The following is a 60,948-nucleotide window of genomic DNA, read 5'->3' on the forward strand; positions in this document are numbered from 1 at the left end:
GGAGGAGTAGATTTTGCAGATATCTGACTCTAAATCTAGAAAGTACCAAAGCCTGAAACCTACAGTTCTGAAGATACCATTCTGGGAATCTGGGAAATTGTTTCACTTAAAAGCTATAAAGCCTGACTAGCAACAATTTGTACTACACCCAGTCCTATGTAACTGAACAGTAACCTTGATTTGAAGCTCAGATTGACAGCACATATTCCGCAAGTTTATGTGCTAAGAGCTTTCATGAATAACTAGAAAAGCAGCTTATTACTAAGTATTGCTCTCTTTACAAAAATAAATAAATAAATAACCAAATAAATAAATAAATAAATAGATAGATAAATAAATAAGCTGTTTAATTTGCACTGCTACTAATAAGGCACAGCAATGCTACTTCAGGAATTTCACTTTGGGGAGACATTCCCTTGCATTGTTCTCACAAAGGGGTTGTACGTCCCAGAGTAGTCACTGTTGAAATTGACTATTCTTAGCTGGAAAGCAGTAAGTTACAGCAAAATGCCTTCCTTGGATGAGAATGAGAATCCAGGGACAAATATATGAAAAATGAGGATAAATATTCATATTTGACATTATCTTTCATATGAAAATAAGACAAGTGCTGCTTTCACTTTGTCCTTGTAATGCAGCATGGACAATCATACTCTTACTTGTTTCCTCTGTTAAAGCAAACTTCCTACAGACAGAATTTATGTAAAGCAGGGCCATGTGACTGATGAAAAATATTTAAGCCTAGACAGAAGGCCCACCAATTACTTTTAAAGAAAGCAGGACCTTCTTTGCATACGATGGCAATGCTTACTCATATAGAAACTGTAGGGCAAGAAAAAATAGCTGTTCAAATCCGATGTGAACTTCCCACAACAAGTGCTACCACAAAACCTAACCTGGGATTCCTCATGTTCTGTCCTTCAAATTAGGATGAACATGCCAGCTTTAAACTAGATAGTTCAGTCACTGCTAAGAAAGTAACAAGGAGCTTTTCACTATCTTACTAATTACACCCTTTTTTTCTTGCCTCACTTTCTCAGGCAGTGCTAAGCATGTGCTGCTGGGTCGCCAGCACAAGCTGCATCTGAACACAGATGTACCATGGGTAGTGCTACATGAGTTAAGAAAGTCTCAAGAGTAGTCATTCATAATGAAAATGGAGGCATCCATAGCAAATACAAGGTGCTGGCATCTCTCCAAAGACACTCTTTTCTTTCATTCTAAGTTATTCAAGTTGCTTGAGGAAATAAGTTGGAGCTACCTCCGATGCCACATGCCCCCAGCATCTTCATGTGAAGACAGGTTAATGAGACCTGTGTATATTACATGCTGTTCTATGACAATGCTCCTAGAATATTTTTATGTTAACTAGCACCCAAGAATATGTCTAATCCCCCAAAACAGCCTTCAGCCTGGTCTGATTATGTCAGTGAAGGCATTCAGTTCCACAAGCAGGACCTGTTTACAGCAGCAGACCTCCAGCAAACAGCGGTAAATTAATTGTCATTAACACCCTACAGCAGCCTCTGATGACCTTCAGATACAGCGTGATATTAACAGTTATCATGTTTGCTACCACAGTATATAAGAAAGTGGAGCTTGCACAGTATCTACACAGCATCCCTGCTCCACAACATCTTCTTATCTAAATAGACAAGCAGATAAAAGCTAGAGAAAAGGATTAAATATACAAACAGAGAAAGAGAAGCATTAGCCTGCAGATTTCATGTCATTTCAGCTACTCTTGTTTATTTGCCCTTTGGATAGATTCTAATTAGTAAGGGATTAGTTGAAAGACAGAGGACAAGGAATGGTAAAGAGAGGATGAGGCAAGGCAAGGCAAGGGAAAGGGGCAGAGAGTTTCTGGCATGAGGCTGAGATGAGTCTGTGAGAAAGAAGGTCAGGGGGTTGCAGAAGGTGTCTTTATGGTGCATTGGAGAGGAATTCATAAACCAAATTGTTTAAAAAAATAAATAAATCTGATGGCTGTAGTGTTACCTGTAAAGGGACAGATGCTCTATCCTATCTTGCCATTTGGCTTTTAGAAAAGAGGCAGCCTTGAATTGGTAAGGATACTCAGAATGCCCCACAGTGTGCTTCATGATCTCTACAGCAGTATAGCTGTCGTGCAGAATACTATTTGTTTTACCACACTCACAGCCAAAATCAGCCTTAAGCTGGTTCCTCCAGAAGTTGCTATCTGGCTGAGTGCCAATGCGATGAAAAGAGCTGGTGCATCCCAAAGGGTCTCTGTGCTTTACTGTGCCAGATCAAAGAGCTGAGGAGCCCCAGGGACTCCCAGCTCTTTAATCCCCACATTCTCAGGGCTGTTGTCGGAGGAATAAAAAAAAAAAAATAAGATAAGATAAAATAAAATAATCCGTTTCTATCTGCTTGAGCAGAGAACCACCTGAAAATAAGGCTTGGTTTCTGGAACCTGCATTGTATTGTAGCATGGGAAGGCTGGAGACCACTGTGATGGTAAATTCTAAGGTGGCAATTAAGAAAGAGAAGTCAGGCTGAAAAAGATTCCAGAAAAAGAAATGAAATAAATCGTTACACTTAACATAGTCCAATGCAGGGCACATGGAAAAAAGTACAGAGACGTTGTTGTTTCTTTTTCCTAAAAAAAAAAAATTAAGATATGCCGCCCTTCTAAATGATAATGCTCTTGTGAATTCTGAAAACGGGAGCTACCTACAGACTGCTGTAGGCTGCAGTGAAATGAAGAAGGAAGGAAGGAGCTGCCAGCGGAGGGTGATATTGTACAACATAAAATAAACAGCCTCTTCTTTCATTGGTGTTACTGACAAAGGGCAGAGGTTAAACCACACAACAGCCGTCCATTCTTAATTTTGAAAATAACAGATAACTTCAGCCCAAGGACATGGAAGAGATGCAGAAAGAAGCTGAATGAAATTAAGAGAGAGGATGAAATGAGGTCAGAGAAGAAGTAAAGCAGAGAGGATGCAAACCTGAGGAAAGAAGACCAGATGGGGCTGACAGTCAGTAGGGCAGGGAATCAAAAAGAAGAAAAATCAGTATGAGTAAATACTGCCCTGGTGAATCATATGACTTTTAAAAATGGAAAAATGGATCAGAGAAAGATTGACTATTGAAGGTTAATTCTGGACTGAAGAGTGATGAACAACAGGACTTACGTAAAACAAATTTCCTGATCAAGCTTCTCCCTTCTTGTCATGTACTTAATATGATGAAAAGCACAGCAATGGTGGCAGAGCAGCAAGGTCCTAGGCTTGAGGAAGTGAGGATTTACTCAAATGCAACAGCCATGAGCACATAAATATGGATAAAAAGCTGCTTGCCTTCAGAAGGCCTCAGGTATGCAGGGACCTCCAGTGAGATATCTTTGCCTCCACTGCTAACTCTTAAGGAGATCTGGGAAGGAGTGGATCCTGGACCTTTGGCCAGAAAGCAGAATTCTTTCTCAAAAATTAATAAATTCTAGATTTTTTTTTTCTTGTTACTCAACCTGAAGTTTTCTTTCCTTAAAATGTAATTTCAGCTTTCTAGACTTAATAGACTCTTAACTGTACACCGAATTACTCTTTTTGTTCTGGATAAAGTATACTTTAAAATATTTGTGTGTATTTATATTGGCCACATTATCACACTGAAAATACTGTTTGGAGCTAAAAGTGGCTTATGGAGGACCTACAGCAGGCTGAAGTGGTGCTCAAATGAATTTGAAAAATTTGCCTCTTTCCGACTGTTTTTGTTCACTCACTACGAGACGCTTATAAAATCACAGAACAGCTGAGGTAGTAAGGGGCCTTACTACCTCACTTACAAGATGGTTACCATCTTGTTCAACTCCACAGTAAGACCAGAGTCAGACAGAACAGGTTGCTGAAGAGCATCCAGTTGGGTTTGAATATTTTCAAGAATGAAGACTTAACAAAGTATCTGGATAACACTATTCCAGTGTTCAATCAGCCTTATATAATATATCTGTTTAAATGGAATTTCTTGTATTTCAGTGTGTGCCCATTGCCTCCTATTCTTTCAATGATCTATGCTGAGAAGAGCACAGTTCTATTTTCTTTACTCCTTCCCATCAGGAATCTGAAAGTGCTGTTAAGATTCTTCTTGAGCCTCCTCTTCTCAAAGCTAAACATCCCAGCCCTACTCAGCATGCACAGTAGAGCATGTATAATGCATCCTGTTCTGCAGACGAGTACACTGAAACTGGAAATACTTCCAGAAATACAAATCTGTAAGAAAGAAAAATTAATGGAAGCGAGGCAGCTTCATAGAAAAGCAAGGTCATAACATTTTTAAATAATATATAACAATTCCTCAAGCTGCTTAATGAAAGCAAAAAAGCAATTTTTAAACAGGAGAATGACTTCACAGTAGTCAAAACTTAATTTTTTTTCCTGTTCAGAATGTATAGTGAATAAGAGCACATCTAATTTATACTTCCCTTAAAGTTTATCAGCCACAAAATTTCAAAATGAGAAAGAGCAACTGAGCAACACAAACAAGAACTATAAATTCTATTGAAAGAACAAGCACAAGCATCTCAGTGTCATTAGGTTGCATTAGCTGCATTTCCAAAATGAAAGGAAAATCAGCTATTGGAACAGGCTTCCCAGGGCACTAGTGATGGCACCAAACCTGCTGGAGATCAAGAAGCATTTGGACAACACTCTAAGACATACAGTTTGATTTTGGGATGGTTGTATGCAGCCTGGAGTAGGACTTAACAATCATTATGGGTTCCTTCCAACTCGGGATATTCTATAATTCTATTATTCTGATGTAGCTGTGAGATGCAAAATCAGGCTGCAACAGAACCATTTGGAAAGAATGTAAAGTAATAATACAAGTTTATTTAATAGTCTAAGATAAGGTGACTAATGATACAAGGAACAAAACTTGATCTGAGTCACGGCAATGTTATACTGGCTATTCTCAACAAATCATAAAGCATGTGAGATTCTATGGAGGGATCCAGCAATAAAAGCACTGGAAAAAAACATTTTTTGCACAGGCACAGAATCCATTATCTAAACAATGACATGTACGATACTGTCAGCTATAGAAAAGAGACAGGAATGTATCAAAAGCATAAAACAAGATTGTTTAGATGGCTGGCCAGTACTTGAAAAGTCAGCATGCAACTTTACTTCTCAAAGAACCTTCAACATAACAGATTTTTCACAGAATTTCTGAGTTCAAACACATTAGGTTTATTACTGAAAGTAAATTAAGCAAAAAGACAAAAAAGGAAGGTAACAACAGTGATTAAATTACTCAAATACTTCTCCAAGACTTGTCAAACAGAGTTCAGTGCAGCCTCCAAACTACTGTCAGTTTTCCTACACTGTGTTAAGAAAACCTTGGAGTTAAGTTTGGATGTTTACTCTTGATAGAATTAAGTGTTACCACTGCCATTAACGCAGCTAATGACTATTACCAATATGCAGATAGTGAAGATCAGGGGCACAGTAAGGACAGTAAGAATTCTTGGTGCTGGCACAAGGTTCACCAAGGAAAAAGTAACGCTCACCTCTCCTGAAAAAAGAGTAAAAATCTGCTAGTAAAGCTGTTCAAGCAAAAAACTCCACCATAAGAAAATAAATTTATATATATATCATATGTATTTTTTATTTATCTGGGTAGGTTTTAAATTTCTCTTCTCTCAATGGTTTAAGTGCCACAGAGCATTAGTGCACATATTATGTTATTTGCAAGACCACTTCCTCCGCCAAAAACTCTTGCCTACCAGATCAGTCCTGCACAGGAAATATGGTTCTTACCCATCTCACTCTCATCTGGTAAATTTAAAAAGTCAGATACTGATGAACAAATGCAACCATTCTACATGCCGAGGAATAGCTTAAAGAACTGTAGAAGAAAAAGCTGAACAGAATTAGACTCAGCAATAAGGCATAACATGTCATGCTAAATCCCCCATAGAGGAAAAACCAGTCTAGTAGAAGAGTACAAGCACACAGAACTCTTTTCTCTTTCTCGTTTCTCACTCACTACTAAACACTTCCCAGTTATCACAGAAATAGAAAGTAAATTATCCCATGTTAGCTGCTTCTGTTCAGATAATGTATTTTAAAAGACCACAACTCTTCATGCCCTGCTTCAATGCAGAAACACATATGGTAGCTTTATCTTTTTTTTATAACTGGTCACTACAATGTTCAACTTAATTTGCTGCACTATCTAGGACTATTTTCTGAATAGAGTCTATCAACTAACACCAGATTTAGCTCTTAGCTAAAAGATCTTTTATGAGCACCAAGAGAAAAATTACTTGGAAGAAACTTGGTTCAGCTGAAGACAATTCTCCGTGTTCTAAGCTTAAGCAGTTCTAGGAATACCAGGAAGTTTTGTATGGGTATGCAAGCAAGTACATGATAATCAGCTTGAGCGGATGTACTGTAGTCTTTATCTCCACTGACAGGAAGCTAACAGCCTACTTGCTGTATCTCTGCCCACTAAAAAAAAATAAATCCTATTTTGATATTTGATGACATCAAAGAAATATCATATAACTATCAACAAGAGCATAATTTATCAGTCTGGGGTATTTTTCTCAAAATTATGATGAATTACTCAGTTAATACCATGCTTTTTCCATGCCCTTATCTCCCTCATCACACTAAAAAACATCTACATTCATTGCTCCTTTTTACATAAAACAATATAAAAATCTTCAGAAGCAAGCACTGGTCACGATGTCCAGCAGTTGTACCTTTAACTCCTCATGAAAATGTATGCTCAAAACATTTATTCCCACTCAAAACAGTAAGAGGGACCAGCCCTACCTAACTGCGTTGATAGTGGCAAAAGGGCCATCAGAGATCACAGAGAAAAGTAGAGATATCTACAGATTCCAGAAGAGGTGTTTGTGAGAGGAGAAACAGGATTGCATTAGTGCACCACTTGCTTCAACTTAATGTTCAGGCCAGGATCCCACAGTGTTTGCTGAGCCTGCAGAACAAAACATCAGACTCCTTGTGTTGGAGGAGAGATATCACAGAAAAATGACAAGGTTTCTACACCATTCAGTATGAGCAGGAGTTGTCACAGCTACTAAGTTTGATGTTAACATCAAGTGGACCAAGTTAGGGCCTACATCTCAGTCCCAAGCTTGTAACTCAGTGCCTAGCAATAGCCACGTTGGATCAGATCAAAGGCCCACTTAATTTCTATCTCAGCTTCGTTTATGGCAAATGGCAGATGGATAGGGAAAGAAGATAAAAAATAAGCAAACATGAAGTGATCTAGCTCCTACCGTGCCCTCGGTGTTTGATAATAAGTGATTAATTGTGCAAGAGAGTGCAATGGGAACAGTTTGTATATCACATTCCATGAGGACCATTCAATTTACTTCTTATTCTTATATAAAGGAAGTAAATTTCTGTAAAGCAAACAAATTGGAAAGATTATTGTCCCAGTAAGCTGCTGCAGAGACCAACAATACAAAATGAGGAAAAAGATGGACAGTAGTTGTCTGAAAATTAAACTGGGTGGTTTTTCTGTTCTTGTATTATGAGAACAACTAGATAATTCAATCATCTCTTCAGCCAGTCATCTCACTTTCAGGCCAAAGACTTCTATAATCCTATGGTCAAATCTTCATCACCCTCCCATTAGCATAGTGTTTCTATATATTATTGCTATTAAAAAAAAAAAAAGAGAGAGAATATTTAACTACTTGTGATATACCAAAATTCTATTTTAAAAAAATTCCTTTGCTTTTATTCCTTTCCAATAAAGTATTATACTCTGCTTCTCATTTTTATCTTGTTTAAACAAGAGTTGCCTTTATCAGAAAAATGTTCTTTCAAACTCTCCCTGCCAATGATAATTATCATTAGATTGGATAGTTATCTGTTCATTAATGGGCTTTTGATCCCCATATTTAGCTTTGTTATATACAGTCAGCAGTGGAATTTAGGAGAGAAATGAGAAAGACAAATTGCCTATGAAATACAAGGGAAAAAAAAAAACAACAACTGGGAATTTTTAACTGTCCTGAGAGGTATGGGCCTATGTTTCCTTTTTTTTCTTTTTTTTTTTCTTTTTTTTCCTTCTTTTTTTTCTTTTATTTACTCACTAAGTAGAAGTGTTGTATCAGGTCAGTAAGAAAAAGAGAACCTGATGGCTGGAAAGCGGTAATGGACAAAATGCAAACTGCTCAACTGGAAAAGCTTAACAAAAAGACAATTTATTTTCTTCATGACAAGATCATTAATACAGGACTAGTGCTGATGATTAGCTTTAATATGCAAATAAAAACACCTAGAAATAAAAAAATAATTCAACTCAATTTTTTAAGATTAAAATAATACCTTTGTTTATCAATGTTTTAGTTGCATGAGAAAGGGGAATAAAGAGACATTCTTTCTTTCTTTCTTTGTGCTCCCCAGTACAAAAAAGACAGGGAACTCTTGGAAAGAGTCCAGCGGAGGGCCACGAAGATGGTGAAGGGCCTGGAGCATCTCTCCTATGAAGAAAAGCTGAGTGAACTGGGTCTGTTCAGCCTTGAGAAAAGAAGACTGAGAGGGGACCTGATCCAGGTCTATAAATATCTAAGGTGTGGGGGGCAGAATGGCGAGGCCGGACTCTTTTCAGTGGTGAATGGAGACAGGACAAGGGGAAACGGCCGGAAACTGCAGCATAGGAAGTTCCGCACAAACATGCGCAAGAATTTCTTTACAGTGAGGTGACGGAGCACGGGAACAGGCTGCCCAGGGAGGTGGTGGAGTCTCCTTCTCTGGAGATGTTCAAGACCTGCCTGGATGCCTACCTGTGCGACCTGCTGTAGGGAACCTGCTTTGGCAGGGGGGTTGGACTCGATGATCTCTGGAGGTCCCTTCCAACCCCTACAAATCTGTGATTCTGTGATTCTTACACCTACTATCTTTTTTGTTCCTTCAGATTTTTTTCTAACTCTCAGGTTCATCCCTTCTTTTTGTGGATACAGAGGTTGAGAGGCTCTTAACAGCAAAGAAAGAAGCAGAAGAGTGCAGGTTTCCTCCATTTCATTCAAAAGCCTGCATTTGTATCTGGTGTGTGCCCACTGTCAGGTACCACTGTGTGTCCTATGGAGTCAGATAAAGACTTCGGGTTATTTAAAAGATACTTCATAATTAACAAGTGTGGATATCCAATCCCTGCAGATATTCATGACCAAGCTGGATGGTGTTTTGCACAAACTGATCTAGTACCTGATTTAGTGGTTGGCAACCCTGCCTATGGTAGAGAAGTTGAAACTAGATGATCTTTGAATTCCCTACCAATCCAAGCCATTCTATGATTCTATGATATAAAAACAGAACTCAAACGTAGATGGTACAAACTTCTGCTTGGAGACAGTCTATTTCATTTGCTTTGGGAACTTGAGTTAGCTGACACACTGATTTTCAGATCTAAGTAAGGGACCTAACATTCAGTACTATGCATAACTAATTTCAGATCATCCTTATGTGGCACCAGTTTTGCCCACTATTTGCATAAAAAGTCTTCGAAACAACATCCTTGATGGCCCATATTGTCATTTTTCTGCAAACAAAGGAAACAGCTTTTGTTGTATTTAAACAGCATGTCAGCATATTATTTTAGGTATGTGCAGTGATTCATTGAATTTACCATTAACAGGTCTAATTTAAACCATTTGCGAGCACTTATCTTGGATGAATGGATATTTTAGTATACACTTTTGCCCTTCCCACATCTTGGTAGCATATTTGTAATGCACTGTTGAATTTCAGTAGATTTTTTTTTAATTGCCTCTTTAAGAATATATAACCACTGTCGTCAGCAAATCAACTAAAGGAAGCACTTCTAGATTAATTAACAGTGACCTATAATTAAATGCTACAGTATTCAGAGATGGAGTAGTCCCTAGATAATACTACTTTAGCTTTTAATATTTATCATTTTTCTTTGCTTCCAATGTGGCAGTTATCAAGCCTAGTTACAAAATTTCTTAATTAAATGGAAATACATAGAATATATCGCCTTAACAGAAAAAAAGGCCTGAAATATTGATGAGTTAAATACCAGACCAATTTATGCAGACTCCAGCCCTACAGTTTTTAGTCATTTTATCCATGGTGCTCAATATTTTCCTGAAATCATATCTTGATGTTAAATAACACTGTGGAGTCTTCTAGGATTGTTCCCAGATATGCTTATTTTAAATTATATGAAAGATAAAAGCATGTTTTCTTGTTTGCGTAACTTCTACATGTGAAGGGCTCACTTAATACTTTTAAATTATAGCTTTGGTAAAAGATTTCTGATTCTTGGTTCAGGCTTCACTAACAGCCTTGCACAGTTATTAAGAAAATCTCTTTATGGCATATTTTCAAAATTCATTCTGATGCTTAAATTAGATTCATAACGGAATTAAAGGATCATATTCCTGCTAAACTCCATAGGAAGGTTGGTACCTAAGTTGCTCTGAAGAAATAGACTGTGACTTTCAGAAATACGAACCATGAATTTTGAAATGGTAACACCAGAAAAAGTTGATTTCATTGCTATGAGAAAATGTCTGTTTCCAAAAGTTGCAGATCCAAAGCTAAAGCAGCCAAAAATAAGATAACATAATGGGGGAATTTCTTCGTTCATCTGCAAATTTGTGTCTACAAATGTGTGCTAAAATTTGCCTGGATTATGGAGGTAGTCCTTCTATCACTATAACATATACCATAAGATTATGAAATATGAAATACGTAAACTCAGGTATTGGTCCTGCTAAAGAATGATCCTCCTATAATATTCAAATTTTATATGGTAGAAATCTTGATCATGTCCACTATTGCCTTGCATCAGGCTACTGAAAAATTCCTAGTTTGTTTTGTTGGAATGTTAAAGCACTGTACATGAAACGAAATACATAAAGCATTACAATGAGCACTAAAAATCAGAAAAAAAAATTGAAAAATAAGAAGAAGCAGACTTTGTTTTGTGCTGTCATCTCTTTACTATCTTTTCTGAACAGCTAACATTAGGCAATCTCAGGATGAGAGGGAAGCTGCCATTTTTTAAATCCCAAGTAAAAATAGAATACTGATTGGGTTCAGATGAAGGTTATTCTTAAAGAAACCTGTACTTACAGTGCAAGGAAACAGATTCTTGCTACCAAACTAGATATTTCCTATGATAAAGCACAGCTGCACAGAAATCTCTGAAATTAAATGGGTCTTTACAAATGCCCACCTAGTAGTTTTTTAGGTGTAAAGCACTATAAAACATTCTTGAAAACAAAAAGTAGGATACTCTGTCACATTCCAAATATGTAACAGGAATAGTTATTTGAGAAACTGAACCAGAGCTGTTTAAAAATATTCACTCACTGACAGTTCATGGCTTGGTTATGGCTGTATGCTTGAAACAGCATTTCCCACTGTCTGCTTCTTATTTTTCTTCTGTGCAGCATCTTCCCTTCCCCATAACTAATTTGGAATAAGCTTGTGCCAGCCCTGAACACTGCTGCAATTAACTGCTGAGTCATGTAGTTTCCCTGCTGTCACAGAACAGCATCACTACTGCCGTGATAGGAATATCTCAACAGCAACCTTTTGGCATGAGGACAGAGAGGGGTTCTCAAGTCAAATGCAGAGGGTAAGTTGAATATAGTATATTCTTTCTGAAAAATCTGTCTTCCTCTTCAAAGGAAATTCCTTGTTTTTTGTGATCTCAGGTTTGAAAATAGCACTATCAACTCACCCCATTATTTCACCTCTGCTTATGGGCCGTACCCCTGCAAAGCCCAAATGATCAGTGTTCAAAGGCAGTAGGCACCAGAAGAGACTTCCGTTGTTTATCATAGTGCTACTGAAGTCTACTGGAGTTGACAGATGCTGCTCCAGAAGGTTAATAAGATGAAGAAAGCTCTTCCAGCTGGACCGTAAGAGGGATTATGTCTGAGCAGCAGATAAAAAGATTATTCCAGAAACAGACACTGCTTTTTTTTAAAACATCGTCACTCTTGTCTTACCACTTCTGTCCCCCAGGCTAGAAGTGTTTGCTTTGGAGGGGTTTGTCCAGCTCTTGCATCCTGAAACCTGTTGCACTCTTCACTTTGTCGTGATTCAAACCAGTCCACAGCTGAAGACATCTGAAAAATAACTAACAAACAAAAAACCAAACATCAAACAAAGAAGAAGGAAGTTACTTGGGGATTTTAGTTCTTAAAAAAACTTCAACTTGACCTCAATATTGTAGTTCCTTGTATGATTTTTTTGAAAACCGTGAATGATCAACAGACAGAATGCATTTGAAAACTGGATTAATATTCTTGGCCATTTGCCTTGTTCTCCAAGTTCAGGGAAGCAGAGGTAAGTTCATATATAAACGGATTATACTAATTTACACTGTGTTGGTTGAAAAGGAATGGAAAGAGCAAGTCATTTTATCACAGAATTTATTTCATTGTTACTTCTCTGGAATTTGGAGTCATGACAATTCTGAAAGAGACACCACAGTTTGTGAGACTGTTGTAAAGTTGAAAAGAGAAAGATTGACAACATTTCTTGAGTATGTTCCCTTTGTTTTACCTGCATATGTTCTGTTGTGAAAAAATATACTTAATTTCAAAAACAATTATATGGAAGGGCTAAAATAACTGACAGAGCATCTAGGAAAGTGCTGACATTGCTAGAGGTTATCCGTTATCCTTGAAACAAAGAGAAAGTAGTAAAATATATTTTTGTATTTATTTGTCAGTTTTAGAAAGTTCAGAAACTAAAATGCACAAATTCTTTAGGAAGAAAATGTACTCACAAATAAACAAGAAACTGTTCTGTACAGAACAGAACAAGCAGGAAAACGTAGACATTACAATAGGAAAATAAAAAGGATGCATCTGCTAACATAAGTACATCTTAGGGAAAGATAAAACAGAAAGGAAACACCCTATAATCACAGTAACAGGACAGAATATTCTCCTTTTGTGATACATAGTATGATTTTTTAAACACATTTTGATAAACAGATCTCAATGAAAGTAAGATGAAGTATTGATTTGTAAAATTATTTCCAAGTAAACAGAAATATAGACAACTTTGGTGTACTTAGTAAAACAGGTAATTACTACACCTTTTCAAAACATCAAAAAGTTCAAAGCAATTTTAAAGTTTCTTCAACAACAGAAAGGAAAAGTTCATGGTGAGATTTTTCCCTGTTCAGTTCACATTCAATATATTTAGAAGTCTGGGGAAAGTTTTCTTACTAACTTTTCCGCTTTTACACTTTGCCATTTCCTTAATCAAATTAAAAGCCAACATCACAACTGCTTTGTACTTTGCTCAAGTGAATCAAAGTTTTATTTCCACGAAATCTTTTTTACATAATATATTCTTGTCCTTTCAAATATAACAACTAATTGCAATGGCAGCTGTATAACAAAGCTTATATATTTACATGTGTATATAGATAGATAGACTTCTAATTTTTTAATTATTGATGGCTTTATAGAGAAAAAAAAAATTCTAACATATTGGAAAAATGCTTTCCAAATAGTTTTTAAAATTCAACTTGATATGAACAAACATATAGTAATTACTTCTTATTGTCATTTAGTTATGCCATATTTAATATCTCTAAATTGTGTTGTTATCTCAAATATATGCATACAAATTTCAAAGGATTTAATAAGTATTAAGTCTTAGGAATCTCCTTTACCAGAGCAGAGTTGCATCCAGAACTGATATTTTGTGACTTAGAATTAGGGTCAGGTACTTCAGGAAAACATTTTTGAAAATATGCAGACTCTCCCAGAGATGTGAATACTTATTTTAATCACTCATCAATTATCCTAGCATAGAGGATTAGGGCTATTCCATTTTGAAGTATATTTCAACTCCAAGAAACTAGAAAATAAAAGATTAAGATATAGTATACTTCCGTCTTAACAAAAAATAACAATAAATATAAAATCTCCAAATACTTATAGGGTTGGTTGTTATTTTCATCATGAAAGAAAGTATCTGAAATTCAAGTTCCGATATTTCAAGGTAAATAAAAATGGAATTTGCTTAGAAATGTCTGTTGATCCTTTTTGCCCTACTCCTATTTCAGGAGTCATCCACCTTAATGCTAATTGGAGGAATACCTCCAATTCCACAGCTAACAATCAGGAAACTGGAGGGAGCAACATAAAGCCTTCAGAGATGGGGTGTTTATCTTTGGTCATGGCTAGTGCCAAAATCCAGGATATGACCTCAGGACTTGAACTCAGATCTTTGCCCCTGTCCTAATGCAAACTGTCACTAATTATAGGAAGAGAAAGTGAGGGGAATAAAATTTGTGTGATGGTAAAAACTATACAAGAAAAATAGGACAGTAGTTATTAACTACTGAACTTGTAAACACTGAGCAGTCAGACCAACCAGCAAAATTTAGGGAAGCTCTAAACTCCCCAAACTATGCATTGATTCTGAGTAAATCCTAGAACTTGATACTGAGAATGTAAAGGAGACAGAACATGAATGGCTGCTTAGTGTTAGTTTTTAATCAACAAGCAAATATTCTCCGTCTACTCAGTCATTCTCCAGGACACAAAAGATTTCTGTATGGGCTTTGAAATCATTTTAATTCATTCTGACTTACTCCTTCCCTCTCAACTGTTCTAATTCAACAACAGCCATTACAGATCTTCATTACTATAATTGCCCTTGAAAAAAGGGTTAAGCAATTCCCTGCCAAACACAGTGCAAGTAAAAGAGCATATAAGGCTTCAAAGAAAGAAAGAAAAGAGAAGACATCAGCTTTCTGCACTGGTATTCTCTACATTCACACGTAATGTATGGATTACCAAGTTAAAGATTGCTGTCCTGGCTATGCTTATAAACAGATGAGAAGTAAAACATTAAAAATATATGTATTGAGAAGTAAAACATTAAAAATATATATATATGGGGGTTATTTAATTCCTATATATTTTTAAAAGAGCCAAAAAGCCTGAATAAAATTACAAAATATTGACATGGAATCTTAAAGATTAATTCTAGATGTCATCACACCCATTAAATACCAATTAGTAAATTATAAGTGACTGAACCATCAGCTGGGTGAGTATTTTTTCACTGACTACAACCGTGGACAAGACAAACATTCTTAATCATAAAATGCTTAGTCACTTTACAAATAATATTTGTAGGTAACAACAAAATAATTTTAGGAGTTGATCTTGATTTTAGAAGTTGGATTTGATGATCCTTATGGGTCACTCAACTCAGGATGTTCTAGGATTCTACTTGGAGTCTTAGCCTGCTAGAAACCCAAATTACAGTTTATGTGAATCTCTATTCCAAAGTTAACTGCGGAGTTAACTGTTAACTGAAGCCTAGTGGCTTTAGTGGTGCACTAGGAGAAATAGACTGCATTCATCAGATGTACAAAACCTATTTCTTCTTGCCAGAAGGAAAAACATGTTTTCCTCTTTACTTTGGTACCTCTGTCCTATTTTATGTCACTTTGGATCAAAGCAAAAGGCATTTACTCCCTCTCTATTATTTTTCTGATTTTATCAGGTACAATATCCTGCATGCTTTATGCAATTTGCCAGTTTTAAAACACATCTGCCACATTGCAGGTGTGTTTATATTCTCTTAGGTAATTTCAGCATGACTTACCACAATATGCAAGCATACAGCCTGACAGAGCAACATCATTATCCTCACGTCACAAGAGCATGACTACCAGAGGTATCACAAAGAAACTCCCCTGTAAGAGGCTCTAGAGTCATTAAGCACGTCAACAGCAGTTTAGCAAACTGAGTCTTAAAGCAGCTGTCTAATCACAAAAACACCTGCATGTGTAGGACCCAGATTCTGTTTAAAAATTAGGAAAACTAGGAGCCTACATAACTGATTGAACTTAGGCCATCGTGCTTGTCTTTTCAGCAGTGAAGTTCTATTGGCTGTAAAATTTCTACTTCAGTGCAGAGCCAAGAATATCTGCTTGTTTACCTCTCTGAATCTTTCACTAGCTTTCTCAGGCATTATCCAATCATGTATTAACAGTCTTAGGATCCCTGAACCTAAGTTACCTGCAGTGCCAGTTTTAGTAGGCATGCTCCTTTCCTATGTATTAGTCAACACAAAAGTCCCAGATATTTTGGGAAGGAGGCAGTAATGCACTCATCTTTTACTTTATGACTTTGCTATGGCTCTATGGTGACAGTTCCAATCAACTTCTCTTTCCTCTTTCCTTCTCCCTCAAAAGTGGATAAATTTGATCTAGATCAAATAAGGATAAATTTGATCTAGATCAAATAACTGGACAAGTATATCTCCAGCTGTCCTTCCAACCTAACTTGCTCCATGCAGATTGGCACTTAGTGCTTTTCAGCGATTCATCTTGGTTCAGTATTATTGAGACCAAATCACTCTCTGTTAAAATAAGAAGGAATCAACTATCCTAATAGTTGTCATATCTGAGCAGAGCTACTTCAATGTCTATTCAGCACAGTCTTTGACCTGTACCATCGCAACTGCTGAAATCTTTATTTATGTGGCAAAATATTACTGTAATTTGCACTTATGCTGTTTCAGTGAATTCTCAGAGGCTGGTCATACATTTTTAGTATGACTGGTTAGAAAAACAAATAGCAGAGGTGCTCAAATGAGTGTTTTACCACCGAAGATTGGATGCGTTCCTCCAAGAACTAAAATATTTAAAGCACTTTCTTAAATGCTTTGATGGAAACCAAAGCAGATAACTTCAGGCCAAATGTTATTAAGATGGCCAAAGTAACACAGATATGTATATATTTCATACATCAAGATTAAAAGTATTCATTCTTCAATACTGTTTCTAGTCTCAGTGATGCATCTTAGCCTGTTACAGAATCCAAATGATAGCAGTGAAACCTTGGAAGGCATTTGATATTTTTTCTTTGAATCGCAGCAGCACAAGTTAGTAGAGATAAGAATTAACAATGAAGATTCCTCGCCAGAACTTGCACTTATCTGTCTGAAAGTGAAATAATATATTTCTGCTCTAAATGAGATTTATGATGCCAAGGAAAACATGACTTTCAGTTAGGAAAGAAATACATCAGAATCATGTTTTGATTCTAAAGGTTTTAACATGTTCAGTATTTGTGGATGGTATGGGCTGCATTTACAGCAAAAGTGAATTCATTGCTGGTTTGTATATGATAACTCTATTCACAAAAGCAGTCCAATTTTCCCAGTGGCATATTATGTTTTCTGTTCTCATCTGTAAGAGGCAGATAATTCACCAGAATTCCTACATTGTGAGTTGTTTAGTTAAATGATTCAAGGATGCTACCAAATTGTCTACTTAGAGAGGAAGAAATTATTTTGTTGGCTTGTAACAAGACCTAAGATCACATTTCATAAATATTATGTTTCAAATGACCATCTTCTTGGCCTTCTTTCTGATGCTGATTGATTTAACAACTGTGTTTCTCCACCTGGCATACAAAATCACACAGATTTCTGCAAGTAATTGGAAACAACTAGAGGACCATGATGTCTAATTTAGTTTCTCAGCATTAATGACTTGCAGATATGAAATCCTTCTCATTTACTGACAGACATCTAAAGCACCCTGGTTGATGAAAACAAAGATTTTTTGTACCAAAATATAAACCCAGGTTAGTTTAAAGGATTGTGCACAAGAGAGAAAAAAAAGTAATGATAATTATATGTATATATACATATTTACAAAACAAGTGATGCACAAAGGAATTGTTCACCACCTACTGACTGATGCTCAGCCAATCTCAAAGCAATGGCTACCCACCTAGCCAACTCAACCTCAGTTTTCAGTTTTTTCTCATGATGAATGGAATATCCCTTTGGCCAGCATAGGTCATCTGTCCTGGTTCTGTCTCTTTTCAGCTCATTGTGCCCCTCCTTGCTGGTTGGGCAGTATGAGAACCTAAAACATCCTTGGTTCTGTCTAGCTCCACTCAGCAACAACTAGAAACGTCAGTATCTTATCAACATTGTTTTTCTCCCCAAACCAAAACATGGTATTACACCAGACACCAAAAAGAAAATCAGCTGAAACCAGGACATCTGTGAACATGTGCAGGCAGCATTTTGTCGTGTGGAACGCAAGTGAGAGATATAGGGACTGGATTTGTTGTATGTTCAGCAATTCCTTGGCTTGTAAGTGATGCTGAATGTGGTAAGAAACAAGCTACACAGTCAGTACACTGGAGCTTTTGTACTCCTGGGGATAGGACATCAGGTTCATGATACTTAAAGGGAAGGTTTCTAGTGGACATCAGTCAACTAAACAGAGGGTCTTCCAGTCTGGAGACTTGTCCCTGTCCCCCACAGCTCTTTGCCACATCCAGATACCAAGGCTTCATTCTACAGGTAATGTTATTGTGCAGTGACACATAAGAATGACATTCACACAAGACAACATGCCAAATAGCTGACTCACTTTTGTCAATATTAATTTTAAGGAAATAAAATTACTTAATTAAATTACGATACTGTCTGCGTCAACAATAGTTGAAGAATATACTGTATCAAATATAAATACAAGTAAACCATATAGTCTTGTACACATATGTAGGACCTAGGCTGCATTTAATCATAAAGTTGCACCATATTTTAATTTTTCCCTGTTCATCTAAGCCCCTTCAGTCTGATCAGACCATTCCACACAGCAGGGATTGAGACAGTGTGGCATTAAAGGGATATTAAAAGGAAGACAAGGAGAGAACATATCAGAGGCACCTTGTCTGTTACTGGCATGTGCCATTTGAATTTGGGTCCTTGCTACTCCCACGACAGGAGAAAACTGATTCTGAGAGACACAAATATCCTCTGTTGTGCTTTCTGTTCTCCATCTGGTATTTACAGTAATCAGTCCTTTCACAGATCTCAGGATCAACTATGACTAGTCATCCTTGCTTTTTCCATTACTAGTCATCCTTGGTTTTGTTAACTAGATTAATTATCAACATGGGGGTTGCTAACCATTTTAGTCCTGCTGTATATTTGTTAGGTCACATAAACACATTTATGGCATCTTTCTTTAATTCGTCTTCTTTGATAAGCCCTTCTCTTGTTTTATTTCAGTAGTTCCTCTTACATAAGACTTGTCTTTTAATTAATAATTATTTCACATTGAAAGCTATATATCTCATTTATCAATCAAATATTCCTCTCTTTCCTAAGAATATCCATTTATTTTTCAGATTAATCATGTTGTTCACACGTGTCAAATCTTGTGATGATTTTAATGATGAATTATTCAGACTTCAATAGCTTTGTCCTCATATCATCCTGAATTTTGCTGCTAAAACCATGTTACCACATTTAACATTCTTCTCTGGTCAATTGAAACGAAAAGGTTGCTTATGAATTCATGTTTTAGATAAATGTTTCTACACAGAGATTGTCACTGTTGCTAAAACAAATAATCAAGCGAACAAAAACCCAGTGACAAAATCAGAGGCCTCCAAAACTATTACTATTAAGAATTAGGCATGAAAAAATCTGTACAGAAAGTAAATGATTATTTCAAGTTTTTTGAGAAATTATTACTGTTTATCTTCCTGAAAACAAAATCTGAAGAACCAGCAGCACTACCATGAACATTAAAGCACTTTTGATTAGATTCCAATATGATCAAGATTGCTTTATTGTGCTTTGAAAAGTGCTTTATCACGTTTCAAAAAATCATTGCCATATTTGTTTAAATTCAGGAGAAATATCAACTGACATTGATCCTTAGTAAAACTACATCACTTTTTTCCCCAAATAGAGGATTCAGAAAATGGGGATAATTATGCAGACTATTTGATGTGAGCATAAGGAAGGACAGTTGCAGTTCCGTGCAAGGCACCCTGGAGATTAAGCTTAAACAGAGTAAAATATTAACAGACTTTGACAATTATCTACTCTTCTGATCTAAAACCATCAAAAAACCCTAAAAATCTTAGACTTATCTTTTAAAAGTATAACTGAGACAGTCACCAAAGTCAAATTGGGCAGAGTAAACATTAAGTACATTAACTCCATATATTGAAGAAAAGATAATGACAATAGCAAAATATTAGAAATAAAACTTAATCTTTAAGAACAGTAAAACATCTTTGTATTATTTGAAATTCTTTTACACAATTAAATTATGTACCCTGTAAAATTTACACCTTGCCAGTTCACCCAATTACTGTGTTGAACAGCAAAAAGGAAATGGTTCAGTGTTATAATAACACAAACCTTTTATAATTTTGCTCAGCCTAGGACATCGAAAGAAAAGCATTTTGTAAGCTGCAGATGGAGTCATATTATAGTCAAGCACATGGGTGAATCATCTTAGATGAAATTAACTTATTCTTAGGTAAAAATTTACCTATTCAAAATTTCCAAAGACATGGAAGAAAGCACAGCTTGAAGACTTACGAACAAATAATGTTTGCAAAGAGAACCAGTCTTCTTCCATTCATACTTAGTTAATGTTAGGAAATAAGTATTAAAAAATAATTTGGAGAGAGGATAGTTGATGTTTTGATGTTTCTCCAATTCAAATTGAGCTTGAATTTAGCAAAAAAAGTCACTTCTAGAGCTGATGATAATAAAGTTTAATGAAGGAAATTCACTAACTAAAAGATATAAAAGGAATTAAACCTATTAGAGTAAGCATGCTTAAGCAACATATTCCTTACATTAAAAATAAATAAATAAATAAATAAATATAAAAACAGAAGGAAAAGAAAAAGAAAAAAACCTGACACCTACCCTGAGTAGGCCAGCAGAACAGATGCAGATAAAGTATGGTCGCTTTTCGGATGGAAAACCCCAAATAGCAACCCTAATTTGAGAACAGGGAGAGAATTCGAGGTCATTACAGCAATCATTTGTGAAGAATCTCCTTTGTCAGTCTTATGAATAGTATAATTCTTAATTCAAGTTAATGACTAAGGGGCAAATCCTAGGAAAGAAGCAAATCCTCGAAGAAAGGCCTCTGCTCCATGCAAAAGCCATCAAAGAGCTTAATGGAAAAATCCTCTGTCCCAGTTGGTCAGACTATCTGGGCAGCTGGGCTATAGCAGTTAATAGAGCTTGTAACAGGTAATAGACTTACAGCTGGCTTCTTTCCACATAGATTTTTGGTATTTTCTTCAAGAGGATTACAGAGGGCAGCTTTAAGATTTTACTGGCATTGTCTTTTCCTTGATGGTAAATCTATCACTCTCTCCTCATATAACATTAAAATAATTCAGTGTCTCAAATGATCCAGTGTTTGGTCCCATTTAGTTTCTGGTGGACCCCCAGCCATGTTTTCACAGTGCAAGTTCTTTTTATTCCTTATTACTGTAAGGTTCCTTTAAGGAACCTTTACTGATCTGACATTATTGAGGAAAATAATTACTTCAATTGGATTTTATAACACTATATGACTGCATCATCGTTTTCCCTTGTCTTGCAACATTTAGAGACTTCTAGGCCTGCAGGCTGCTGCTTCTGGCATGTTTTGCTAGGCCATAACAATCACATGTGTGTCTTCACTGTGTAAGCATTTACATTAGTAAAAACATTCCTCATAATCAAGCAGTCAACTAATTTCCATCTCAAAGTCTACTTCATAATATATGTGTCATTTTTATGCTTCTTACAGTAAATATTGAATGTTAATTCTGAAGTTAAATATGAACTGAGATATACATACACGTACATATGCAAACTGACAAAGATGGTAGAATTTCTCCCATTCTGTGGTTGGAATGCTATTCTTTTTGCAATAATATGATTTTCTTTTATTTTTCTCTTATCATTTATCTGCCAACTTGTCTTTAAACATTTAAATAACAATGTGGTCAATGTGATTTTAGCTTCCTTAGTTTCTCTTTATTTATATAAGAACATGATAATGTTTGTTAAACACAGCATAACATTTAGTCTTTCTCTACCAAATTGACAATGTTTTACTCTTAATTTTTTGGAGACTATTTCTCCAGCTATTTCTACCACTAACTGATCTCACTCTTTTTCTAATGTAGCTGTTCCGCTTTGCTGGGAATAATTAAAGATCTATTGAGAGCACTCAGGTCACTATCATCAAGTGGCAAAGATGCATAATTGCAGTCTGTTCTGATTAGTATTTCAGTTTTGGTGAGGGATGGAAAGAGCAGTGCACTGTGAAGTGAAAGACTGGAGAAAGATATTTCTGTCCCCAAAGACAATCAAACTCCTGTTTAGCTTTTGAAAGAATGTTTTTCAGTGTCTGGTTCCAAGAGTGGGTGCAAGCCTGAACCCAATGAAGAGAGATGTGCCGAGAAGCCCATAGTGAAGATTAGAATATCAAAAAGCGTACAGCTATTTCTCGTATCTGTTAGCATACAATTCTTTTTATACAGTAAGCTAATAAAGATGTGCTTCACTTTCTCCAGGATCCAAATAGCTATTTATTAGTGTGCTTTACGTTTCATTACAGACTTACACATAAATGAGATACTGTAGCACCAATTGAAGTGCCTAAGTATCTTTTGTGGATCTAACACAAAATCTCTTTTGAAAACAAGATTTAGGGCTTCAGAAACTTTTTGTTTTGTTTGACCTGAAAGTTATATGATGAGCTATAAGTAAATTACTTATCAGGTTTTTCAATCCCGGTTGTCCAATGTGACACTGGACAATTAATCCAGCATATTGACAATAACACAAAGAGCCCATATATTTGCATTCATTTTTTAAACATGATCTTGCATACTACCTATGCAATGTACATTTATGTATATGTTTACTTTTTGTCTTTTTCAGAAATCCCCAATAAAACAAATCGTGGTGAAGCCAAACAACTTGCAGATGCCTCAGGCTCAGACAAAACAGAAAGAACAACGAAGAGGTCCAGAGTGTCAACTATAAGGAGGATATTTGACATGGCAAAACACCGAACAAAGAGATCACCCTTTTTTTCTACTGGTGTGAAAATTTGCCCACAAGAATCAGTGAAGCAGATTTTAGCCAGTCACCAAGCTTACTACAGATTAAGAGGTAAGAATGATAATTGTAGATTGTACTTTTTCCCTGAATTATTGACAAAGACGTTGCAGAATCTTGATCTTTAGCTCTAGACAATGTATTTGATATTTATTTTATGATTAAAAAATACATGTACATCAGTACAGCTCAAGACAAGTAATTACCAGAACAGAATAAAACAATTCACTCAAAAGACTATTATCTCAGTGCAATGCTTTTTAGTATGGCAGAACATGAAGACCAAATCATGCTTGCACTACTGTATGAAGATGTACCACTTCTCTAAAAGTGCAGCAGGTACTATCTTTGCTACTCATTCTATCCCACTCATTCAAGACAGGTGATGAATAGTATGTCGTTTCACAAATACATTATAGAATCTGCAATTTTATTGAAAGTGTGGTTGTGCTGTCACAGTCCTGACACCAAGATAATTGCCAGCAATACCTGCCAAGACTTTAGTCTCATTTAGAGAAATCTAGAAGTTTGGAGGGTTTTTTTCTGTTCTTTTCCAATTTCCTCTCTCTTTTCTTCCCTCTACTTCTTTTCGTCTAATATCTTTAGAGAACTTGTAGAGCTATCTCTTTGGTTTTAGGTCCCTAGAAACCATAGGGAAAATAGCCCTCTGTTTCTGATATTTTTTTCTCTTCCTCCCTTTGTTTTTGTTTTTGTTTTTTAAAAAAAGCAGAATTTGGGGCTGGAACTGGACTTTCCAAAGCTTACTTTAAAACTGAGTCAGCCTTTCAGGGATGCAAGTATCTAAGGCAACATCTTAAATCAGCTCTCATATGATCTTTGAAATCAGCTTCACTTACGCACCTGTTCCTTACTATTTATCTTCAGCCATTCTCAGATCTCCTTCTCAGCTCTTTTTCAGAGAACCATTAGTTCTCCCTAATATGAAATCTATACATGGAGCTGTGAAAATTTTACTCTAGCAGCCACATCCCACTTGCAGCACAGACTAGCTACACTAGTGTCTGTAGCCATTCCTATGGATACAAACATATTCAGAAACTTTTGTGGGATTGAATTCCAAGCCAGTGGGCACTAGGGAGAATTCTGAAACCTATGTCAGAGGCTGATCCTCAAAGGCTTTCTTAAATGCGAATTAATCCTGAAAATCTCTAAAACTCACTGGTCATGTCCCTGATTGATCTGAAAACACGGTCTCATAGGACACACTTGCATCATTAGCCTGAAATCAAGTACTGTGACTGCGACATTCTCCTTTAAAAACTAATGATGTTGCTAGTAACATCTTTTTGGAAAGCAGCACATCAGTTTAGAGTGCAAGATTGAGTTCTGTAAACCTTGTAGTGAAAGCAGGTTTAAAATTACAGATCATCTTTCCCAGCAGAGCATCTTACACTTAGAAACTTCTCTGAGTAGATGTTACTCAGTTCTTCAGCTGGAACATTTACCAAAAAGTACACAAGAGAACAGAACTCTGCAGCTGAACAATTTGTACACACATTCAGGAAAAAGCTACTACTTGGAGAGCTGCGTGTTCTCTATTACAATGTCCTTTGTTAAAACCTCAACAAATCTTTCCTTCAAGGAAAATATCATAAAACCAAGATATCTGTCCTACCAGGGGAGCATGCTAGCATATCTGTTGAGTGTGATAAGTGAAGGAAAAAAAACAGAAGTGAATATTTTGTGATGCAAGCATTATTCTTGAAGCAACACCTGGTAACCACAATACAAGCCTACACAAAAAGATGTATCTGTGTAGCCATGCTGGAGACTACACCATGGAACAGCCTTATCTTCATTTTGTTTTTCAGAGGTCTGTTCTCTGCCTTATACAATTTCTGGAAGACCTTCTCCATCTCTCCAAGGCCCGTAACACATTTAGAAATGTAACAACTTTGTAGATCACATCTATTCTCTAGAGAATGTTACCGCTTCCTTAAGATTTCTTTTTTTTTTTTTTTTTTCAATATTCTAATTACTTTATGCTAAAATTCCTTCAGGAATGAGCACACAACACAAAGCTGCTCAAATATATGTGCTCAAACAGTAACTATTGGATAAACTTCATCAGGTTGAAGACAGACTCTCAAGTGCATGCAAACATGCATGTGTCCATGCCTGAGGCCCCCAGCACAAGAAAGACATGGAAGCATTTGCCCAGAGGAGGACTATAAAGATAATCAGAGTGCTGGAGCATCTCTACTATGAAGAGTGGTTGAGGGAGCTTGGTTTGTTCAGCCTGAAGAAAAGAAGGCTCTGAGGAAACCTCATTGCGACCTTTCAGTACATGAGAGCTTATAAACAGGAAGGAAACTGCCTTCTTACACAGTCTGAGAGTGATAACACAAGGGGGAATGGCTTTAAACTGAAAGAAGAGAGATCTACATTAGAGGTTAGAAGGAAATTCTTCACTCAGAGGGTGGTGAGACACTGGCACAGGCTGCCCAGAGGATCTATAGATGCCCCATCCCTGGAGGCCAAGGCCAAGATGAGTGTGGCTCTGGACAATCTGATCTACAGCCAAGGAGGCCGAAACTTGATGATCTTTCAAGTCCTTTCCAACCTAAGCCATACTATGACTCTATGAAACATGCATGGAATCAGCTAAAAAATCTCTTCATCTGGCCATGTGTCATTTTTATCTAAACCCTGAGAACTGGATTGCTTTTTGACAGATATTTTATGTTTATTCAGCAGTTAATACACATTTTAAAAAAAATTTAAAAAAATGAGAGTTGTGAGAAAAAGATAACAGAATGTAGCCTTAACCTCTGAAAACCTCTTTTTGAAAACCTCTGTTTTCAAAAGACAGCCTGTTGCTTTTTAATAATCTGACCACCTATGCTTCCCATACAGCTGTCCTGTTTGGAGGGCAAGTTGTTCCTGAGTTATTAGTCTGATGTCCTAAGAAAGAAATGTGAAAAAAGCATCCCTACATCAAGTTTGGATAATAACCATTTCTAGCACTAATTGCAGACACTGGTGTATTAGATAATGCAGATAATTATCTCACACTAAGTCAAAGCAGGTGTCAGGTACTGAAAATAAACGTCTCATCTCAAGGTAATGATCTGTGCAAAATAAATTTCTAACATGCTAGAAATTCCCATTCTCTAATAGCATTTAATTTCAAGCAACATTCTGAAGTCTATTTCTTTATCTCAAGTGAGTGAACATTATCCTTTTACAAAGTGAAAATGCAGCTGGCTTTGTTGACTCTTGGGATACCAGAGGAATCCTCAAGTAGCAACAGATGCAGTCACCTATTAATGGGAAGGTAGAGTGACATCTGAGATAAACTGAAATGATTCTACTCAAAACACATTGGTTCTAGCTGCCACCAGGCTATGATGGCTATTTTCAACAACAGTGTTCAAAATGCCTGCAGAAGTGATCATTTCTACAGGTGATCAGGGACACCAGTCAGTGATTTTAAACATTACCTAGGTACAGACAGGATTGGTTTGAGGCTTAGCCGTGTGCTGTGCAAAGTTAAGTGAAATCCTAACCTTTTGGGTTTGGGGATAGGCAAGTTTATGAACAGGGATCCAAAGAATATTACTGTATCCAAACAGACAGTAGCTGTCTGGAGGAGAGACCAGTTTATCTTTCAGAATCTTTTGAATTTATAAATGGTTTCAACTTACAGCAAGGATGAGGCTTCAGCAAGATGTTGGTAAACACACACTCCAAAGTGTAGTCCCACCTGGTCCTCTCTTTGCCCCTTATGGAGTACTGTGTCCGGGTCTGTACAGTACAAGAAAGACAGAGTGTGTTAGAGAGGGTCCAGAGGAGAGCTACTAAGATGATCAGGGAGCTGGAGAACTTCCCCTATGAAAACAGGCTGAGGGAGCTGGGCTTGTTCAGCCTGGAGAAAAATGGCTGCAGGGTGACCTCACTGCAGCCTTTCAGTACCTAAAGAGAGCCTACAAACAGGAGGGGAATCAGCTCTTTGAAAAGGTTGATAACAGCAGGACAAGGGAAATGGTTTTAAGTTGAAGGAGGGAAGATTTAGATTGGATGTCAGTGGGAAGTTCTTTACAATGAGAGTGGTAAGGTGCTGGAACAGGATGCCCCATCCAAAACCAGGTTGTTTGTTGTTGAACTTGTTGTTCAAGGCCAGGTTGGACTGGGCCCTGGGCAGCCTGGTCTAGAATTAAATGTAGAAATTGGTGGCCCTGCATGTGGCAGGTGGGTTGGAGCTTCATGATCCTCGGGGTCCCTTTCAACCCATTCTGTGATCCTCTGCCTCTCAAAAACTCACTTCTGTGGAGATACTTAGAACCTCCTTGGTAAGAAAAGTAAGGAAAATAGACCCTATGAAGTATTTCTGAGCAGATTTTTTATATCTAAGCTACTGGTGCTTTCTCCCCTTCCTTTCTTACTCATGCATGTCGCAGACCTCACTCAAAATTTTAAGAGAGCAAGTTCTTTGCAGCAAGAACATATCTTTTATAAGTTTTACTTACAATGCCTGACAAAGTTCTGACTTCTAGAAAACAGCTTTAAAAAAGGCAACAATCAAGACCAAGGCCAAATATACGTAGTAGATTTATAACATGTGAGTAATGTTCCAACGGAATAATTACAGAATCAGCCTCCTCTATTAGGCTTTACATACTCTCATGTAATTAAATCAGTTAGCATCCAATAACTCCTTTAGAGCCATGAATACCATCTTTTCCAAACCTCTTCCATTGTTACATTTTCTTTGTGTTCACTTTCATTTCTCCAGATGATGCAGAACGTTACTGTTCTCACAGCCACAATCCCTGGTAACATCCTTTGAGGTAGCCTGGCATTTAACTGGACTATTAACCACCACAGAAGAGATTTTTGATACTGAATATGAGCGTATAATGTTGTGTAGAAAGAAAGGAAGTGGAGTTCTTTCCAAAGGAATTTTACCTATACTGAGTAATTCAGATTTTCCAGAGGTGCTTAAAGAAACATAAAGCATGTATATGCTACAGAAAGCCTTTATCACTTATGCCAAAAAGGCTGTCTGCATCGGAAATTTAGAATATAAGCAAATCATTCCAGCATGCTGCATGAAAAAAAAAAAAAAAAAAGATAATTTAACACTTTCTTACATATATGAGCAATATTAAGATCTTATATATTTTCACTTCAACCTGTTCTAAGCCTAGTTGTGTACGAAACCACTGTATATGCTTAAAATTTCTATTATTCCAGTATGAAGACTGATAGATATTATTAATCTACTTCCTTGTTTGCTGGAACTTCCAGTGCGTGTATCTTTGAGGTGAACAAAGTGTGCTTTGTGTTTGCCCTGTATTCATGCTGATAATATTGGACCAAATTAATCTGTTTTTTAAAATAAGGAAAATAACAGTCCTTAACTGAGAGAAAATGAATCCCTCAGCAACAGGGCAAATGACTGACAACTTAGAAATACTTAAAAGACCTAGAAATATCAAGAAGATGGACTTATTTACTAATCACAGTAAAACGCGTAAATCCCAAATCACATTAAAAAGACTTTCAGCTTTACTTTTTGGTACAAAACATCCATCCCTAGCCCCTTTCTTCTTACTCAGTCTGCCAGGAAGCTGTGTGGGAAGCCTTTCGTATTTTTCTGGATCGGATTCCCGATACTTCTGAATATCAGAACTGGGTTACTGCCTGCCAGAGGGAAACCTTCTGCATATTCGACATTGGCAAAAACTTCAGCAATTCCCAAGAGCACTTGGAAATAATCCAACGGGTAAGGATTACTGACATTTATTTAAAAATGGAGGGAGACTTCCCCACCTGCTTATAGAAGGGCAAAGTATTGCTCAGGTAGAGGAGGGGGCATGTACTAGAAGAAAGTAGTAAAAGGACAGTAAACAAAGGAGCTAGCAGGCTTTTTCTCGATTATAGGATACACCCACCAGTAAAATGCTGTTTTTCTTAATCTTTCCACAGCGAGTAAAACATAGAACCTTCCAGGAAAGGTAAGTAGCACAAGCAAAATCTCAGCACTTAATGTTACTGCTGTTCTTGAAAAAGATGCATTGATGTGTGGATGTGAGCATATATATGGATAGCACTGTGTTGTATTTAGTGAGTGCTGTGAGAGATGTGTGTGCTCCATGTTACAGAACACAGTAATTACATCACAAATAAGGCAGGAGAATACCCGCATTGTCTGTTCAACTTAGATCTAAATCAAAGACTATCTTCTTAGGCTACTACAAGCACAAATCCATGTCAAAGCCACAGCCTTACATTAGAATAACATTCATGGGCAACATGACAAAAGATTGCACACAGTTCCTACAGTTTTTAAAAGGAAAGTCAGGGAGCTGAAAAAAGTGTATGTGGGAGGCTACATGATAAATGGTTAAAAAATTCCGTTCTTTCACTTTATCTTTTGTCTGTATTTTTACATGGCATGCTATTTACTCTGATATATTGGAAGAGGATAATGCTCCTGGCAATCATTGCAAGTCAGAGATGGCAGGATTAAAGTTGCAACATTGAATTTTCTCTCATATAAATATACCATAGTACAGATGAAAAATATCGTTGTCCACAGTTTCTGATGAATGTATTATTTTGCCCTCAAATAGTCTTAGATTTTCAGAGATAGCAAACAATATTTTCCATTCATACATTGTACTGTCTCAAGAATACAGAGTTCTTATGTATCTTTACTTATTATAACATGGGAGCTTTGAGTATTCTTCTTTCTATTAAATGTATTTTCAATAATGTAGGACTTAATTAAACTTTGCTGGAAGTCCAAAGGGAGATCTTCTCACTCAGTGTAGTGCAAACAGCAGCAGGAAGGCAGTGAGTGAAGTGACTTATTTCAGAGTTCTTATGCTCAGTATAAACAGCACGGTTTTCTCCAGGCACAATTCAGAAGATGAGGTAAAATCTATGAAATTACTCAGATTTTAGCTGGAAAAGCAGGTAGCTGTGATTATGCATTGTTGAACTTCATTTTTACTATTAGGTAGTTTGGGGAGAAGTTCTGTATTTCTGTAAGATATCACATAGAGAGATAAGTCTCAAGTTATTTGACATTATGAAAACAACATAAAATTTATTTCTCACCATACAGGATTACCAGAGAATGTGGTAAATTCAGAGCTGTCCATGCTGTTTTATTTATGCTATTCAACACCTAGGCTGGTCCTGTGTCAAAATGCAGCCCTGCCATCTTTTCTGTCTATTCTACAAGCTTCTTGCTGCCGCAGTTAATGTCATACCACACATTTGCAGAGCCGTAGTTTTTTCCATTCCATTTCCAGTTTTCACATACATTCCACTTGTATATTCTACTTTAATGATAGCCATTTCTATACAAATGTTAAGGAATTCTATTTATCATTGTCAGTTTCCATGATGGGGCTTTTCACTTTCATGCTCTTTTTATATTTTTTTCCCACTCTACTTACAACCCAAAACAAATTAAATTCTTCACCTCAGCTTACATGAAAGAAAAATCTCAGCGAGTGACTTAAAACATTCTTATCTATGAAACTGTTTCTAAAAGGTACAAAATAACAAATATTGTTTAAGAGTAGAAACTATTCTACAGCCTTAACAGCAGAAATCTTTAATGCATCTACAATAAAGTGTACCTGTTGTATGTGAGCATACATACTACTTTGCTGACTACAAAAAACAATCCTGCAAGGTAGAAAATCCATACTCATCATATACTTGAGTTTTCAGCCATCTACCCCAGGGATCATGGGAGACATTAACTGACAGATATTATATCCACATCCAAATCTAAATATTTTTACAATTATAATAATCTTAACCTAGGAATCTGATTTGAAACTATATTAGTTAGTAGTAGTTTGATGATATTCTAGTGTAGGCTAATAGCAGAACAAAAGGTCCTCCCATCTTCTTCTCATAGCAAATCATGAAATGTCCTTGAAAACATGGTATTTTCATTCACTCAAATATTTTAAGGCCAGAGAACTCACAAAACTATCCTGATAGTATGAGATATAGCAAAGGGAATAATCTGTTTGTTTAGATAATTCACAATGTCTTGTTCACTCTTCTGCCAGTGGTCAACTATTCAGTGACTTAGAGAAGAATCAGCACTGTATTCACCTGTGTGATCCTTCTTTCTGACTGCTCAGGAAAATATCACTATGAAAGCTCGTGAGCAGACTCACAGGACTGGGAGGAGAAATATAATCTGATCAGTACTTTTGTTCATTGAAAGAGCAAATATGAGATAGAAGAAGAGGAAAGTAGGCAAGCATTTCTATAAACTGCTGAATATAAAGCATCCCTGTTTAACCACATCATCAAATATTTCACTGCAAATAACTTCATTAATTTAACTACATCTAACACAGATGTCATTTCTACATTTTGTAACACCTTCACATTTGCTTGTAAGCATGCTGATAATTAAATCATTCATTTCTATCTGATTGATAGGAAAGATGAAATAACCACAGACAAAACAGGTGGCAAAAAGCTGGAAGACATTCCTTCTGTTTCTACAGGTAAAGTCAAATCTGCTTGCTCTGTACCTGTCCATCAAATAGAATTGCTAAAACCAGTGATCTTAGTAGGCTGTAACTGAACAAATGCTGTAGAAGCACAGCAAGTTCAGTCAAGTACAACAAAAGCAGCTTAGCAAAATAGTATGTAATAAGCAGTTCTTGTTTCTTCTACAGCGTGTCTGCTATTCAAATGTAGCATTTTTTATCATATATTTATTTTCATATATTCATTTTCAATGTCTTTAAATGCATCTTATAAACTATATTTTGCTAGTTTCATGTATAGTGAATGAAGCATATTTTTCTTCAGTTTTAAAGTATCATTTAGAGCATTCGCTGCTGCATTTTTTTTTGGCCAAAATAATCAAACAGAAGAAAATTAATATTATTTCTGACAGAAAGTCACAGTGAAGCCAAGACATTACATTGAGTAATTGCTTAATTTAGACATACCAACACTGCTGCATACCAGAATTCTTTAAAATGATAGAAATATATGTAATTATAAAAATGTGTAAAAATATGAGCATTTGGCTCAAGGAGGAAACATCCTGCACACATTTATAGGAAGGTTGAATAGGACAGAATCATTGATTGTAAATTCTAGCATGGTAGTTTTGCCTCCAAATGGAAAACTGCCAAAACTTCTTGTTACTTTAAATTAATCAGAAAGGAAAATCACCATAACGCAGACAAAGATCTCAAAGCAAGATGACCAATAGAGAAAGGGGAAGATTTGTCCATCTTAATGCACAAACCATTCTCATATGATTTTATTTGGAACCCTGCCAGGTCCCCCCAGCGTATCCCTTTCTTACACACTGGTACCTAACAGAACACTGCTCAATGAGATTGTCAACGAGACCAAGACTCCTGTGAAGGTGAGATGAAGACTCTCAGCCTGTTTTTCTATTCAGCCTTTTCATTCACCTTTTCTTTTTGAACTGAGCTAGCAGAAAAAGAGGGACAGAAAAAAAGGGGGAAGCGTTTTAAATGCTAAGTGCTGGCTAAAAAAGTCACAAGGCAGCAATATATTTATAGAAATTAAGTTTGCCTTGATCTTGTGTTTATATTGTAGAATAATCTTTAACAGATGAGCCATATCTTTATATAGAGTGAAAAATATATTTTCCTTCAAAACTGAGGCATCCCAAGTAGTGGCTTAGAAGAATTAAGTATGGAGAATTAACTGGGGCAGAAAATATTCTTTCCAATGAGAAAACATTGCAGTTATATGATTCCTCTACTACTTATTACTACTAAGAAAACTACCAAAACACAGGCGTACATATGGTCCAGATGTCTTCAGTAGCCTTATGCCAGCCCATCCTACAGCAGAAATGGAAATCCCATCCCTGCATGGGATTCAGGCTGATATGTTTTCTGTTCTTTTGGACCAGCTTCACCACAATCATCATCTTGCTCTTATTGTTATTTTAACACAAGGTATAAAAAGCATGGCTAAGAGTAGAATTATCCTAGAGCAAATTCAAATATTAAAAAATGTTAAAAGACTACAGAATATAACTTATTAATAAGTATAAATAAGCCACGTATATGCAGTCAGTGCAGTAAAGTTTCCAGAGTGACATCTCTGTATCACTTCAATAGGCACTTGTGCTCCAATACTTTGAATCACAGAATCACGAAGATTGGAAAAGATCTCCAAGATCATCTCCAATCTTCTCCATCATCGTCCAATCATTCACTTATCACCAACATTTTCCCACTAAATCACATCCCTTAGTACAACATTATAGATTTCTTGAACATCTCCGAGGACAGTGACTCAGCCACCTCCCTGAGCAGCTAGTTCCAGCATCTGACCACTCTTTTGGAGAAAAAAAATTTGAGACATCTCTCTCAACCTCGAAATTAGCAAAATTATACTATGTTTAGGATGAGTTAGGAAATCTTTCTGAATGCACCCACAGTGGGTGCGTTCCACAAGCCACTGCCAGCTTTTGGAAAGTAATGTTACGGAAGGGAAAAATTACTAAGCAGAGAGCAAAACTATTAACAGTACTGGGAATTAATAAATAAAATAAGAGTACTTTTAATAGCTGTAAATTCATCTGCAGAGGAAATGTGTAACATGGGTAGAGCCAATTCTACTTTATCATTGGGAAAACAAATACGAGTGTCTGAACATGAAACTGTAAAAGACACATTCGCAGTTTTTCTATTATTAACCAATGCATTCTGAAGGTAGGATACCAACAGGTTTTATCATTTACTTGTTCATTTTCCTGCGGTCAAGAACCATCCTCCAAAGTGGCAAGCCATACCACTTTAATGACATTGGAAGCAAGAATTGATAACTGCAAAAAAATGGTTTGATTTGCTTCATTTTCTTCTATGAATACAAGAGAATGTAAAAGGTAGCTCTCAAGTCACAGTAATAAAAACTAATTTGCAAAGACAGAAGAATAAAATCAAGTGGCTGTGAACTGTCACCATTTGTAGGGTCTGGTTCAGAAAGCTTTTTGGGGTATGGGTTTAAAAAGGAACTCATCTATCTATAAATGTTGAAATGTAGGGGGAAAACGATCACTCGCCTTTATTTCTCTTTTTTTTTTTTTTCCTCTCCTCTTTTAGGAGCTAGGAACAAATACAGTCCCAGAACTTCCTGCAGAACAAATGGTAGAATTCAGTGTCACTCTCACTGATCAGGAATACACAGCTGAACTTAGCGATCCCAACTCCCCACAGTATCAACAATTAGCTGCCAAATTTCAACTACAGGTAAGGAGGCTTAGTGAACACTGAATCTTGGTTTTATACCTTGTATAGATTCATATCATGAAGCTACTTCCACCATGAAAAAAGACTAGAGTAAGCCATTCTCATTTAAAGGAGACAATATTCTCAAGACCTTCAGTTTCCCTTCAGATATTACCATCTCTTCCCATTGTTTAGGCCATCTGTCTAGCTGCCAAACTAACAAGCAATCATCTTGGTCATCAGCGAAACCTCATAACTGATGAGAAGAATGTTGTTCCATCTGTAACTTTAGGAATATCATTTGGGATTAATCAGGAATTCATGGACAATATTACTTTATCATAATTTAATTTCTGCAATAAACGTAATGAAAAATGTAATATAAATGTTAAAAGTAATTAGCTACTGTGTTCTGAACTATTTTTCAAAGGACTTTCAGTCATTTTTGTTGTTCATTACCATAATTTCTGTAAGAACTGGAACATCTGCAGTGTCTTCATATAATTAATAATGATAATGTAATGTTCAACTATCATTTTTAGAGATAGCAATTAATGATGATGTTCCCAAAAGCTCTTCTTAGTAAAATTAAATGAGCTTTCTCATCAGTTTCGTGAGTGCTCCTCAGTACAAAATATTTCACTATCCTTGTTCAGTTTCGGATATGTGTAGAAAAACAAAGAACATGTTTGCAGAACAATAAAAAACTGGATTCTCCAGTATTATCCTCAAACAGAACTGCCTGCATACTTTGTTTATTACACGTGCTGCACAATGGTGCAAGTCAGCAATATGACTTACATTTAATTAATTTTAAAGTATTCATATATAATAGAATAAGTAGAATATGAGGAAGTGGATACAGGAGGGAAAAATAAAATATTTCTTGATTTGTAAGCTATTTTCTGTTGTTGTGAAATTTTATCTGATCTCTTTGTAATGTCCATAGCTGTTCTTGACATGAAATGTTGACAAGATAATGATTTGTAGTCCAGTAGCATGAAACATAGCTGACACACTTTTCTCCAAAGAATTTCACAAAGGAGACATTCTTATTTACATAATTACTATTTCTACATCATTTTTACTGTTAGATCAAGTAGTTACCTCCATTCCTTTCCTTACTAGCAGAAGAAATGCCTAGATGATGTGCTGCCTGTACCATAGCATGACCAGAAATTGAATCAGAAAGGAACTGTGTTTTTAAAAAGAATCCCTCTTCTCTTCCAAAAAAGATGTACATAAAATAGTTAATTTGGCTCAACTACAACAGGAAAAGACAAATCTGCATTTATCAGTTAGCTATAGCTCAAAATACTGTTGATTACTGAGATGCTGAGAAAAATTTATTCTAATCTGAAAAAATGTATACAGAGATAACATTTATTTTGAACTTCTTTTGCCTATTAACAGGTAAAGCAGACAGCAAAGATTTTGTTACAGTTGAGCAATGACAATTGCACAAAAAGGGCACTTAAAGTTGTTTCCTAAAGCCCTCTCTGAAACATGAAAAATATAGTCTAGGTATACAACCTGTGGCTTTGCTTTTTAGCAGTAAGAGTTACACTGAATTAATGAGTTTATGTTTTTCTATAGATGCAAAAAATATTTGAGAAACTTCCAGGATTTAAAGAAATCCACGTATTGGGATTTAAGTAAGTAAGAAAATGGGGTTCATTTTTCTATTGGCTACTAGGATTCTACTCTCCCTTCTTTTCTTCACATGGAGAGACTTATTCATAGTGGAATATGTGTTTCGATAAATAGAAAATAGTTCTCTGGGAGCAATAAAGCAACAATATGGAGAGAAGTGCAAATACATCCCAAGTGAGATTACAAGCTTTCAAATTATTAAGAAGTAACTTCAATTATCTGAGAAATCCTACTGTAGGTGAAGTAAAATAAATGCTCTGAAATTATCCATTAAAGACTTTCTTAAATGACAAGGAGAGTTAAAGGCAGGATAATTTAGATGGCTACACTTTGTATGTGGGTCTTGTGCTCTTCACGATCAAAGTGAAGCTTCTTTGGAAAGAGAAAGTTGCATGAGGACACAGGTTCACAGACAAAATTTTCAAATAGGTTTCTGCCAGGTATGTCAAAAAATTCCTTTGATTAGATTCCTGTTCTGTCTTGCCAGTTCTATTAGTTTTAGCTTCTTTCCATGTTTACTTCTGATACAAGCTGCTGTGTTAGTTTTTTTCCAATAGAGAAATACAGTTCCTTTCAAAAACTTCAATTGTGCTTCAATAGACAAAAATACATTATATAAAGAGTCAAGGGAAAACCAAATTGCTAACAGCAGTAAATAACATAAAATGGAAATTAAAAGAGAAGGAAGAGACAGAAATTTGTGGTCTTATGGCACAGCATTAGGAACATTCAACTTGTAATACATAATGAAAAACATTTGTATCAAAATGAAATTTTAGAAAAGCATTCTTTTTCCAGACTGGCTATGGGCATCCTGTTCTAGTAGCTGGTGACCCTGTGCATGGCGGGGGGGGGACTGAAGCTGGATTATAATTATGGTCCTTTTCAACACAGGCCACTCTATGATTCTATGATTCCTAGATTTTTGCTTATAAAATTGCTTGTAAATAGGAGAGAAAAGAGCAAACAAAAGTGAAAATGACTTGCATATCATTTTGATAATTAAAGTAAGAAAAGAAAAAGCTGGCTACTGCATAACAAGTAAATATCTGCAATAGCATCTTACAGATACAACTTACAAGTAATCTCAGTTGAGACTCAAAGAGATGTGTAATCTACTTCTGCTTAGTATCGCATTCTTAGCTTTCTGTAGCTGATAAGCAGGTATATTCATCAATGTGAATGACCAGAGCTGCCCATCAATTAGTGATTGACTTAGCTAGGTCTACAAAAACAGGCCTTAGGTATGTTGCTGTCCACAGAATCACAGAATCACCAGGGTTGGAACGGACCTCAAGGATCACAAAGCTCCAAACCCCCTGCCACATACAGGGCCACCAGCCTCCCGATTTAATACTAGACCAGGCTGCTCAGGGCCCCATCCAATCTGGCCTTGAACGGAGCATCCATTCTCCTTTGACCGTATCACCACATTTATTCACAGCATTTTCCACAAGGCAATACGAAAAGATAGCATTAGTGATGTGCCAGAGAATTCATCAAGGGAGATAACGACAAGAACGTCAACATAGGCATCTCCTTCAAAGTGATTAATAGATCATTACCCCTGTGACTAGGATGAGAGAAGGTATAATGTGCACAGTAACAGTTGCTTCTACTGTCAAAGGTGTTCATTGCCATTGTAAAGAAATGATCAGCAATGCTCAAATTGCACCATTGGTAGTGAAAAATAGGAAAGCTATTTCAAATATTTCAGACTGTCAAGGTAAAGTAAAATTCCTATTTTTCCACTCAAACATGATGATTTGCACTACTCTGAAGGAAAAAAGAGCAATGATGGAGAACAGGCTGTCATTTTCACACAGAAATAAAAATCATAGGTAATGCATAGAAGATAAATTGTCAGCAGATATTTTTGATGTACAACTGATTGATTTACCAGTATATATAACTCTTTGTTTCTTTTTCTTTTGCAATCCTCTATGGTACTCTTTTTTTTCTGCGATGAAATGAAGGCAGAAGAAGGAGAAAGATGGGTAATTTGCCTCTAATTCATAATGAAGTTTGTTCATTTCATAGTCTAAGAAATTAAGACAAATCAATAAATAGCATTTATCTTGTTGTGACCAAGTGAATTGATTTGTGTTCTGTCCAAGTACAGAATTTGTGACATAAAGCAGCAGGGACAGCTTTCATTTTCATCTGCAAGGTTCATACAATCAAGCTTGTCAGGATGTCTCTCAAGGAAAGGAAATCGCATGACATAGGAAAATTTACATTCAGATGATAAAACATCTTTATCAGTCATAAACTTTAAAAAAAAAAAAAACTGCCTATTAAATTTTCAGTTTTGATCATCTGTGTGTTTCCATACAAATGTTATCTTCAGTAAGTATGCAGGATTTTCTTAGTTACCTGTGTTGTCATGGCAAATAGAGTGGCAAAGAGACCAGTTACTAGATTAATAAAATACAGGGAAATATGGACTTGTAATACAACTATGGGTGCTTTTTTTGGCTTAGAAGTGCTGCTGGGGAATAATATTTTTGGCAGATCCTAGAATTTCTCTTTTACTCCTAGTTTAAATGGAAGAGTTTTCTACTTCTTTTCCCAGATTCTTGCAACATCACATAAACAAAAATACATAGCATATACTAGATAAGGCGTACTTCCTTTCTTTCCAAATATTTGATATTATAGAAAACAATGTTTTACTCGTTCTTTTTCATGTTAATTATGTGAATTTACAATTTGTGAAAGGTGATGTATCAATAATTTGGAAGATTCAAGTCTTCTGTTAAGCAAGTAAGAAGCAATGCATGCTCATTTGAATTTTGAAAGGCTGTTTCCCATTGTGAAATATTACTTTCTTGCCAAATAAGCTAGCTTTCCTGACTTGTTTCATTAAAAAATAAATAAATAAATAAGAAAGAAAGAAAGAAAAAGCCCCAGATCTGATAGGATGTTTTCTTACCTGTGGTTTTATGAACTTTTAAATTCCTTTTGGTACGTTTCTGTATGATTAGTAGGTGATTATTGCTTCTTGTAACTGCCAGCATGCATTTATGATTGTTAAGATCAAAAATGAACTGTGTCAAGCAATATTAAAAGCTCCACAGGTTTCTGAGTAGTCATCTTAAACTGGATTATGTTAGAATATTTTTATAATTTCATTCAATATATGAAGTTTAATTTAAAAGTATGAACAGAAGGAGAAAAGATTTAGGCATGGTAAAAGTAATTTGAAGACTGCAGTGTCATTAGAAAGCAACATATTTGTGTTATTTTTACAGTAGAGAATATGTTGTGGTTGCATGAACTTTTTTATTTTGCTTCTTTGTAAGATCAGCCTTCAGGCAGTAACTGATTTTGCTGCACTGGACGCTTTTGCATCTTCCCTTTGCAGGTCAAGCAGCACTATAGCGAGATACATGGTAAACTTTGAGAGAGATGGCTCAGAAATCAAAAGCACTGCAGATGACATCTCAACTATTGGATCAAATAAGGTTGAAAATGAAAAAGCACCACTCTCTGCAAAGGAAGAGAGGGAAATATCAGCAACCAAACTCACAGTAACGGACCTTCAGCAGCTGGTTGCTACAGCACTCCATGAAGACAGGTCCCTACCAGTGGACCTTGGGACACTTCGGTTTACTGACGGTCAGTAGGCAGGCCAATACTGGGCACAAGTCTGAACCTTGCCTTGCAAATTTATGCAATTTCAGTACAGTGTCCTTAGCTTTGTTCAAGGTCATTTTCATATGATGTACCTACGTCTCCTAAGGGTTGCAAAATAGTTAAAGGATGCACAGATCAAAGTTTGTAACAAAATACACCTCTGTGTTTAAATAGTCGGACTTCCAATCATATTTGCAGGTCTGTTTCCATTTGTTTATAAAATCTGAATATTTTGCACGCTACGGCAAACCAGAGAAGAAAAAGTAAAATAGCCGGAATATTCACTAACTCATTCTGAATTCCCAGTGTGGACAAACACCTTTCTTTAATAAGATATAAAGTAAGGCATTTCTCTAACCTGAATTTAGCATTCTAACAGCTAAACTTCTATTGCAAGCAAGCCCCATAACCTCCTGATGGAGAAACAGAGAGGGACAGACACCTTAAAGGGCAAAGGTGAATACAAGTTTAAGATTTAAAGAAAGGGGAATACAAATTTAGAGTACTAATAAAGATGGGTGAGAATAGCCCTAGTTGAAGGGCTGCATCTAGTATAGTACTACAGCTAATGAATACCCCCTTACAGTCCATCAGCAATTTTTTCAAAGCTAGAAAAGCCCTAGCATTGGGGAGGTGAGTTAAAATCAGGGAAATAACATTACAGTGTTCCTCATACGTATGCTTGTCAAAATGACATTAAAACACAATCTCATAGCTATACTGTTTCATTTACAGGCAACAGAATTTTCTTCCCTCTAAAAAAAATATGTAGATGAATTAATATTTTCCATAATATTAAAATGTATTTTAATATAAAGATGCCAATCCAAATTTTCATGGATATAGAACACTTAAATAGTGTTTATTTTTAATCAATTTTTTCCTCTAGTTATGTTTAATAAACAGTTTTAGAAAAGCAACATGCATGTATGTGTGCTCGAAGAGCTCCTCTGAGAGGGTTAAAGCAGTGCTAAAGCCAAAACACTGAGTGGCAATGGTGTGGACTCCTGGTAAAACTGAAAGCAATTTGGGCTTAATGAACAGCACAGTGTGATGAATCATCGTAACCCATGTGAGTGTAACTGAGTGGTTCAGCTGATTTTAATCATTCATCCAGCTATGCCCAGTTCAGTTCTCTGCAGCCCTATCCCATTCATACTAAACAAAGAATACAAAATACTGTATATAAATCTCCTGCTTTCTTCATAAATACCAGTGTAATTTGAAATGTATGCCTCTGTGTTCTTAACATGGACTTTTAAAAACCATTATTTTTTATGGAGAATAGTTTTAATACATTTTTCCTCTGTTTTAGAAGAGTTTTCAGTGTGCTATTGCTGAAATATTGTTTTCTTTTTTTTCCCCAGAACCTATTCGACCGCCAAGTGATTTTGATAATGACATCCAAGGCATGGTCACCATTCCTCTGGCAGGCCCTGATTTGGTGAGTTAATTCCACCCCTTTTATTTATCTATTTCTTCATGAGAAATGACATTAAGCACCAAGAAAGTGCTTGTAAATATACAGTAAAATGCTCTTTTGCAAAAATATGTATCTGCCTTTTACATATGCTATAACAATGAGTGCTGTGGTGATACAGTGCAAGAAGAGATACGGTTTCATTCACAGGTGAATATTACTACTTGAGTGCATTTTCCAGTTTTAATTAAAAATAAACAACTGCTCACCAGTTCAGTAGTGCATCTCAGAGAGAGGAGAACAATTGACAGGGAGAGAAAACGTCATCTTTCTTTGACTGCATTTAAAATACCAGGCAATGCGGTTGGGATCACATGCATGTGTCAGACCTTTGGTGTATCCCATGACTTCATGCTGAACTAGATTCCCGTGACTAAAGATTATTGGCTATTTTAGCAGTGAAAGTTAAACAATAATGAAAACTACCTTTAAAATCTGCTTCCCTCTGAAATTCTTTCTTAGGATGACACCATAAGCGCAGAACTCCCACTGGTTTATCCCAGCCCAGCAACGGTGGACCAAACCAGAGGCTTCTTTGTTGATGAATTTACAACTGGAATCTCTGATCTAAGCAGAGAGATTGGTGGACCTGAAGACTTTGATAGTAATTTTATTACATCTGAACCCGCATTCCCTACCAAACCCTCCAGAGAACCACCTCACGACAAATCTCCAGACACAGAAGACATCACTACTGATTACCAAAGATTCACAGTGCCTTTCAGTGCTCTGGTTAGCACAGACAGTCCTCCAAAGCCAGAGGATTCCTACCTGCCTCCTCCAGCAGACGAGTCAGAGAGCAAGGACTTAATCACCGATGACAATGAGTCTCCAACAGAGCAGGTTATCACATTGGCAGTTTATACCACAGGTAGTTTTACCCTACCTACTTTCCTGCAAGCCACAGATGAGCACACTGAAGCTGAGATGAAGAAAGAACTGCTTGGAGTAACAGAACCACCTTTCAAGGAAGCTGATAGAGACAGTCTCTCTGGACAAGGTAAGATGCAATAGACCTTTCCACAAGAAGGAGTAGGAGAAAATTGTTATTAAACATACAGTCACATGTAGCTACAGGAAATATTCTTTTAACTTTCTTTTAACACTTTCAGTTGTGACACAAATATTTCTGTGCCATCAAAGAGAAAAATCATACTTTGCATTTCTGAAACAAACATGAAACAAGCAAAAAATAAACCACAAATGCTGAAGCATAAGAAAATAAGGCAGGATTTGTGGTAGAATTTCAAACTGACAGAGCAAAAAAAACATATTGGAAAAAAAAAATAAAAATAAAGTCAATCCCAGCTAACACAAACAAGAACTATTACAGCATTTAAAACACAGAAGGTAAATTACTATGGTTTCACTAGGCAGACCTGGATGATAGATACAAGAATATAATGAAATAATATATTCCAAGCAAGGAGTACTGTGTATCAAAAAAGACTACATTTCTGCAGATCTGAAGAAAATACTTCTTAAAAATTACTCTTTTCCATGTGTTTATTCAGTCTTTTCCATTCTGTAGGGGTTTTTAATGGCATTCAGAGGTATGAGGAAAAAACAGACAATGAATCAGAAAATGTATGTATGCTTATAACTGGATGGAGAAAAGTCTGCATAATCCAACCCTTAAAATGAAAAATATATGTTAGCCATGTTTCCCACAACTATGGGAAAGTGATGACCCTGCAGATGAAATGAGTTAAAAGACACCATCAGGTCAAGGACATAGGTATATTAGAATTTTCTCTAGAGCCACAGAATATCAGTAATCCCAAAGTCTCCACCATCATCATGGCTTGGAAAAACAAGAGAGACACTTCATGGTACCGTGGTGTAGCAGCAGCCTTCACTGCAAAGCAATCTGAGCTACAACTGCTGCCACTGCACTCTAGCTTCACCAGTCTGCTCCCTCTCCTGTTCCCAAGCCTGCTCTTACCAATTCTGCATGCCCAGAAATTGCAAAGGCGCTCCTTTATCCCTCCTGCCCAGCATCAGCCTGTAAGACAAAGAGGCAGCGATTGCACTGCTGAAATCAGAAACACCCAGCTGCATGATGGCAGCATCATTCACTGGGGCCTGTGCAGCAGAAACATGAAAGGCCATTTAGTGTAAAATCAGTAGGACTGTACTTTCTGGATGCAGTAAGTACCTAGATGAGCATCTAAAGAAAGAAGAATATAAAAGCTGCCACTTGAGGCAGGGAAGAGCCCAGCGTTGTACACAGTCATGTTACTGCACCTGGTAGTTTCTCTGGTAGCTCGAGTTAGCTGCTGTTACCTTTTTAATCATTATAGTTCTGTTGCACAAAATGCAGAGAATTACCATCTGCTGGAAAAGCATATTCTCACACACGCAGAAGATTCTTTTGTGCTTTTTTCCCCTACCTGATTTATCACCTGCCATGAGCAAGCACAACTCTTTGTCACTGCATGTTGCAGGTTTATTGCAGCACTGAGTAAAAGATTTGCTTGTACGCAAAGAGTTTTGAAGTGAAAGAAAAGCAAACACTTCATCATTAGCAGCGTGACTTAAAGATTAGAAAAACATTTATTGTAAGAATTAACTGTGAAATGTTCCTGACATGAAAGTTTGTGATGAAAAGTGTTGAAAGCAACAATTTTCAGTGTGTACTGACAAGTCTTACAATGCTGCTGCTAACAGTATAGCAGGGAGAAGACCTATGAACTTTCATTCTATTCACTCATGGGATCAGGGACATTGTAATAAAGCATGTGTGTTCTACATTTTGCTAAATAGCTGAAAAGCCTTGTAGCCTAGCATCTCCCAGTGACTGGAGAAAAGCAGTTAGGACTATTTCACCTACCAGAAATGCAGAGCAGCACACGCTGAAGATCCTAGGTCTTTTATTTTCCCTCAAGAATTGTGAAGAGCTTGTTTACCACAATGTTTTCCAGTTACTGCCTGAGTGCTTTTCACTGGATGGGAGGAAGAGACAAACCTCCCTCTCGCCCCAAGGTTAGAGCTTGCTCAACTGTTCCTAAGTGGCAGTGCAGGAGAACCCTTCACTTTGCTATCATAAAGGTTTCAGGTCAAAGCTAGATGCTGTGCTTCTAAACCATCCTCAGACACACTGCATTGCATGGTTTAGTGACTAGCAATGCCACGAGGCAAACATCAGGAAATTTTAGGAAGTATAGTGCAAATAGAAAATTCGCTATTAGAAGAGATCCAGATTTTGTTTACAAGTTTTTCTCATATAGTTTTAAATCCATTGGGAAGGAAAAAAAAAAAAAAAAAAAAAGAGAGAGAGAGGAAAAGGCTCATGCTTCCTCCTAAAGCCATTATTGTCTGTGCCCACACAGCATTTAATTTTTCACTTAAAACTTACACTTCTGTGAGTCCTGTGAGTTTGGTTTGATCTTTTGGAAAGAACCTTTTAATCACTGCTTTCAGAAATTATTTGTTTTGCATTTGGTTTGGAGCCTATCGATCTGCAAAGCAGAATAAACTGCATAGAGTTGTAAAAAAAAAAAAGAAAGCTTCCCCCAAAGAAGGGCTACCATCTTGCTCCTCCTTGTTAAGCACAAATTCTGTTTAAAATAAGCATTGGCACGTAGGAACTTCGTCATCACTTCTGCAAATGAGTAGCAGGAAAAAAAATATATCTTTTTTTTTTGTTTGTTTTTTTTACACATGGCTGTATTATATTTGCTTAAAATCTGCTAGTACCCAAAACAACATTAACAGGAGACACTGAACATTTACTGAGTTCTTAGAAGACTAAGTAGTGCATACTCTTTCAAACTTTTTCTCTTTTTATAGCTTTTTGGCAGTACTGTATGCAGCAACCTCTCTATTCTTTTATTTTCCTGGCTATTGTTTATTTTATAGGAAAAATAGATAAGGAAGCTTAACAAAATTTATTATATAATTTTTATGAAAATCAGTAGTACTGATGATACTAACTGTAATATCGCAATTAAAATTCATGACTGGCAGGTATAGACTTTTTGCCACTTTGTGCCTGGCTATTTCATTTGAGAGTTGCATTTCTTATCAACCTTTAAATTTTTACCTACTGCTGGTGAGCAACAACTACTTAGACCCTTCTGTATGAGGCTGGACAGCCTGCAATTCTACTGCATTTGTTCCCAGCCATTTCCCTGGGCTACAAATGATGGGCAATTAGAAGTTAACAAAACTTTAAATTTACTCACATTTATCATGAAGGAAAGAGGTGGCTTGCAGTAATAGCATAGTCTGTTATTCTTTGTTGTGTCTCTATCAGCTTTATGTTTCGCAGATGGATTTAATTGCACTAGTTATCACCTGTGCATAGCTAAAGACTATGCATTACTACAGAGTCCTCAGCACTGAGTGGCTGAAATCCACTCTAACCACTTTAATTGTGTCCACCCGAAGTCTCTGTGCAAAGGAATATAAAAAAAATTATTTCACAGCTCGCAGAAAGATCTGCAAGTCCACACACACAAAGTTCTCCATACAAGATCTAGGGAAAGGAGAATAAAAGCAGGAAGGAGTTAAATCAGTGAGAGGTGCTTTTAAGACATGAAGGATGGGATTAGTCAAGTGTGGGCAGGCAGTGGGAAGAATAATCTAGAAGCAAAAGTGAGGCTTCTATTAGGTGATACTGTACTCATGGTGATGATGTTCGTAGACAGTAAAAGGCAGGCCAGTGAAATTTAGAGAAACTTTTTGACCAGATAGGATAGTAATTACTGCAACCTTTGAAGCAGCCTAGATCTATTAGGAAGATGTAAAGCTACATTTCAAGTAAGCCTAATGTGTTCAAATTATATTTTGAGATTTCCTAGTAACACTAAGAGAAAAACCTTCATACAGATGTCCAGTCCTCTTATTGGAAAGTTGCCTGACGATGGGATTTAAACTTTAAATAATTATAAAAAGGATTTTCTTCGCTCTAGCACCTTCAAAATCTGGGTTTTCAATATTTATGAATAGTGCAAACAAAACTGCTCCTTTCTACTAAGATACCCGTTCAATGTCTTCTACAGTTCTTCCTCTGGAATCAACTAATCTCTCCTTCTTCTTTATGGTTAAATTCTTATCCCTTTCTTTCCAGTCTTCTCATGAGTCTACCTAACACAATGTGATTATTCAGAGAGGCATGTTAGACTTGTGGTTATTTAAAAATCCAAGAAAATTCCAGTGGTAAAACAATGCAAATAAAGGTAAAAACAGATAAAGGTGTTCATGAAGTCTGCAATAACAGTAGTGAAATACTTTTATTCCTAAACAGTATGAAGAATTTTAAATTGCAATTGTTTTGACAACAGCCACTTACAGTTCATATAATCCAGGTAAATGGTAATCCACAAGTCCTGACTATCGTGGAGGAAGCACTATTTCTAGAGATGTTGTTACAGAAATACTGGAGAAAATGAAACTAGTGCTAAAATACTTCAGCTTTTTTTGTCATTCTCAAATCTTGATCTCATCAACCTGGATCACCCTCAAGAAACACTTTCAGTGAAGATGACTCTGCAGAGTGTATCACAGTGTTTTTCCTGTGAGAAAAAAAACCCACACTGATGAGTAGACGGTTGCTACACATCTGCATGTTTCTTTTAGTAATTGCTCTGATATTTTATGCAGCCCTGTTTTGAGGCATCCTATGGTTTTCTCCTCCTGCCCAGCAGTTAATTCAGTCGTACACTCCTTCTCTCTCACTACTATTTTGTAGCAATCTCTAGAAAAACTCAGTTTTCTGGATGTTTGGAGACTCTTTCTGCCACTGGTTCATTCCCAGCTGTCTGTAGGCCGTCTATGGTTAGCACTGCTCTCTATTTGGCATAATCAACATTATCATGGAAATGAAAACGCCATTACTTCTTGCAAGAACATCTCCAGGCATTTTGGGTACTGGAATTCACCTCTACTTTGTGCCAGGAATTCACATGGCTGTTTATACAAGGTAAGAATTCTTTTCCTTGCATGTTTTTCTGTTTTTCCCTGCATGATTTCTTTGACGTTAAACTGACAGATGTTTTTTCACATTCTCCCTCATCAGATTCTCTTGATGCCATTTCACTTGTAACTTCAGATGTGCCAAGAATGCTTTTCATGAAGGTGCTGCTTTAGCCTGATGCGCGGAGGAGTGAACAGGTAGGTCTAGCTGTGTAATTCTCTCAAACAATGTATACAATAGCAAAAAAGTTATCTGTAAATTGAAGATGAGGCTGAATGCAGAAGTTTTGGCAGGCGAATATTAAGATATGACAGGCTTAAGATTTGTTCATCATATATTCACAATTTAGTTATGCAAGTTAAATACTCAGAGTACTACAGATATCCTGAAGAGTCCTAGAGAGTACAGGTTGGTATACCACAGCAGCTGGTAACAACTACGTACTGTTTGTAGACATTGAAATTCCCAAAGAACAGTGCTCTGGTTATTTTGTGCTGCACCAACCACAGTGATCTTTTAATAGGCACAATCATCCCTAAATCATCTGCTCCAAAATCATTATCCATGTCACTAAAATTGAAACACATACTTAAAATAAAACCATCTGGATCTTCTCAGTTAGATACCTTCCATCTCTCTCTTACTTCTTCCATAGCTAAACTATGATAAAATCAAATTGTGTATATCCAAGACGCACCATAAGAATAAAATAGTCCTCACTGTGACCTTCATTCCATTAATTGTATGTTTTTCAAATCATAATATGAAAAAAAAATGTATTCAGTGTTTTAGTTTTTCTTTGCAAGTCTAAAAGCACTCATTTGATAACAAAGTTTTAAGATAATCTCAGATTAAACTTTCTAATTTTATGTTTTTCTTCTCTGTTTTTAGGTCCTTGGGTCAACTTGAACACATATCTTGCGCCGTCTGTGCTCTTTTTACCATTTTGCAAACTAATAAATTTGTCTGATGTAGGTCCCACGACTTACAAAAATTTGCTCTTCTACTTTTTTTTTTATTGCACAGTAGTGGGAAACATAGGAATTGAAGAGGAATTTGGAGGATACTTCTAATTCTGAAGGATAGGTAGCATAACTTTCCAGAATATGTTTCTAATCATTCTAAAGTAAAATAAGTAAAAAATAGTATTCCCAGCTTTGGGATCTCAATTTAAGGAGCTCCAAAATCACATCAGTGGCATGGAGCAGTACGTGTGGCATTTAGATGTCTGCTTCTATACGATTCCTGGTTTCTAAAGCTTTAGGTTGTTGTCAAACAGTTTTTTATTTAAAACTCACAACTCAATTTTTTCCAATTTAACTTTAGAGCCATCAACAACTGGAATAAGAACTGTTAATCCTCTTGAAGCTATGGTTTTAAGCAAGAGTTTTTCATTCAAATTTGACTCTGTTTCTTTGTAAAAGCATATTTATATTTGCAAATTCACTGCTTCTCTTTTTTTTTTTTTCTCTTTTGTTTCTCTTTTTAATTCATTAATGCAAATACCATACAAGTTCAGACATCTCAGTTTAGTTTAGTCTTTAGTTTACTTAAGATATATTTTTATTATTTTTAGAGGCTAGTAAATGTTGCTGAATTTTAATGCAGCATGGCTTACAAGAAATGGTAGCTACAGCAGCCTTGGGCAATTTTTGCATATCTTCACTGTAAAAGAAACAGGTTCAGAAGACAGAGGAAAGGGAATTCTGTTTTCACTGAACACCAGACCTGGCTTCTGAAGGCTTCATACAGATAGAATGACAGCTCTAAAAATTAAAAAGGCAAAATTTGTCATTAATTATGTACCACAAGATATTTGCTGTGACCTGTTAGGTTAATTATCCTCTTCCCCTGTTCTCTTAATCCTCATCTTATTTGAGCCTCAGTTAAAAATGGAAGACCTCAAACTCAAATTCAGCCCTTTACCTGTTTATTTGTATATAACATTCCTGCATTCAGGAAATTTGTGGCATTTCAATATGCAGAAAACATGTAAATTTGAATTTAGCTCCTTGCTGTACCGTTCCACCTAATATGTACATCGGCACAGCTGTCCATATGGAGACTTTTTACTCTGATTGCGGATTGTTTTAGCTGCATACTTTTTCCTTTGTTAGTTATCTTCTTCAGTCAGTTTGGTTACAAATATTTCCACATAAAGCGTTATAATCTCATGTCAGTGGACTTGTAAAATGTGTCCATTTCCAACATGAAATGTCAGTGCTTATTAAGCTCATGAATGAAATGAAATGCCAGGTTCTCCTGATGTACAACCTTCTGGGCATACTTATTAATGCAAAGCCGCTAGAAAACCTTTCAATTACAATTTGAACTTTTGCAAACAGCAATTCCTTATTCACGGTCAATTTGGAGGCTCTTCCTCACTTAAAATACGTAAGAGAACAAACTAATTAGACAAAGTTGTTGAAATGGTAATTGATTTTTTTTTTTTTTTTTTTTTCTGATAAGTAAGTTGTACCTATGCATTTTAATCCTCCAGCTGGGGAAAAATGCTTCTACATAGAACTCCTCTTGCAAAGATTTAGTACAGCAGTGCACCCAAGAAATTGCCTCTTCATTTACTGTTTACATGTCTTTGCCAATAGCAGTTTAATTTTAGATATAAAACTATCTTCAGTACAGTATGGCCCTGCCTTGTCCATATAATACATAAAACGCCTACAGATTCCATTGAACAACTTTACAGGGTGTAAGTAGTGGCTGAGAGTTAGAGTTGAGCTTTTTATTACTGTAGGTAGTATTTAATTCCATGCCATTGTTTAACCTTCAATGTGGTTACTCTGGGAGATACGTTTGAGTTCAGCATCTTATTTCATGTTCTCTGTGGGTTTCTTACACCAAAATGATACAGTTGTAGAGTGAACTGTGTGCTGAAATGAAGTCTGCTGAGACTAAGAATACCTGAACCTTCAGTATTCATGCTTTTAAAGTTCTCATAAAATAATTGCCTGTGTATTTTCTGTCCTTCTGTTGTAATAATCCCACCTTAAACAGGCAAACTATGTAAAGGTTTACCACTAATTGCTCTATGAAGAAGTAGTTTAAGTGTGCTATGAGTTCTATTTTAAAATATGAATGCATATGTATATATGCATATATATATAAAAGCAATATTTTAAATGCAAAGGAGTCTTCTGAATTCCAAATGTTTGGGTCATCTTTATCAAGAATATTTTTAACTCTCTAAGACTGATCTCATCTCAATCTCATGCAGATCAAGGAAGATCTTGGCAAAACCAGTTGCAAATCATTTTACAATACATCTCTTGTGTAAGCAGTAGCATGACACAGAGTGCAAAAAAAGAAGGGTCAGAGACCCTGCAACTTGTGCTGTGTTGCAGTGAGTGCTCAGCAGGATTTTAGGTGAACCCATTTCCTATCACACTGCAATGGACTGCCATCACCTCTGTGCTCCATCACTGTCTCAGCTGGAAAGAAAGTGACTGGGAGGCAAGAACTGGCAGCTATGAGAATTGGTGATGCACGCATCAGGAGTCAACTTGGAGTGACCTCAAGGTCTTTTAAGTTACTCCATTTGTAATAAGAGAATGCCAGAAGATATATATAGTCTATGTATAGCTTTTATATATATATATACACACACACACACACACACACACACACACATGTGCATGTACAGACAATTACTCATATAGAGATGTATTCCAAATCTGCAATGTATGTATGGTTACACTTCTTCACACTTGCTGCAGTTTCACAACTGTTTCAGTACCTATTTCTCCTGCAGTTACATCTTCCTAAAATGTAACCCAACAAGTCCATCACAGCCATATGCTCAGGTGTATGTAGTCATGCTTTCCCTGCTCTGTGGAGCCACTGGTTCATCCAATCAGTAGATCATCCTGCATTAATGCCCTGAGTACTAATGCTAAGAAAACTTTCTGGTTTCCTTTAACTAATAAGGGACTCTCACTCCTTATCAGCGTCACAAGTAACAGCAAGAGCTTTGTAAATGGAGAACATCACCATGCCTGTTTTGGATTTGTTTACCTAATCTGTCTGTATCCTTGATTACACAAGAAACACAAGACAAAAGTGTCTCAAGATCCTGATGAAGCACTGGGGTCTTCAGCTGTGCTGTAGCATTTGGTGCTTTGTGCTCCGTCCAGAACGCATGCAGAACCCTGGGTCTGTACAGCACTTTGCTCTTCTCTTTTGGATACTCTCTAGGGTTGCAAGGATGAGGGCTGTCACCCTTTTATTATATTAGCATCTATTATTACTCATTACTTGTTAAAAACAACCTTAAAATACATTGTGCTATCAGACAGATATTTTTACAATGGAATAATACTTGCACTACTTACAGATATAGTGACTGCATAAATGGAAACAGCTGCTGTAATGGTTTTCCAGAATGTTTTATCTGAAAAATTCTGGCTCAGCCTATTTGGGTGGAGTTCATTTTCCTGCAAAACAAACAAACAAACAAGTAGAAATCTATATATTTCCTATTCAGAGCATATTAAAAACTTACAACAGATATAAAAACGAAGAATTAAGAGAAAGAACATTTGATATTTGAGCAAAATTTAGATGTTCTGTAGTAAAGTCCACAGAACATTCATCAGTGCCAGAACTATGCTTGTCTGCTGGTAGAGTCGAACTGTAACACCATGAGAAGTTTCCATTTCCAAAAAAAACTGTCTTAGTTCTCATCACTCTAAACACTCAAAGATATCAGTGAACTTCAGTAATGCTAAGAGGAGCTGAAAGAATTGATTTAGATAACAAAAATCACATAAGAGGAAAATTGGGCATCAGATGATCAAAAGATCCAACATATGTTTGGATGGTTATCTATATTTGAGATAAGTGTTTCTCTGGGGTCTCAAACAGAGAAAAGATGACTGACTGGCTTAGAGGATGCACTTAACTTTTAAATGCCCCCTAGAAGTGCGATAAATGCCACAACAAGATGTATTCTCAAGATTCCCAAAGAGTCTTTCACAACCCACTCCTATAATTTAACCACTAGTCAGTCATGTGGCCAACTTAGCAGAATGAGGCTATACATTCCTAATAAAACATGCTAGCCTCACCCTGTGTACGAAAATGTATGTTATATCAATAAAGGAAAGAACAATGAAAGGGAAACAATGTTTTAATAATGGCTCTATAGAAAAAAGAAAATACACTGGCCAAAGCATTAATCTGCGTAAGTAAAGAAAGAGCACATCAAAAACTAGTGTAAACAAAATAGGCAGCCATCTTGCCTGAAGGTTTTCTTTGTTGAAAATATACATTTTTTCTGAAAAACAGCAATACAGCAGCAGGTTTGTCCTCATTCATTTGAAAGCAAAGAAGCAGAAAGAGACACAAAGACTATCCGTGGGCAATTCCTGTGTCGTTTGTGGAATAGTTGCCACCTTTCTTAGTGAGGATTATTCCCAGTGCAAACAATTGTTCAGTTACTTCATTGGCCCCTGAGAGGAAGTAGAGAATGGAATAATTCATTAGTTAGAGAAAACTGTCCTATCAACTGATGAGTGATATTGCCCTGCTGGTCTGCTTGCAGTTCATAATGTGGAGCACCCATAAGTATATTGATGAAAAAGGACATAGCTATTGAGTAGACATCTGTGGGACAGAGGCCATCATTTTCTGTGAGATCATGGCAGGCAGGTAACTGAAATCCACTTTCAGAGTTTCATCACACTTCACATTTGGATTTCAGGTACATCCATCACAAAGCCGAGGTCCATGCCAAGCCTTAAGTGGGAACCTCATGAACGTTTAGCATCAGGGTCAGATGATGGCTTCTTGAGTGCAACAAATGATTTCTTAGGGTCAGATTTTATTTTCACTGCTGCTGTTGTACTAGGTAAATCAAAGGAGATTGCTTCACCATTTTGCTTAATAACGTTTTATCATTACTGGTAACTAATAGTCTTAACCTCTAGCAGAGAGGGAAGCAACAGAATGACTCTGGCATAGAACTGATCCAAGCAGACAATTTGAAGTTGTAATTCACTCTTTCTGTCAATATAAACTGACAGCACAATTATATCCCTTCAAAACAAGGCTGCATTTAGGAATTGCTCAGGAAATACTTACGGGGTGTAATTATTACTTAAACACATCACCTACAGAAATCTCATCACACAAACAAGTAGATGAGGTGTTTCATTCCTGTAGCTCTTCTTTGTTGATGAAAATAACATTTTCATGTTTAGGTAACTTTAAGTCTTCCTCTTAAAAACACTACAGTGGAAGTACAAGACAATGTTGGCTCCATGCTTGAGGTTTGCTACACTCATTTTTTAAACTAGCTCTTTGTCTTTCCCCTGTTTTTCTGCAGCAGTGAAGATCATGGATGAACTAGAATCATCAGGTGATGACATTTTGGTTACAACCAGCACATACAAAACGTTGCCTTTCCTTATCGGTTCAAGCGATCTGTTTGCCACGCAGCCAGAGGTCACTTTTACAGGAGCACTGCCACCAGACCAAACTCTACTGCCCACAGTGACCAGCCCATTCTACAGCCATTCTGTTGTCATTGACCAGTCCCCCGAAGTACCAGACACCTCAATGCTAGAGGCTGCCAGCGCTCTTCCTGACCGTGCCAGCACAGGAGTGCAGGACATTGCTGCTGAGTTGGACGGCACTGGTGTGAAGAGCACAGCAGTGCTGGATGAGGCAGAGCATGGCAGTGGCTACCTCTCAGTACAGACAACTGAGCCTGCAGAAGTCACCCAGGCTCCCACACTGAAGTATGTGACCACCAGCTCCATGACAACGGCAGCCAAAGGCAAAGAACTTGTGGTTTTCTTCAGCCTGAGGGTAACCAACATGCACTTCTCTGATGATCTCTTCAACCGGAGCTCGCAGGAATACAAAGCTCTAGAACAACAATTCATGCAATTGGTGGGTGATGAGCAACTTGAACAACACATGCAATAGTCAGACACAGTTTGAAAATAAATGCACATCCCTCATCACTAAATTACATTAATTATTGCTCCATAACTCAGGAAAAACAGTTACTAGCTTCTGTGAGAGCTGTACCAAGGGGTTTTGGCAAGGAATTTCTGATTTATGCCAGTTGGCTCAGTCAGCCCTGGAAAGCACAGTATTTTAACAGCGTCGGACCCTGCTGCAATTCGGTTTGATAAGCAGCACTGTTAAGGGATTTACAACCCAGGGACATTCTCGGGGTGTGAAAAAACACCCAATGAACTCAATTATTGAAGTGTTTACTTGTTCAAAAGACTCCAGATATATGCCTTGCGTGTCACTATTTGGCTTTATCTTAGACTACACCAACAAATCTGAATACATCTAAGACTTGTATCTCTATGCCAAATTTAAAAATAGCCTTATAAAAGATATCATAGCTTAGCAGAGGCTAAGCTAGTGATTAAATATGGATTTTCTTTATGGGTACAATAGGGCAACAGGTCAGCTCAGTAGCACACCTGTTATGCTATGTCCTAACCTGCCCGGATTGAATATTTGAAAATAATTACAGTTGGCTTTTGAGTGTGGTGATATTTTTTTCTTTCAGATGAACAAGTTCCTCAGCTGCCATGCATTTCATTACAGGGAAAATTGCTGCTGTCCAACTCAATACATTATTAAGAAAGACACGAGAGTCACAAAAATACCAAAAAATAAAAAGGTGAATTTGGTTGTGAAGTTTAGCAGTGATATTAAAATCAGAGAAAAAGTGTGTAACGTGTACTTGATAACTAAAAGCAACTAGAAGAGAAATTACAGTAGCTAGGCATTGATGATAAGGTAAAATAAAAACACTCTTTTGTTTTGCAGCTACTTCCATACCTTCAGTCCAACCTCACAGGTTTTAAGCAACTGGAAATACTTAACTTCAGGAATGGAAGTGTGATTGTCAACAGTAAAATGAAATTTGCCAGAACAGTGCCATATAATATCACAGAAGCAGTACATTGTGTTTTGGAAGACTTCTGTGACGCTGCTGCCCAACGCCTCAATTTGGAGATTGACAGCTACTCCCTGGATATTGAGCCAGGTAAGATAACATATATACTAAACCAAAACCTAGCAGATATTTTTTTCCCCTGATTTTACAGCTTTAGAAGGATTACTTTTTTGGAAATAATTATATTATGAATAGCTTACTAGTGAGTGATCAGAAGTAATACAAAAACAGATCTTGCAGATTCAGCTATCTGCACATCAGTTTCCATACTGCAATGAAATGCTAAATGGAAGTGTTGGTCTCTGAGCATACAGCAACTGCTTTTCAGATCAAGAGCCAAGTACTGGGAAACAAAAATTAGAGCAATGGCTGGGTGAAGACAGGAATAAAAAAAGCTCAAGTGCAGTTCACAAGAATGACTCATCCAAATCTTTCATCTGAGTAGGTAAAACATCATTTCTGATGATTTTTACAATGTAGGAAAATCTTTGCTTAGGACATCATTAGATCTATCTTTAGAGGGCTATAGATTTCAGGACAGAATGAAAATTTCTAGGAATACTAGGATTCTACAGATACTCACTGTCCTAAATTTTAGTAATAGATAGCTCTCTGTGGATTTGTGATTCCAGAATCTCTCCTGATTTAAAACCTTACATAGTCATAAAATAATTTAGGTTGGAAAAAACCTTCAAGATCATCAAGTCCAGCCATCCACCTGACCTACCAAGTTCCCATCTCTAAATCACATCCATTAGTGCCATGTGCACACGTGTCTTATAAACATCTAGGGATGAGGGCTCCGCCACTTCCCTGGCAGACTGTTCCACTGGTTGACCACCCACTCCATGACAGAATTTTCCTTGATATCCCATCTAAATCTCCCCTGGTGAAACTTCAGACTATTTCCTTGTCCCCTGAGAAAAGAGACTGACACCGTCCTCGCTGCAGTCTCTTTTCATGTAGTTGGAGCAATGAGGTCTCCCCTCAGTCACTTCTCTAAAACAAACAGCTCCAGTTCTCTCAGCTGCTTCTCATAACTTTCTAGTACCTTCACCTTGCTGTTTTCTGCAGATGTTCAAGCAACTCAGTATCCTTCTTGCAGTGGGGAGTCAACACTGAACACAGCTCAAGGCGTCAAGTACAGGAGGACAATCACCTCCCTGCTCCTACTGAAACACTATTTCTGATAGAAGCCAGGATGTCATTAGCTTTCTTGGCCAACTGGGCATGCTGCTGGCTTGTATTCAGTCAGCTGTGAGCTAAAACCCTCAGATTCTTTTCCTCTATGCAGCTTTCCAGCTACTCTGCTCCAAGCTTGTAGAGCAGCATAGGATTGTTACGACCCAGGTGCAAGACCTGCACTTGGCCTGGTTGAATATCTTGTGACTGGACTCAGCCCATCAAACAAGCCTCTACAGGATCTCCTGTAGAGCCCTCCTTTCCCTCAAGCAGATCAATGCTCCCACCCAATTTGACGTCATTTACACCCATCTTGTTATCTCTATACAAATGTGCTTCTAAGTCTGAAGTATTTGTTAAACAGAAAAAAGTCAGTAACAGCATATCTAGACACCAGTCTAACATGGGAAGTTTAGAGTTTTCTGAGTCGCACCTTTTTGGTGGTATTTTTCCTCACCGACTTCTGACAACTTGAGCACAAAATGTCCATTTACTATTCATGCAGACACTTTCTAACCTGTGCATTTTATGTCCTTGTGGCCACTAAGAGAATCAAATGCGTGTGGCAAAGAAAGTTAACAAAACTACAGTGTCTGAACTCCAAAAAGCTGCTGCAATAAACTGATGTTTTACTGAATGAGGGATAAAGGAGTCCTGGAAAAAATTGAATTCTGGGCTACTATAGGTTCTCTGCTTTGGTAATATATATTGAATAAATCACGTTTAGAAATTCAGTGTATTTCCGGTGTTTCATAGCCCCACAGTATTTTTATTTTGCAGAAGGGTGGGAAGAGTAGTAAATTAAGGTAATGCCAGCAAATTCCTGCTTATTGTGAAAATAAGAGCCATCTAGTGGTAACAGCGTTACATCACAAGGAAACGCTGATGGGAACTGACAGCCCAAAACACATAACCAGACTCAGCAGCTTTTACAGCTGTAAAAGCACTAACTACATCGGTCATAAATAATAACAAAGAATGATGTAGCAGGCTTTTAAAAATATCTGCACTCATTTTGTTTTTTTGTCAGCTAAACAAAGTGAAAACATAGAGAAGGTTAAAGAGCACGGCAGGTACAAAGCGCAAAACTTTGTTAAGGGAAATGAAACACCATCACCAAACACAGCAGTCTGCTCATGCCTAACTCACCCTATCACAAAGAAACACTGATACCTTCCACTTCTTAGCTTTGAAGGACTGTAGCACACGCTGACCACAGAATGGCTTGGGTTTGGAAGGGACCTCAAGGCCCACGCAGTCCCAGATCCCTGTAGCAGGCAGAGTTGCCCCCCAACAGCTCAGCTGCTCAGGGACTCATCCAGCCCGGCCCTGAACAACTCCGGAGATGGAGCAGATCTTTGAGTGTTTTTTGATTTCTGCAGACCAGTCCTTAAACCAAATTCTCCACCACAGCTAAGAGAAGGTGCATTAACCTCCTTTGGAGAGTTCAGGTCACTCAGAACCTGCTGTGCTATGTAGCCCCGCTCCTGCCTGTCCATCTGCCCTCATTTCCATTCACATGATCATTATTTTTTGCCTTACTGGATTCACACATCTTACTGAAACAGTGTGCTGATAAAAATAGAGTCTGTATCCCCTGTACTACTTCCCATCTTCTGCCTTCTATTTATGGGCTTCACCTTATGACATGCATGAAACCACCTCCAAGAGACAAGAGGGCTGCAGCCTTCCTTCTTACATCTCCATCAGCACTCAGCTGGGCTGAGCTCTGCCTTTAATAGCTCCTTCTGGGTCCTTCATGCCTTTCTAGGAAGAAGCAGAGAATGGGGAAAGAGAAAAAGGCTTGTGTGACAGCTGAAGTCAGGGCTTTGCAGGACCTCTGACTTGGGCCTGCCCAAGGCCCAACACTGGCAAAATCATTTTCATTTAATTTCAAAGAGGTATCCCTGACAAAATATATATATATAGCAAAATAAACACACAGCAAGGTTTTCCCCATGCTAATGCACGTTTTTTCGGTGGACAGTGCTGTTATTTCTAGCTTGCAGTCTTCATAGTGTTGTGCAATACTCACTAAGCTGATTCCTTCCCCTTGTTATGCCCTAGGATATGCTTCAGATGATTACAGCAGAAATTAGTTCTTATACAAATATAAGAGAGTAGCATAGCATCCTTGAGTACAAAACAAGCGCTTTAAAGTAAAAAACAAGAATGGATCAAAATATTCAAGTATGAAAAGCCTTGACAGTGAGAAAAGGTAAAATCACAGGATGGGAGTAAACAATTATACAAGTAAACATAAGCTTTGCAAGCTTGCTGTGTCAACCAGAGGAGAAAAATGTGTCCCCTTATGCCATATTATACCCCATTAACACGTACAAGCATGCACTGTTTACTCTGGCTGCCACCCAGCTTGCCAAATACTTGGAGGGTGACATCTCAATGCTCCCATTAATGATTTACCCATCCTTTACAGCTGATCAGGCAGACCCATGCAAATTCATGGCATGTGACGAATTTTCCAAATGCATAATGAATGAGTGGACAAAAGAGGCTGACTGCCTTTGTAAACCCGGTTATGCAAGCCAGGACGGATTGCCCTGTCGGAGCCTGTGCGAAATGGAACCTCATCTTTGTGACAATGGTGGGAAGTGTGAGTTAGTTCCAGGAAGAGGAGCTGTCTGCAGGTAAATAAATGATGCTTAACTGGAACTCTGCTAATGGACCCCTGATTCTGTTCCATGAACAAATGGAGCTGAGTACATACTTTTCAACAGCATAAACTGTGCTGATTAGCCAAGAATTCAATATTCAGACACTTCAAAACACTGCCACAATTCATTTTGTGCAGTAGGAGTCACAGAAAAGGGAATTGAGCACAGTGACTTGCAAGACAGGCCATAGTGCAGCAGCAGTATTTCAGTTTGGAACCCATCACCTAATGGGGTCCTTCTGAAAGCTCTACTGCAATAGCAAAGTGAGCTTCGAAACCAACCCACTGCAGAAAATAATCACTTCCCACTTCAGAAAGGCCCAGGTGCAGAAATTACCAAACCAATGGTAAGAGTACTAGAAGTTCTAAAAGTAATACGCAAAAATTGTGTAAATTATAGCAAAGTACACACAAACGTAATGCTAGTCTCCGGCTAACAGCTTCTGCCCATTCGTACAGTCTGTATAGTAAGTTCTGACCAATGTGGGAGCATCTGTTTGTGAATTTACTCAGAACCACGCCATTTTTTCCACCAACTGGAAACCCTCTGTTCTCATAAAATACAGTAATCTTCTGCTTTGTCTTCAAGAAGCTCTTTATAGTGGAATCTCTTACTTCAGACCCTCCTAGTCAGATTAAAGCCACCAGTAAACAGAACATAGGCTTCAGAGGGATGTTCAAGAATTATTCTGAAACGCACCTGAACTTCTAAGGTACCACAACACGAACGTTATTTGACCTTTGTTAAGTGAACAAAGAACCAATCTGTGACTTTTTGTTTAACACTCACTGTCATGAATCTAAGAGTATTTTCCTTCCTCTGTTATGAATCACATTATTTCATACAGGTACATAGATACAGATACATACATTAATATTGTGCTTGTATTTAATTGCATGTTCTCCTTTGTTTTCATGTGAGGTATTCTGCATTTTCTGCCCTCAAGTTCTGTATATTTGTCTCTTCCTCTCCCCATTTTAGATGTCCTGTACGCAGACACAAGTTTTACCAAGAACAGCGCTGTGAAAAATTTGCTCCAGAACCCACACAACCCTTCACTTTCAAACCTGTCATTCTTGGCTCACTGAGCCTTGCTTTTCTTTTCATCATTTTAATTATTAAGTTAAGAAGAAAATGCAAAAGAAACCCTAATTTGGAGTAAGCGGCTCATGATCTTTTTCCTCACGTTTCAAAAAATAACCCTCTTTTTTCATTTTGCAATTTGAAATTTACCTAAACAAAAATGTTCTGCATTGTAGAAGGCCCACTCTCAGCAGCCACAATTCAGAAAATGCTGCAAGGATGAACTCCGCTTTTGAACATGATGAAGCCATAACTAGCTTTTACCACACGGTTTGTAGTGTAAGTGCTTGTGCCAGTAGCTCCTCAGAGACCACTGACCAAGAAGCATTACACAGACTTGAAAACACAATTCAGTATGGAGGTAAAATGCATGGAACTTCTTTCCTTGTTCCTCAACACATAGCACCACTCAAATAACAGCTCCATCTACATGTCTTACCTCTATAACTAAATTAAATCTGATCTTAAGCTCTTGCTCAGCAATGTCAGAACTAACAACACTAATTTTGGTATTTACTTTTTAGTTTTCACATTTAATGTCATCTTTGTTTCCTAACAGAACGTAGAACTGCTTTTCTTACAGCTCTTTTGCATGGCTTTGGTGCTCCACTCTATTCAAGTGCCTTTTGTAAATTATTGAGTGAAATGACCTCTTTTTTTTTTTTTTTTTTTTTTTTTTTTACCTTTCCAATTTCATGTTTTAGGTCACCAGACCAGTTTACAAAGCCAGGACTGACAAGTTAAGTCTGTGAAATTCTGCATTTCCAGCATCAGACAGACAAAACCAAGGTTTGTGATGATTTTCAAGAGCTTTAAACCTCTACTGTTTCCTCTTGGCAAATGTTACTAGGAAGCCTCTGTAGTTCAAAAAATCATAGAATCGTTAAGGTTGATAAAGACCTCTAAGATCATCTAGTCCAACCACCAACCCATCCCCACTGTGCCCACAAATCACATCACACAGTGACACATCCATAGGTCCTTGAACACCTCCAGGCATGGTGACTCCACCAGCTCTCTGGGCAGCTTGCGCCAACGTATCACCACTCTTCCTGAGAAGAAAATTTCCTGATATCCAACCTGAGTTCTATACAGAGAAAAGCTCATTTTTCTTTGGAAGCTTAATAGGACAACAGTGGCAGTCATTTAAATGTGAAGAAGGAAGGAATATCTGAAATCAAAGTTGGAAGTTCA

At 37.0% G+C, this 60,948-nt stretch overlaps 1 protein-coding gene across 1 annotated transcript; it reads left to right on the top strand.

Moving 5' to 3' along the window:
* Positions 1–12,271: 12,271 nt before the first annotated feature.
* Positions 12,272–60,498, top strand: IMPG1 (interphotoreceptor matrix proteoglycan 1; the record flags this gene model as incomplete). Its single annotated transcript, XM_079532649.1, has 16 exons — positions 12,272–12,338; positions 22,761–22,994; positions 28,523–28,689; positions 28,893–28,921; positions 31,386–31,453; positions 32,246–32,334; positions 34,052–34,198; positions 35,774–35,832; positions 37,807–37,827; positions 39,198–39,451; positions 40,837–40,913; positions 41,412–41,949; positions 53,213–53,781; positions 54,685–54,904; positions 58,434–58,644; positions 60,459–60,498. The coding sequence occupies 16 exons, from the start codon at positions 12,272–12,274 to the stop codon at positions 60,496–60,498; spliced, it is 2,790 nt and encodes a 929-aa protein (XP_079388775.1).
* Between the last annotated feature and the right edge of the window lie 450 nt (positions 60,499–60,948).

The sequence above is a fragment of the Tetrao urogallus genome, assembly GCF_951394365.1.
Source record: "Tetrao urogallus genome assembly, chromosome: 2".
NCBI lineage: Eukaryota > Metazoa > Chordata > Aves > Galliformes > Phasianidae > Tetrao > Tetrao urogallus.